Genomic DNA, 72089 nt, shown 5'->3' with positions numbered 1-72089 from the left:
TATATATTTATGCAATTCTCTCTCTCTTTACTTTTTATACTCCTTTCTATCTTTGTATATATATATACATTACAACATATAATTTTATTATATATATTTAAATTATTATTGAGCTAATTATTTTAATTTTAGAGTCTTCTATTTATACATCTTTATTTTATATATATCTTTTATTTTACAACACGTTATCAGCACGAGACTCTGATCAAATTTTTAGGAAGACTCAAGTAACAAATTTTTCATTATGTCGAAACTCTCTCATCTTGAATTCAATGCTCTTGATATATCTGGAAACAATTATTTATCATGGATATTAGATGCTGAAATCCATCTTGATTCAATGGATCTTGGAGATACCATTAAGGCTGAAAATAATGCATCCCAGAAGGATAAAGCCAAAGCCATGATTTTTCTTCGTCGTCACCTTGACGAAGGATTGAAAAATGAATATCTTACATTAAAAGATCCTGCAGATCTTTGGAAAGACCTTGAAGAAAGGTATAATCATCAGAAAACGGTAATACTTCCTCAAGCCCGATATGAATGGACGCATTTGCATTTACAAGATTTTAAATCTATAAATGAATATAATTCTGCAATGTTTCGAATCACCTCACGAATGAAATTGTGTGGGAAAAAATAACTGATCATGATATGTTGGAGAAAACTTTATCAACCTTCCATGCCTCGAATGTGCTCCTGTAGCAGCAGTATCGAGAGAAAGGGTTTAAAAAATATTCTGAGTTAATTTCTTGCCTTCTTGTTGCTGAACGCAACAATGAGTTGTTATTAAAAAATCATGAAGCGCGCCCAGCTGGCGCTGCCCCATTTCCTGAAGTAAATGTGGCAAATTACCCCAGAAGAGGTCAATGGCAAGGTTTTAATAATAAGAAAAATTATGGAAGGAAAAAGAATTATGTTCAAAAGAGAGGATCTCACCAGAAGTGGGATAAAGAAAGGAATATCGGGCAGAATAAATCAACCGAGGAGAAGTATTTCCGCTGTGGTGGAAAGGGCCATTGGTCACGTACCTGTCGTACCCCAAGGCACCTAGTTGATCTTTACCAGGCATCTTTGAAAAAGAACGACAAAGGAATGGAAACAAATTTTGTTTCAAATGATGCTGAGAACTCCACCACTCATTATGATGTATCTGATTTCTTTGAGGATCCTGAAGGAAATATTGGTCATTTAATCAATGATGGAATAGTTTAATATGTGGGATTGTGAAGTATATATGTAAATAAATAATGTAAAGAACTTATTGTTAAGTTTTATTTTCTATGTATTTAAGTTTCAAATATGATGTACATAAATAATGAAATATTAATGTTTATGAATTTTGAAATTATTAAATGTGTCAAATTTTAAAATAAAATTTCAGTATATGACATTATTTTATGTACAGTGTTTCTTAGAAAAATAATTTTGATCAAGTATTCAATTTAACTGTGCATACTACTCATTTTATTATTATTTGTTTTTGAAGAGAATGGCAAGGATATGTAATGAAGATGTATGCCTTGCAGATAGTGCAAGTTCACACACTATTCTCAAAAGTGATATATATTTTACCCATCTTGTGCCAAAAGAGGAATATGTTAATACTATTATTGGCTCAGGCAATGTGATAGAAGGCTCCGGAAGAGCTATAATTTTGTTTCCTGGAGGAACAAAATTTATAATAAATAATGCACTATTATCTACCAAGTCTCTGAGGAACTTGTTGAGTTTCAAAGATATTCGCCGAAATGGATATCATGTTGAGACGATGAATGAGGGAAATCATGAGTATTTATATATCACAACTCAAGATTCAAATAAGAAAGTTATATTAGAAAAATTACTCTCACTTTCATATGGGTTGTATTATACCAAGATTAGTGCAATTGAATCACATGCCACTGTAAACCAGAAGTTTACTAGACTAAATGAATTCATAACTTGGCACGACCGTTTGGGTCATCCGGGAACAACCATGATGAGGAGAATTATTGAAAACTCTCATGGACATTCACTAAAGAACCAGAAGATTCTTAAAACTAGTGAATTTTGTTGTGCTGCATGTTCTCAAGGGAAGTTAATTTTAAGGCCATCATCAGTAAAAATTAGATTTGAGTCCCCTGAATTCCTAGAAAGGATTCAAGGTGATATATGTGTACCTATTCATCCACCATGTGGATCTTTTAGATATTTTATGGTCCTAATAGACGCATCTTCGAGATGGTCACATGTGTGCTTATTATCTTCTCGCAACCTGGCGTTTGCGAGATTACTAGCTCAAATTATTCGATTAAAAGCACAATTTCCAGAAAATCCAATCAAAGCAATTCGTCTTGATAATGCTGGTGAATTTACTTCCCAAGCTTTTGATGCTTATTGTATGGCTAATGGAATAAGTGTTGAATATCCAGTAGCTTATGTTCACACACAAAATGGGTTAGCAGAATCACTTATTAAGCGCCTCCAATTAATTGCTAGACCCTTGCTTATGAGAACAAATCTCCCAACCTCGGTTTGGGGGCATGCTATTTTACATGCCGCAGCACTTATTCGTTTGAGGCCAACGAGTTATCATCAATTTTCTCCTATGCAATTAGCTTTTGGCCAGCAGCCAAATGTTTCCCATTTAAGAATATTTGGGTGTGTGATATATGTTCTCATTGCACCACCTAATCGCACCAAAATGGGACCCCAAAGAAAATTGGGAATATATGTTGGATATGATTCTCCCTCTATAGTGAGGTATCTTGAGATACAAACTGGAGATGTATTTAAAGCCCGGTTTGCGGATTGTCATTTTGATGAATCAAAATTTCCAACATTAGGGGGAGAGAATAAGCTTCATGAAAAGGAGTTTAACTGGAATGCATCATCATTGATGCATTTAGATCCTCGATCAGGGCAATGTGAACTGGAAGTTCAAAAGATTATACATTTGCAAAGAATAGCAAATGATTTGCCTGATACATTTTCCGATACAAAGAGGATAACTAAATCTTATATACCAGCGGAAAATGCCCCAATTCGAATTGATGTCCCAGTAGGACAAGTAGCCACTGAAGCAAATTCACGCCAGAAGCGTGGCAGGCCTGTCGGTTCCAAAGACAAAAATTCTCGAAAGAGAAAAGAGGTAAATAATATTCCTGTTGAAAAAGACATAGTAGAGACACCTGCAGTTGTCCAAAATTCTGATATAACGCCAGAAGACGTTCAGGTACCTGAAAATTGTGAAAATGACGAGATCTCGATAAATTATGTCTTTACAGGAGAGAAATGGGACCGAAATAAGACAATTGTCAATGAAATATTTGCATATAATGTGGCATTAAATATCATGCATGAAAATAAGGATCTTGAGCCAAGATCAGTTGAAGAATGTCGACAAAGGAATGATTGGCCAAAATAGAAAGAAGCCATGAAGGCTGAATTAGACTCACTTGCAAAACGTGAAGTCTTCGGACCTGTAGTCCGTACACCAGAAGATGTAAAACCTGTTGGATACCGGTGGGTATTTGTGAGAAAACGAAATGAGAAAAATGAAGTTATGCGCTACAAAGCCCGACTTGTGGCACAAGGTTTTTCACAAAGGCCCGGTATAGATTATGAAGAAACGTATTCCCCTGTAGTGGATGCGATAACATTGCGTTATTTGGTCAGTATATCTGCATATCATAAACTGCATATGCATTTAATGGATGTGGTAACAACCTATTTATACGGCTCATTAGATCGGGATATCTATATGAAAGTCCATGAAGGACTAAAGATATCTAAACCATCCAATGAATATTCGCAAGGGTTATACTCAGTTAAATTGCAAAGATCTTTATATGGTCTAAAGCAATCTGGACGAATGTGGTATAATCGTCTTACTGAGTATCTGGCCAAAAACGGATTCAAGAATGATGATATCTGCCCATGTGTTTTCATAAAGAAAACTATATCTGGGTTCATTATAATTGTTGTGTACGTTGATGATTTAAATATCATTGGGACTCCTGAAGAGATTTCAACAATTATAAAAACTCTAAAAGAAGAGTTTGAGATGAAAGATCTTGGAAAGACTAAGTTTTGTCTCGGCCTGCAGATCAAGCATATAAAATGTGGGATCTTTATTCATCAAACAACATACACAGAAAGGATCTTGAAAAGATTTTATATGGATAAGTCACATCCATTAAGTACACCAATGATCGTAAGATCTTTGGATGTGAAAAAGGATCAATTCTGTCCTAAAGAAGAAAATGAAGATATCCTTGGTCCTGAAGTACCATATCTTAGTGCCATTGGAACGCTAATGTATCTTGCTAATAATACGCGACCTGACATATCATTTGCTGTGAATTTACTAGCAAGATATAGTTCCTCTCCAACCATAAGACATTGGAGTGGAATCAAACAAATCTTTCGATATCTTCATGGGACGGTTGATATGGGTTTGTTTTATCCCTATGGATCCAAGTCACAATTAGTTGGCTATGCAGATGATGGATACTTGTCTGATCCACATAAAGGGAGATCTCAAATAGGATACCTGTTCACATATGGTGGTACAGCTATATCATGGAGGTCCACAAAACAGACGATAGCAGCAACCTCCTCTAATCATGCTGAAATACTGGCGATTCATGAAGCTAGTCATGAGTGTTTTTGGCTGAGGAGTCTGATTCAATATATTCTGTCATCATGTTGACTGATTGATCATAAGATAGCTCCAACTGTCCTGTTTGAAGATAATACAGCATGCATTGCTCAACTTAAGGGTGGATACATCAAACGTGATAGAACAAAGCATATTTCTCCCAAATTCTTCTTCACTCATGACCTTCAAAATCAAGGGACAATTGATGTCCAACAGATCCGTTCAAGTGACAATCTGACAGATTTATTTACAAAGTCACTTCCAAAATCCTCCTTTGAAAGATTGGTACATGAGATTGGGATGCGCCGATTTCGAAATATTAAATGATGTCGATAAGAGGGGGAGACTGTACTCTTTTTTCCTTGGTCAAGTTTTTTTTCCTATTGGGTTTTTCTTGACAAAGTTTTTAATGAGGCAGTTTCCATCATAAAGGATATTGTACTCTTTTTCCTTCACTAAGGTTTTTTTCCCACTGGGTTTTTCTTTAGTAAGGTTTTAATGAGGCATAATCCTAAATGGGCATCCAAAGGGGGAGTGTTGTGATAAGTATAAAAGCTGAGTTGGATGCCCATTAATGTCTGGGCGGCTCAGCTTCTCAATGGTAAATGGCATTAAAGAAATGTTGAAAAAGTAAAGTATGTTACCATTATAAATAGCAGAATGTTATTTTACATTCGTACATACAAAAAACAACAGCAATATAATAATATTCTCATTCTTTCTCTTACTATAAACAAATGCTATTATCTCTCTCTCTACTTTTTATACTCTTTTCTATCTTTATATATATATTTATGCAATTCTCTCTCTCTTTACTTTTTATACTCCTTTCTATCTTTGTATATATATATACATTACAACATATAATTTTATTATATATATATATATATATATATATATATATATATATATATATATAAATTATTATTGAGCTAATTATTTTAATTTTAGAGTCTTCTATTTATACATCTTTATTTTATATATATCTTTTATTTTACAACAGTTTAAAATTTATTGTTTTATATAAAAACGAAAAATTTGTTTTGCCTTTATTCTCTCACTCTACGGCGACTCTTTTACTCACTCAATAACCTTTAAAATCTGAAAGGATATTAGAAAGTGAGTATAAGAAGATACCTTTAAAAATTTGGACTTGGTTCTTATATGAGAAAGAAAATAAGTTCAATAAATCTCTCCATTTTTGATTAAGTAGAGACCTTCGAATCAAACAACATATTTTAAGTTTATCTTTTGACAATTCTTTGTTATCATATCAGTACCATTATCATCAGTGTGAATTTTTTTAAATTTTAACAACTAAAATTTAACATATTTTATATTTAGTGATACTTAACATAAATATGCTTAAATCTTGTATGAAAGATAGAATTTTTTACAAAGTGAATAGTATTTTGACTATCACAAAATATAAATAATGGTGTTTACACGGTTCACCAGTTAACTACCAATTTTTTTTGCTAGGTGTCTTTTTATGTTAATTAAACCGGCAAAAAGATTGGTTCTCGATTAATCCGATCGAATCGATCGGTCTGGTTTGATTTTCATAATCAGACATAAAACTAAAGATGATATTTTAGGCATGGACGTGAGGTACAAACACCTTGAGGAGGTTTTCAATATCATCGCCTAGACTATAGTGAGTGTTTGCAAGGAATTTCAATATTTAAGTTAACAAAAAAATTAGTAGGCTGTGTAAAAATTGGATGAAAAGAAATACACAAGTGTTAGGATATTTGTAAAATGAGAATAAGACTCAGTTATTTTTTGAAAATAACTTCAAATTATAGCGGGTGGTTATTTCCTTGGAGTGGGAGAAGTTACTCCAATGTTAAAGTACCTATCACCACAATGATGATAACTCAAGTAGCATGGAGAGTAGAGGTGTTCAAATCCAAATCAATCCAAACTAAACCGGTCATCCAATCCAATCCAAACTAAAAACCGATTAAAACCACACTAATTCGGATTTGATTGGATTCTATTTTTTGTAAACCGTTGGATCGGATCAGATTTCGGATCTATTTTTCATAACTGATCTAATCCAATCTAAATCGTACAATGTGCTATAATATTATTATTTTATATTATATTCACAATTATACTTATAACATGTTCAATTCATTATATATTTTTATATTATTCATGAATTATTATGATTTAATAAATATTTTATGTTCAAAATGTGATTTATTTATTTATTTTAACTAACCTATAATTTTATTTCTATTGTTATGTTATTGTTGGCTTTTTAAGATATTATTGAGACTTGTTATATGTATTTAATTTTTTTAATTTACAAAATCACAAATCTAATCCAATCCAAACTGCATCACAAGTAAAATTAATGTTCAGATCGGATGAGTTTTTGACTCAAAACTGATCCAAACTGCACTGCAAACACCCTGGTGGAGAGCATATGACCTACTCTCCAAAGTCGGATCGAATACTGGATTATGAGACCCGTATTTAGTCAAATCGACTCCTTTAGACCCGGCCAAAGAGAATAAAGCTAGTCACTGTTGGGCCAAATTAGGAGAGAGCAACCCATTTTTAAAGGAGGCGTTGCTAAATTGAGTTTGGGTTGGGTTGTCCTAGTCTAAATATGAATAGTACTTATTTTATCTTTTGATTTATTTATTTGTACTATTGAAAAGTATAAAAATAGAAACAAAAGCAGTTAATTTAATAATAAAAAAAAGAGAAAATCAATCATTCATTATTTTTGAGAAAAAATAGTTTCAAAATTTAATGATCTCTTTAACATTTAATTTTTTATGTAGTTCAATTTTAGACATGTTTGATTTTCATAAAAAATATTAAGATATTTTTTGGGCTTTATTTTTTAAATAAATATTAAAATAATTTTTTTGGGTAAAAGTATGGAATTATAACTAGTAAAAAAATATTTTTTTGTGAACACATAAAAATATTTTATTTACCAGAATATACCCTAGATTTTTTTTTTGTTCAAAAAATGTGCACTAAATTTTATTTTCTTTTTAATTTTTTTGGGTGTTTATGCATAGTCTTTTTTTTTTTTGGTCAGTGGATTGGACAACCCCTAATCCTAGGTACCCCAATGGATTGGACAACCCCCAATCCTAGGTACACAACACACCCACACACTCTTCACATATTTATCACATTTTCCCTCAAATGCATCCTCTAGAGTTTGAACTCTAGACCTTAGTAATGAGGAGGGGGGTGAAATGCATCCTCAAATGCATAGTCTAACTCATAAAAGGACTCACGCGAATAGGGTTGACACCATTTCATCCAAAACAGATGCTAGATATGGCCACTTCTGCTCTTGCACATGTAAAATGGGCTTATCACTCCTACACTAGCAAAATGCAATGCTATTTTGTCCCTGCACCCGCAAAATGGAGATGAGCCACTTCTCAACTAGCGTCCACAAATTTAAGCCTAATTATAGGCCTCGGCTACTGAATTGGGCTACAGAAAATGCTAGTCAAACTCCAATAAAATACATGAGGGGCCATTGGGCCCTGTTGTTCACCGAAAAAAAAGTACACGAGAAATGAGCCAATCATAGAGAGCAATATGAAAATTGGTGGGTCAGAACATCAATCTTGTCTTTCCATGGTTTTCTTAAAAAAAAAAGTCGTGTGTTAATACAATATGTTAATGAATGTTGAGTTTTTTCTTAACAAAAAGTGTTACTTTGCTAAATAATAAATAGCATAATGTATTTTGTTAGGACAATCTCGTTACCTTCCTTTGTAATACCCTAATTACCCTAAGCCTTACATCATGCCATAAAGCAAAGGATAATTAAAGGTCACGACAATTCTAAAGCTTATACGATATTATATATGTATATATAGGAAAAGAAAGTAATTCTAGAAACCCGATGAAGAAATAAGCTCAAAAACAAAGTTACAAAAGCGTGAAACGTTCACACGAAGCTACAAGCTTAAAGGCATAAGATATAGATATAAGATAACAAAGCATATGTAGATATATGAGTATAATAGTCATAGAGTACTAGCTGCATCCCGTGGAGTTTAGGCTGACAAGATATATATACAAGACATAACAGAGTTTTGAAAGTTAAAACAGCATATACAACATATCTCTCTCAAAGTTAGCCTCTAAGGCAAATAAAGATACAAAAGTGAGAGTACTAAAACAAAATATCCAAAAGACTCCAAAAGATGATAAAGATCCTCCGCTCTGTCACCATAACTCACCGAGGTAGGTTACGACCTGCATCTGAAAAATAACAACAGAATATGGTATGAGAACCGAAAATTCTCAGTATGGTAACAGTGTCCAGTAATGTAAGATATAAGATTCCGAGATGCCAGAGGCAATCCTAGAACTTCACATCAATCACAATATTCAAGCTTATAAAACAGATAATTAAATCCTTAAACAGGTTATCTAACTTAGGGGATTTCTAATCTAACATTTACACCGCTATCCCACAGCTTTCGCCAGCCTACCTACCATGCGATTCTATCGCCACCGCCTTCCGAACCTCCTCAATCCCAGTAGAAAACACAAGTAATTCATACAAGTAAGGCACAAGTACTTATTATATACAGCAAGTAATTCAAGAAGCAATTAAGCATGTTATATAATTAGGCATATTATGCAAGTAAACAAAGTAAGCAAACACATAGTAATAATGCATATGATAAATGCCTGTCCTACTGGTTGTGATATTACATTGTCGGTTCAATTGCTAACCCAACACATTCCCATGGGAATGTCGCCTTTTGGTCACAAATAAAATGGGTACCCCCAGGGATATCGTGCCCGGCACACGGTCCAGGGATATAGTGCCCGCACACACTCTTATGATTCCAAAAGGATGCGAGCGGGATACTCAGCTACAGACCTCACATCTCAACGTAAGTGGGACTAACCACCGCCCTTACGCCGCTGCCGCGACCTCGACAAGCGGGATTAACTAATCGTCCTTCCCAGCCGTGTAGCATCTCAACAATATCAGTATAATACAATATATATCCACATCTCATTCAATGATCACTTTCAACAGCAGTTTAAAGAAGTTTAGAAAGTTAGAGAACCCTTGAAAACGAAGAAAACTATTTTTCAGTAAAACAGAGATTGTACGTACGCACATCTCTGCTGTGTGTACGCACACGGGTAAAAGCTGGTGGTTGTGTACGTAACTCCCTGCTCGCGTACGTGAGATGCCCAACCCGAACGGGATGCTTGCTTCGCGTGTTGTAGCTCGCGTACGCAAGGGTCAAAATTTTGGTAATTTGTGTACGCATGTAGTTTCCCCGTACGCGAGATGCCCAACCCGAATAAAATGCTCGCGTCACGTGCATTGTGTCACGTACGTAACCCTCACCGGACTTAAAAAATTTTTAATTCTGCAGAATTTCAGTTTTAAACACGAAACTTTAAACGTTCATAACTTCCTCTACAAAACTCTATTTTTCTCAAACTTTATATAATTTTAAAGCTCTTGAAACAACCTTTAATTTAAAACAAAGATAATCAAATTTAAAGATTTGAAACTCAAGTTATGATCCGCCAAAATTCGCTAAAAATCAAATTTTACAAAATCAACAAGGTTCTCTAAATATCAAAACTTCACAACTAAAACCAATTCATAAACATTCAAAACCACACCAAAACTCACCATTCATGCCCACCATCACAACCATATGTTTTTCCACTTACGAATTAACTTCCTCCATCATTTTAAACCCATTTCATTCAACTTTCCTAACTTAATTCAACAAAACTCCACAAGTTCTCAATCAAGATTCCAACCTTCACAATTTTATACAATTTGACTCTTCAACAACACAATTCATCATATTTCATCATAATTCATATAGATATCATTATTCACCCCAACATCAACAATTATCATCATAATTCATTAAAATTACCACAAACATCAATAATCGTAATCCACTATCAACAATTCAATCCTAACCTATGGTCCACTAGGCTAAGTGTCCAAAAATATTGCATATTACATAGAGAAAACCGAAACCATACTTTGACCAATTTTCAATATGTGAAAAACACCAAATCCTCAACCAAGATTAACAAGTCCAGCCACCAAGTCTACTTTCAAGCAACTCAAGTCACCAATATACTCCACACAACACCAATACAAGCTAGCAATTACACAAAATTCTACAAATCAAACCTAGGGTTTCTAAATACCCAATTTCACAAGAAAGTTGAGGATGCTCACCTTATCCACAGTAGATTGGGTCAAAATCCAATAGGAATCAAGTGCTAGAGTGTACTTAAACACCCAAAATTACAAGAAGTCACTCAAAACCAAACCTAAAAATTCAAAATTCATAGAGCTGAAAACTGGGCAGAAATTTTCAAAAATCGTGCCACTTTGGTTAGATGAAACTAATGGGCTGGACAAGAGTTTTGCGTGGCCATAAACCGTTTGCGAATCGGAGCACTGTATCTCAAGTTATGGTTGAATGAAGTTGAAGATGAATAGTATTTTGTGGAACCATACCTCTCTTCTTCCATTTTCACGTTGCTGCTACTGTGTTGTGTTAAAAGTGGCTAAAATGGCCACTTAAATGGCTTTATATATGTTGGGCTTGGACCCAACTTAGCCCTGGTCCAATCCGTTAGCATTTTGGATCGTTTGGCCCAAATTTGGGCCAAACCTTTAGAATTAGTGCCTGGTTTTCAACTTTAATTATTTTCTAAGTTTTCTATAGTTTTTATTATTCTCATGTGGTAGCAGACAGACTTAAGTCGGTACTACCGGCTAATTTACCGGTACGCATTTTTATGCAATTTTCTGCAGAAAATTACATTTTTCAACTCAAAAAAATCTATTGAATCCAAATATCATATTTATATTTTCTAATTAACATTCTAAATTTTTGGAACCTATTTTGGAAAATTAAATTAATTTAATTAAGCAGCTAATTAATTACGGTTCTTACATTCTCCCCACTAAATAAGAAATTTTTCCCTCAAAATTTGGTTTATCCATCATCATCATCATTAAAAGTTTCCTCAACTTAAACCTACCTCTCACCATTCATCTTTCCATTCCTCCATGTCAGTTTAAATCCCTATTTACATCCTTCATTCTTATTTATAACGCCATATTTTAACCGAATTCAAGCCTACGCTATACTCATTCTTCTCATTCTTATCTCCCTTTAGTCATCCTCATCACAACATCCGCATTTCAATTTAATGTTCTCTAAATCTATCTTGAAAAACTAACAATTTATCTATTACCATCTACGTACAAATCCATTTATACCTGTAATCATCTCCTAAACCTACTCCAAATCAATCTAATCTTATAACCACAATTAAACTTAGTTTCTTAGAAATATTTACTTACATTAACCCACTAAACTCTTCAAGTATTTAAGCCTAAGATATGTCTAGTCACCATTCTACTAACTCTATTCACAACTATCATGTGCCATTGCATTCCACAAACTTCTGCTACGCCACTCTGATTTTCAGCCACTAATTAATTAACCAATCCAATTGTTCAATCAAGTGATACATCATTATTGGATTACAAAACCTAGGCTCACTTCTGAACTTCCTCAACTTGACCCAAATAGGGTTTACGCTCATCCTAAGACTAAGTCACAACGTAGGGCCTTATAGCATCTCTATACCTAATTCAAGGTCTCATTAAATCGTCAATCTCAATAATTGTATTACGTAGGACCTCCACAACAACTAGGGTACCTACTCATGTTATTCATCTTTAAGTGCAACACTACAACTAGACATACTAAATAACCAATAAATTTTTACTTATCATAACTAAAATCAAATGCCACTCAATGTCAAACCCAATCAAAATTCAAGCCTAAATTCATGCCCACTCATTTTTCTCCTTTTCTATTTGTCTCTACACTTAAATAATTCACCCGGTACCAAAATTTATATCAATCACCCTAGAATCTACACGTAAAAACCAAAATTAAATGTGGATATCCTCATATGGTATCTTAACCCAAAATCGTAGTCCTTCAGTTGTTTCATCTATCTCCATGGAGGCAGTTCCCTCCTTACTCCACATCTTCAACATAGCACAAATGTAGCAGGCTTCAGATAAAGAGTTAGAGAATTCACTTCGTACGGCCTCAACCATCGCGATGCGTAAATCACTACATCCTAATGTTACATCGGAAGGCACTCCAAGATTTCTAACGAAGCATCATCGTAGATCCCATCTGGTTCATAGGATTCCAGCAACACCAACATTGGCTTTGTAGTCAATCTTTCTTTCAAGTTTTTGAGGAATTTTCTCCACAATTTGACATCTGTACCAACGGGGCATCCTTGTATGTCAATTTAGTCATAGGTAATGCCATTTATAAAATCAAGACTTCACAACTCCTCGTGATGTCGCACGTCCACAAGCTTCGCCCTTCGTGTTCATAATTCATGTCCTAAGGAACTAATATATCGAAGGTTGCGTCTAAGGATTGCATTGCGACATCGAAATGAGCTCAAGTTATCTGAAGGGATATCAAGCTCAAAAGAGAGTAAACAATTCGAATGGTATCCGTACAAAATTGAAAAGATACTTTGTGTTGTGATCAGACAAGGTTGTAGGAAATAAGAAAATGCACCAAAAAGAGAATTAGAGTGCACCTCAAGAAAAAATTCTAAATTAAGAATCTTTGGAGGAAATAATAAAGCACATTGAATCAAAATATGTCTTTGCTGATTTTTAAAAAAATCACAAGTCTGTGAATAAAGATGGTTCATCGCAATAGTAATCTTCCTCACACTTGATTGGGTCGAAACGAGTTTAGGCTCACGTCAAGGAGTATGAGTTTCAGGAAAGAATATATGCGAGCACAGAATAGGATTGGAAAATGTTGAAACTAATTATCAAAAAGGATCGTGGAATAAAGTAATTCAACTTGGGTTACAAAAGAAAGACAGATCAGGTCACACACATTTATTGGTAATCTCTCTCGTATTAGGTCTCCCATTGTCATCCTCCTTCACCTTTATCTGATGGTAACCGAATCTTAAAAATTAATTTTTGAAAACACTCGAACTCCTTGCAACTGATCCATTAAATCATCTATCCTCGGCAACGGATACTTGTTCTTCACAGTCACTTTGTTCAACCGTCGGTAATCCATGCAAGATCGCATTCACCATTAAGAGTATATAACCCTCAGATATAACTGTCCCCCCTTCCACAAAGTGTTCTGCTACTTAATGTCGCCAACCTAATTCAAGTGGTTAAAGTACTTCATCTTTCATAATTCTACCGAGCCAATGCTCCCTCACGCCTTTTGCTGCGTCACTCTAATTAGTTGTCACTAAGAATCTAAATTGCTTGGCTGTGTCCACCAGAATTATCTTCTCCCATTTGTTCCTCCGATGCTAAGTTTGGCCAGTCTTAACAGCAACGTTCCATAAAATAAAATTAAGCTAAACTCTGGTCCTAAACCTGACGTTCAATATGATATTCCTAGTTCTAAATCCTTGTCCCCATCATAAGTTAATAAGGAGGGTCGAGTTACAACCTCCTACAATGTGATTAAAACTCGGTTATCAATTTTTATTGTTACCTCAAATTAGAGATCCTTAACGCCGTCGCTGAGACCGGTTCGCACTCGGGTCCTTCCTGTAAGGACAACGTATAGAGATATGTCCTGACAATCTGCAGCGGTAACATCCACAGAACCAGCCATGCACGACGTTTCCGGATGGTATCTTCCACATCTCAGGTACCTTAACTCCTCTTGTTGAGCCCACACCTGCTTACCTCCCCCTCTCGCCTGGTGATACTGGTCATGGTTAATCCCTCCGATATGCCCTTGACCTTGGGATCGCTGAGGGGCATGTCTATCCCTCTTGAAATTTTGGTCTCTTGGCGGAGCACACTTCCCATGACCTCTACTATTAGTACTGCCACGATCATCTCTCACCAAAGCCGTCTTCTTGGCATAATCTTCAACAATTCTTGTCTTGTTCACCAATTCAGAGAATCTCCGAATCTCTAATGGAACCACAACAGTCATAATAGTTTCCTTCAGACCTCCTTGGTATCTTACACACTTCCAACCCTCATAGGACTCAGGGGCTCCTCGAAATACCCTTGAGAACTTATAGAGCTCTTCAAACTTACTCGTATACTCGAGCACAGACATTGAACCTTGCTTCAGCTGCATAAGCTCTAACTCTCTGGCATCCTTTACTGATTCAGGAAAATACTTCTTGTAGAAAGCAGTCCGAAAGCTCCCACGAAATATCCATATTCTGTAGTTGCAGAAATCAACAATCTCCTTGCCACCAATGCTGAGCTTCTCCCACTAATTGATATGCAGCAAACTCCACTAATGCACACTCCACAGCTTTGAACCAATTGTCTGCTTCAGCAGGATTTGTTATTCCCTTGAAAACTGGGGATTAACTTTCAAGAAAGCAGTTAGTGCCATCCGAACACCATCCAAATTAGTCCCAGTCACTTCTCCGTTCTCAGTTCCACCTGGTCGTCCTATCCTTTCCATAGCTTGAGTCGTGGCAGTAGTGTTCGCTTGCATAGAGTTAGCCAAGTTAGTCATCGCAACCATAAACTCGGCATGGTCGTCAGTGGGTTAGTTATCCTCACAATCTCTCCATGTACGAGACCAACCTCGTCCGCGAAATGCCATTCAGGGTCCTGTCCACACTAATCAATCGATATTAAAGTGATCAGTCTCGATATCTCAATCCTAGTGCTTCAATTATCCCAAAAAAACACTCACAAACAAGCATGCTATGCAATATCAAGTAGATATCCTAAATAGCACGAAAGAAAAATGACCCAGAGTATGCAATGAAGCATAATCGGTCCATCCCTCAGGCTCACAAGGACGAACCGCTCTGATACCACTAAATGTAACACCCTAATTACCCTAAGCCTTATCTCATGCAGTAAAGCAAATGATAATTAAAGGTCACGACAATTCTAAGGCTTATACGATATTATATATGTATATATAGGAAAAGATACAAATTCTAGAAGTCCGATGAAGAAATAAGCTTAAAAGCAGAGTTACAAAAACACGAAACGTTCACACGAAGCTACAAGCTTAAAGGCACAATATATAGATATAAGATAACAAAGCATATGTAGATATATGAGTATAATAGTCATAGAGTACTAGCCGCAACCCGCGGAGTTTAGGCCTACCAGATATATATACAGACATAACAGAGTTTTGAAAGTTAAAATAGCATATACAACATATCTCTCTCAAAGTTAGACTCTAAGGCAAATAAAGATACAAAAGTGAGAGTACTAAAACAAAATATCCAAAAGACTCCAATAGATGATAAAGATCCTCCGCTTTGTCACCATCACACAACTCACCGATGTGGGTTACGACCTGCATCTGAAAAATAACAACAGAATATGGTATGAAAACTGGAGGTTCTCAGTATGGTAACAGTGCCCAGTAATGTAAGATAGAAGATTCTGGGATGCCAGAGGCAATCCTAGAAGTTCACATTAATCACAATATTCAAGCTTATAAAATAGATAAATAAATCCTTAAACAGGTTATCTAACTTAGGGGATTTCTAATCTAACATTTACACCGCTGTCCCAAAGCCATCGCCAGCCTATCCGCCATGCGATCTCATCGCCACCGCCTTCCGAACCTCCTCAATTCCAGTAGAAGACACAAGTAATTCATACAAGTAAGGCACAAGTAATTATCATGTACAACAAGTAATTCAAGAAGCAATTAAGCATGTTATATAATTTGGCATATTATGCAAGTAAACAAAGCAAGCAAACACATAGTAATGCATATGATGAATGCCTGTCCTACTGGCTGTGATATCACATTGTTGGTTCAATTGCCAACCCAACACATTTCCATGGGAATGTTGCCTTTCGGTCACGAATAAAATAGGTACCCCCAGGGATATCGTGCCCAGCACACGGTCCAGGGATATAATATCCGCGCACACCCTTGTGATTCCAAAAATATGCGAGCGAGATACTCAGCCACAGACCTCACATCTCAATGTAAGCGGGCCTAACCACCACCCTTACTCCGCCACCGCGACCTTGACAAGTGAGGATTAACTAATCATGCTTGTCAGGTGCATAGCGTCTCAACAATATCAGTATAATACAATATATATCCATATCTCATTCAGTGATCACTTTCAACATTCAATATTTTCTCATTTATCTTTGAGTTCCAGACTCGTCACAAACATTTTCAATTCCTATTTTCACAGCTCGTCATATTCATTATCAATATATTACTCTCCCAATCCACACAACTATTCCATCCTCAATGCTCTAGAAACCTAAGTCTCCGTCTTCTAAATTCATATAGAATTTCACCATATTAAGTTATTAACTAATCTTTAGCAATATTAGGACCTAATTACTAGATAGTATTCTTAAACAGCAGTTTGAAGAAGTTTAGAAAGTTAGAGAACCCTTGAAAACGAAGAAAAACTATTTTTTAGCAAAACAGCGGTTGTGCGTACACACACCCCTACTGTGCGTACGCACACGAGTAAAAGCAGGTGGTCGTGTACGCAACCCTCTGCTCGCGTACGTGAGATGCCCAACCCGAATGGGATGCTCGAGTCACGTGTTGTAGCTCGCGTACACAAGGGTCAAAATTTTGGTAGTTCACGTACGCGAGATGCCCAACCCGAATAGAATGCTCGCATAGCGTGCATTGTGTTGCGTACGCAACCTTCACCAGACTTAGAGAAAATTTTCAATTTTGCAGAATTTCAGTTTTAAACACCAAACTTTAAACGTTCATAACTTCATCTACAAAACTCCATTTTTCTCAAAGATCATCAACTTTAAAGATTTGAGGCTCAAGTTATGATCCGCCAAAGTTCGCCAAAAATCAAGTTTTACAAAATCAGCAAGGTTCTCTAAATCTCAAAACTTCACAACTAAAACCAATTCATAAACCTTCAAAACCACACCAAAACTCACTATTCATGCCCACCATCACAATCATATATTTCCGACTTACCAATTAACTTCCTCCATCATTTTAAACCTATTTCATTCAACTTTCCCAACATAATTTAACAAAACTTCACAAGTTCTCAATCAAGATTCCAACCTTCACAATTTTATATAATTTGACTCTTCACCAATACAATTCATCATATTTCATCATAATTCACATAGTTATCATTATTAACGCTAACATCAATAATTATGATCATAATTCATCAAAATCATCACAAACATCAATAATCATAATCCACTATCAACAATTCAAACCTATCCCTTGGTCTACTAGCCTAAGTTTCCAGAAATATTACATAGAAAAAATCAAAACCGTACCTTGGTTGATTCCCAATATGTGCAAAACACCAAATCCTCAACCAAGATCAACAAGTCCAACCACCAAGTCCACTTTCAAGCAACTCAAGTCACCAATATACTCCACACAACACCAATACAAGCTAGCAATTACACAAAATTCCACAAATCAAACCTAGGGTTTCTAAATACCCAATTTCACAAGAAAGTTGAGGATGCTCACCTTACCCACAGTAGAGTGGGTCAAAACCCAATAGGAATCAAGTGCTAGAATGTACCTAAACACCCAAAATCACAAGAACTCACTCAAAGTTCATAGAGTTGAAAACTGGGCAAACTGTTCACGAATCGGAGCATCGTAGCTCAAGTTATGGTTGAATGAAGTTGAAAATGAATAGTGTTTTGTGGAACCCTACCTCTCTTCTCCCAGTTTCACGTTGCTTCTACTGTATTGTGTTAAAAGTGGCTAAAATGGCTACTTAAATGGCTTTATATATGTTGGGCTTGGGTCCAACTTGGGCCCGGTCTAATCCATTAGCGTTTTTGACACAAACCTTTAGAATTTGTACCCGATTTTTAACTTTAATTGTTTTTCTATAGTTTTTATTATTCTCATGCAGTACCAGACAAACTTAAGCCGGTACTGCTAACTAATTTACTGGTACGCGTTTTTACGCAATTTTTTGTAGAAAATTACATTTTTCAACTCAGAAAAATCTACTGAGTCTAAATATCATATTTATGTTTTCTACTTAACATTCTAAATTTTTGGAACCTAATTTAGGCAATTAAATTAATTTAATTATGCGGCTAGTTGATCGCAGTTCTTACATCCTTACTCAAATCCTTCCTCACCAAAAATATGATTAATAGTTTGTTTATAATTATGTCAATATTTATATGTAAGAGTATATATTACATTAATGTTAAGAAAATATTATATGCATACTAAAAATGATCTACCAAATCACTTATTATGTATTTTTGTATGAATACATATAGTGCTTATTTGAATATCATTAAGTTGATAGAAAAATATATTTTTTCAACAAAAATATCTTTTTTTTTTCTTTATGTTTTAGTGTGTTTAGTAAATTTTTAGTAGTAAAAGTAAAAACACTAAAAAAATAAAAAATATCTTTTTTGAGAAGTTATAATTTACATCTTTTTCTTAAAAAAAATGTTTTTCACATAATAAATAATAAAAGTATTTTTATATTATTATACCCAAACATAATTGATAGATAAAAAGATCTTTTTGGATGAAATATCTAAACATAAAATTACTATTACTTTCTTATAAGATTTTTAAAAAAAGATAACTTAAAAAAGATATTTTCTTAAAAGTTTACCCAAACAAATGTTTAAGTCATTTTCAATATGTATTTTATATTTTAACATGTATTTTATACGGATGTTAATTTTGTAGCCAATCTTTAATATATACCTAACATAGTTAAATATTTAATTATGTGCTATTATAAAAAGTTTACTCATTCATATTTTTTTTTAATTATGTGCTATTATGTGGGAACAATTATTGTATCTTATAATGATGAGAACTTCACTTTAAGAATAAAACACTCTTCGTGGCAATTGTCTTTTGCAGTAATAAAAATAGTCACTAACATTTTTACTGAAATTAGACATTAACCGTCTTATATTTTATTGTTAAAAATTTTTAAAGACAATTATAAGAATTGCCAATAAAGACTTTTTTAGTGACTGCAAAAAACTTAAAAGTTTTAATGACCATTATTTTTGACAATTTATATGACTATTAAAACTAATTTTAGAATTGTCATTTTACTAACTTTTAGTTGTTATTACTAATGTCGCTAAAATTTTAAAAATGTTTTAATGGTAGTTATGGTTGTTACATGATCAATAACAACCTATTTTTTTAATTTCAAAATTATTTTTACAACCCTTATTATTACTTATCCATAATTGCAACAAATAGAAGCATTTCATTACATTCACAATAACAAATTTTGTGACAAATCTTGTTCAATGTAACTCTCAATACACTTTACTTAAACAATACCAAAAAACCAACATAACTCTTTCTGAAAAAGATAAAACTCACATTTTCTCAAGCACACACTCATTAATTCAATGAATGGGTGTTTACAACATGAACAAAATAAAAGGCAAAATAGGGAAATGAGGTATAGTATGATAATTAGAGCGACTTTTGATGTGTATTCGTCGGTAGGATGAATTCTTTCTTTGAGAAAAGGCTCACTCATTAAGTTTAAGCTGTAAAATTCTCGCTCAAAGAACATTTTTAAATTCATAAATCATAACCATTTTCTAGCAGCACATGCAAAATTCAATAATGCAATTTATTAGGCTGTGTTTGTTTTTGTAGACAGGATAGGACATGACACTGAAATAAAAATACTGAAACAGAGATATTAAAAATTATTTTTTATGTATTGTATTTAGATACAGTGGACAAGACACTAATATAATGTCTAATATTATATTTAGATAAATATAAACAAGACTAAAATATAATGTAAAATTACTAAAATAGACCTATCTAATAAAATAGATAGAATTTTTCACAAGATAATAAAAAGGGGTAATAGGAGAATAATGAAAAATAACTATAGATAAAAAAGAAAAAAATTTTCATTAAAAATTTCGTGTCCACCTTCACAACTAGAAAATTGATTAATACAGACATATTTAGTCTTTATTACAGACGGATTTTTGGTTACCGACGAAATTACCGACAGATTTTGTCCCTCTGTAAAAGCCCCGTCGGAAATTATTTACCGACGAATTTTTTTCCGTCGGAAAATTACCGACGGATTTTTATCAGTTACCGACGGATTTTTCCTCTGTAAATTCTCCATCTATTTCCCGCAGGCGACGAACTTTTCGACAGATTTTCCGTCTGTAATTATAGACGGATTTTCTGACGGATTTTCCGTCTGTAATTACAGACGAATTTTCTGACAGATTTTCCGTCTGTAATTTGAACTTTGGAAAATCATCTCACACTCTGATTACAGACAGAAAATTCATCTGTAAATCCGTCAGTAAGGTAAAATAGATTTTTTTTTAAATTTTTCCATTGCAAAATAAATACTTTAGGTTTGTTTTCTAAATTTACTCCATCAAACACTGTAAATTGAAAAAAGAAAGCCAAAAATTACATAAATAAACATAATATTCATTACATGATACCTATAAAATTGGAGGTTATTTTTTAACATCATTGGCCAATATCTCACTGTCTTAATAAAAAGATACTAAAAAAAATAAGATGACCATCCTAATGTTACATGAATGTCACAAATTACACTTAGCACTTAAAGATAGAATAATCTAAAATATTAATAGATAACTAAATTGCATCGGCAGCATCAAGCTTCACATTGAAAGTTAATCTTGATATCTCCTGACTGAAATAGAATCAAAACCCGAATTGGAATTGGAGTGAATTGGAATGCTTGAATAAAAATAAAGCATATTATTTAAAGCATTTTGCACTCCAGAAGTAGTCTCTTTTTGCATGAACAATTTTCTATAAAAGAATCAGTAAATAGAGAATCACATCTCTTCTTAGAAAGCAAGAACCATGAGCTTCTTAAAGGAGGGTAAAGGAGGAACTGTAGTAAAATTTGAAGACATAATACCTCCACATAGTAGCTGAATGCAAGCTTGCTAAGTAGTAGCATTGTCCAAAATAAAGTATACCTGCCATAACAAAGTACAATCATATACTTTAATACCAAAATATACGAAGAGCTAAACGAAAACTCTCAATTGAACCATTATCAAATAGTGGTTGTATACTTTAATGCCCCATTATCACTGGCAACTTCACCTCTCTATATTAAATGTGCACATGACAAATTTTGCTTCACTCATAAAGGTTCAGAATTGCGAAAGAGTGAGAACGAGAGTGAGAGGCATAATAACTAGAGCAGGAAATTATAAGCATACCTCTATGTTTTAATGCAACAAAGTGATGAGCTAAAAGGTTCAGAATTGCGAAAGAGTGAGAGTGAGAGGCATAATTGTAAGTTGTAACAGCAAAGAAATAATTAATATGACGATGTGATACCTGAAGAAATAGACAATGAGGAAATTGTGTTTCAGTGTCAGTAAAAGTTGAGAAAGCTTGATTGAACTCCTACAGATGGAAAGAAAGAATAAGAGATGGAATTTTAACATCAAATACTCTATATTTTGTATGTGTGAGAATAGAAAAGATATTAAAATTTCAAAGAATAGAAAAGAGTCCATGTAGTTTAATTTGTTGATGATAACGGTTAAGAAGCTTTGTAATTTGCAGAAAGAAGAGAATAATATGTACCGATGCCTATGGAGTCTCTCCAAGAAAGGCAAGACTTGAGTTGCTTGGCAGCTCGTTTGACATTGTCACCCTTTTGGCAATGGTTACAGTATCACTCCTGTTTTCACCAACCAATACATATTAATGATTAGTTTGCAATTTCAAAGCTGAAATGATGGAATCAATGTCTAGTATCAATAGCTACTGTTTGAGTATATAGGGAACTACATGGTTGTAAAAACATTGCATATTAAGAATTTGTCTAAACATCAACAATGAAGAAGATTGAGAAGCAAACATGTGTCATCAGGAATCATGACATTTTCCTGCACCATACATTTTCCTAATCAGATGGGATGCCCATCTCTGTATGGATAGAATCAACAAGATCATTGGTTTTATCCGCAACAGGGTTGTTTTCAACAAGTTCAGTTAAGGATGAAGATTCATGCCCAGTTCCAGGGGCAACACATAAGTTTTCGGCTTCAGAGATCTCAATATTTACTCCGGTATTATTCATTTTAGCATCCTGAGAACCATGAGGCTCCTTTGCAAAATGTTCATGAGCATCAGTATCATGAGATCCCAAGTTAACTTCAGATTGGTGGTTCTCAGACAAAATAGAGATCTCATTAGGCTGCACTTCTACTACTTCTTGGGGTTGGACACTCACAGGAACAACATTCCCTTCTGCGTCATGAGTTTCGGCCTTTGTTCTAAAAAGGGACTCCAGATCATTTGTTTTTTCATTGACAGAACTATCCAAACCATCATCAATCACCTTGATACCAGAGAAAATACCTCATCATTGTTACTATTATCATCAACGACATCATCATCAGCTACAGAATTAGATGAGGCGGTGAAATGCACATCCTCGGCCCCTGTTTTATGATTGAATCTGGAGCACATGACGGTACAAACACCATTAGAATATGAAAGCCTCCAGGTCAGGATCACGCAAATAAATGTCTGCTTGGTCTGTGACACTAAAATACATAGTATTAGAAACAGAATAGGCCCATGTTCTCTAATATATTCAAATAAACATGCATTACTTTATGAAAAAGAAGGATTCTCAGTATGCAGTATACTTGAAAAGGTTTAAATGCTACACCTCATTTGGCATAAACATGCTACTTTGGTATATACTGCACAACTCATAAAACGAGCTTTCTTCAATCAGGAGTGGAACAAAACCATCTTGAAATTAACATACAAACTAGACTCTAAGACTTGTCATGCATCTTTGAGGTCTTTGAATGAAAATGATAGAAATAAGCATGTTAAAGAAACAAGGGTATAGAGGTTTACTTACAGGTCTGCCAGGGGAACCATACCAAAACCATGGAAATCATCTATCTCGAAACCCCGTGAAGAAATAAGACTTTTTGCAGCAAAGTATTGTTTTATACCAAAAAATGTTGGGTTAAGCCTTGAAGGCGCTGAATCTAATAGGGGAAAAATATTTTCTTTCCAGTCCTCACAGATAAGAGCTTTGTCTTCTTGTACCGTCTGCCTACAACTGTAAGAGATCAGAACATTTCCATGAACAGAAAAGCATCATAGTTTAAACACCCTCCACTAAAGGGATTGCAACAGAGTGACTGCCACACACAGAATCAGCTTCCAACCAAACAATTAATTTTGACTACAAGACTAAAATAGGGTGACATAAGACGTTTGAGGCGAAAAATAGAACGTTTCAAATGTTAGGGACGAAATTAGAACTTAGCCGCAAAGTTAGAGACTATAACAGTACTATAATGTAATATACAAGGAACAGACCAAAAGTATAAGTAGCTTAAACACAAAACTCCAGATCTGCATAATTAGCATACATGTTCCGAAGCACCACTAGGAATCAAGATGGATACAGATGTATGACCAGCTCATAGAGTTTTATAGAGGCATGGCTGGCAAATGTCAATAATCTTTCAAAGACATTTCAATCAATAATGAAAGGGATGAAATTAGAAGCATACAGAATAAAACAAATAATATATCAAATTAGAATGGAAAAAGAAATTAGTTTTAAATCGTAAATGTGATTTCCATGTTCTCAGGAAAGTATAACCTAACTTTTGTTTTTGTTTAATGAGAGAATAGAGTAAGAAAACTTGGTGAATGTCACCAACAAGAAATCAAAGAAATTTTAGGTATCCAAACTCCAAAGGTCATGATGATCCCAATCAAAGTACTAAATATGAAAGGATAGCTCATAACAACTGATATACGTGGTATTGCATAGGAGAAATCAGACAGCGCATGTTGAATAAATATGAAGCATACCTTCACCTCACCACTATCATCAGCTACAGCAAGAAATGAGGATTTCAAGTTGCATACAACCTGCAAGACCATGAAAATTTGAACCATAAGGCCACTCCTTAACAAATGAAAGTGCACTTCCAGCTTTTTTTTTCTTTCTAAGGATCATAGGGTTCACCATAAAAGAAGTCTGGAACAATTACATAGTAACCAGAAGCTTCAATCTTGTCTGCAAGCTTCCTAAACAACAAAAGATGAACAATGTTATTTAGGACAGGAACACATTGAGATGGAAACAGAGATAATTGACAATAAGAGCAGATTGAATCAGATTAGCCTCCTGCTTCTATTGGTGGTAAAATTTATCAAAACCTTCAGAAATTTCAAGTGAAAGATAGCGAGGCTTTAATCTTAGCAAGTAACCTCAAACAAGAAAAGCTTATACCTTCCTTTCTTGTCAATTTTTGTTCAGTCAACTGTCAAACAAGAACACATTCAAATAATTAGAATAAAGCAACAAAATTTGGTTTAATGAGGAGAAATAAGCTACAAGACATGTCCTGAATATTAAATTAAATTACCTTATCCATTAAACTCCAAGGAAGTAGTAGTAGTAGTAGTAACAATAAACAAACATAATAAAAGTTGTTGAAGTTGAAGTAAGATATGGCCTAAGAAAATTAAATTACCTTATCCATTAGAGGAACTCTTCCATATGGAGTTGATCTCTCAAAGTATTGACAATAGAGATGACCTAATCTATCATTAAAATGCAATTGATGAGAATCTTGTTCTACATTATTCATTCCACCTTCTTCTGAGGAACTCCCATCCCATCTCCATAACTTCTCACACTCACTCTCATCGCTCAAGGTATCACTACATGAATCCCTTGTTTCACACTCCCCTGTCTCAAACTCTTCCCTGAAATTCAATATCAATTCATCAATTAACTAACCTACTACTAAATCATTATGTTTACAAACATAATCCCCTAAACCAACAAAAAAAGAAAAAGTTTTTGAGAGAGAGAGAGAGAGAAACCTGAAAGTGTTGCTAGTGAAAATCTGAATTACAGAAAATAGTTGCTATGGTTATCATGCTCCCTTCCATGTTCTCATCAAATACGCTGTAATCACTGCTGCATTGCAACAAAACAACCGGAGAAAAAACTAATAATAATAATCAAAATTCTTGATAGTCAAAGAAGTCATGTGCAGTAATAGAGTTGATACTTGATAATTGATACTAAGGAAAACGGTATCTGTAATCCTGGTGAAAAGGAAGGCAAAAAGGAAAGGGAAAAGTTTGATGAATATATAGTATTCTTCTCTTTTTTCCCAATGGGTAAAAGGATTATGCTAATTGCTAAAAACAAGAGGAGAGAAGTACACTAAGTTTGATGAATATATAGTGAAAATCTAAAATTGAGCCCTAAGCACCAAAATCACAAAATCAGATTATACCTAAAATTCACTAAGGGAGCAAATGCGACAAGAGCGGCGGTGGAGAGAGCTCTGTGTTATATTTTAGATTTGAGGTGATGGGAGTGTTGAGTGAAAGTGGAAGAAGCATACCAAATTCAAAAAGCTGCATATTAACAGGAAGATTTGAGGTGATGGGAGTGTTGAGTGAAGTGTGAAGTTTGGATTTTATTCCCCATGGAAATCTTGAGAGGGCAGTTCTTGTGGTTAGTATATAAAACTCCCATTAAGTCACACTAATACAATATATGTCAAAAACGGGGGAAAAATGATCTAGGAAGGTTAAAGCAATTGACCTTGTAATCAAAGTTGACCATCCCTTGAGACATGTGTGGCTCATTCATAAGCTGGAGAAGCAAACAAGAAACAGTAGGTTATGGTTAGCCAAAAGGAGAATTAGCAATAAGAAACATGAGAATGGGAATGGGGTTGTCATAGATCAAATATTGGATGAATAAAAATGAACATAATGCTCATTCAACAACTCTTGCACGTTATCAAGTTAAAGCTGAATCTGTACTCAACAAAACAAAACAGCACTAAATTCTTGTAAATATAAGGTATAGCAGAATATCAAAGGCTCATAAACAACAGAAAAATTGTGGCATTTCTCTTATAATAGAAAAGGAGCATAAATACCTGAGCATTGGCTTTAAGAGTGAGATTTTCAAAGACGTCGCACTTGACTCTTGCATTGAGCCTTCCATCAATCAATATTCTCCCCAACAGCATCAACTAAACCAAGCACAATAATATCATCGTCAATGAGTGTTGGAACTTACAACAACGAAATGAAACTAAGCAAAATCAGTGGGGGGAGGGGGGAAAGCACCTTGGGATGATCAATGAAGGTTGCACCAAACTCATAGTTAGTGGTAGGGATCTTAATAGTCTCCGTTGACTGAGAAGGGATCTCAGTAGGCCCCATCGAAACGTTGGTCGCAATCAGATTCCAACCAAGAACCAAATAAAAAAATTAGATAAATATTTTTTCATAATTTAATTTGAAGTCAGCTAAAAGATATGAAGAGGTACCTGTGATTGAGGGAGAACTTCTGGTTGAGCATCTTGGTGAAATTAAGTCAGCTTGTAAGTCAGCTTCTCATTGATTTTCTTCACAATTTCGGGCAGAATTTTGGATATGATCATGCCTTGAACTTGAACTAGCCTCTGTGCCAGAACAGGAACACCAACAATGGATTTGTCAATCTTTGAAAGCATTGGATGAGACTCAAACCAATTAACAACATCATCAGCAGTTACCTTCTCCAACAAGCCTTCAGGAGACTTATCAGCCTTTGTTACAACAGCCAAGGTTCTCAAACCAGTTTTATCCACAGACTGAGACATTCTTGATTCTTATCGATTCACAAGTAGTAAAATCAACAGTAGCAGAAAGAACATTCAGAATAATGCTCTCTTCAGGCCTAATATACTCCATGATAATATCCTTGATCTGATCAAAGATATTTTCAGGCTGGCCATGAACAGAAACCCTAGTTATACCAGGAAGATCCACCATTGTCAAGTTCCCTCCCAAACTAATACTGACAAAACATTGTAAATAATTATAATTCAGATTCAAACCAATCATAGTCCTCAATCAAAAGTTTGAATTAGAAACTAAAAAAGAAACTGAAAAAGCACATAGATCACAATAAGCAATGAGAAAGCACAGCGATTACAATAAGCAAAAAAAATCATATGAATTTTGAGTTGAAGTCTGGGAAAAATATAATGCTGCCATTACGAAGATCACCTTGAATTTAGAATGCTTAAGAATAGGAGCATCGCCAGTGGCTCTCCGATGAACAACCACTGCCACAAAACCAAAACCCTAGTTCACGCACCATATCGGTTCGAACAGGGGGAAAGAGAGAGATGGAACCGCGGCTGACAGTAGAACCAATTTTGGTCGCCACGGAGCTAGGGCTTGCGCGAAGGTATGCGAGCCAGAACTGAGGGGGATAAAAAGAGAGAGAGAGGCGCGGTGGTGGTGGAGCTTGAGCTTGCTTTATTCTGCGAACGAGAAAGAACGAGAGACACAGGGGCTGTATTCTACTGGTTCAGTGTTTAAAGAAGAGGAGAAGAAGGAGAAAGTAGCTGCGGCGATTAGAGTGGCCGGCGGTGGCGCTGTGGGTGAGAAAAGGAGAAGAAGAATCTCGTCGCCGGTGGCGCTGTGGGGAATGCTAGGTTTGATTTGTGTGCTGTGAATGAATTGAGCTCGTGCATAAACTTAACCCTAACGATCATAAACCTAAAATATCAACATTTCCGACGGAAAATTTTAAATTACAGACGGATTTTTCGTCTGTAATAATTTAATAAAATGCAGCATTTTGTCTATTTAATTACAGACAGATTTTCCGTCTGTAACCATTTTTCACGAAAAAAATTAATTTTTCCGACAGAATTATCGACGGATTTTCTTTTCCGTCTGTAATTTATGCTAATTCATTTTTTTTTTGTTTTCCGACAAAAAATCTCTCTGTAATTCCGTCTGTATTTCTGTGGGATAAAATCCATCGGAAATATCCATCTGTAATAATTAGTTTTCTAGTAGTGCTTCCTATTCACGTGTCCATCAATGTCCTTCGTTTAGAAGTGGTCACAAAAATGAAAAAAAGTGTCCCAGAGACATTGTGTCCAGTATTTATATCCCTCTATCCAAACACGTTTTACATATGTATTGTCCATATCTTTGTGTCTTGTCCACAAAAATAAACGCAGCCTTACTGTCCGGATCCACCAATGGTATTATTTACCGTACACATATAGCAAATGCTTTCACAAAAATACTATCCAACAATGTTTTTCAAAGAACAATAGAATTGCATCCACAACCATCATGCAGGGAATAACAACACACATATTACATTCTGTTCTAACTTTTTATGAAAAGATATGATAAACAAGCAGTCCTATTCTACTAAAACAGAGAAGGGAAATTAACCCAAGTTCAACTAAAATCAAATTGCTTACCTTGAAACTCCAATAAATCACATTAAAACTATAACCATTTCCTCTCGCCCACACTAATAGTTGCGTCTTCTTTAAATGGCATAAAAAATCAATAACGAAATAATTATATATAGATGCTTTTGATTAATTAGGCATCATCGTAAGATTTAAATAGCTTCCAAAGTATTGTCATCGACTAAGATACATAAAAATCTCTCACCTAACAAAACAGTAAGTTGGTATAAAGTATCGGCATACCTTATTGAACTTTCATTATTGCCAACCATAATCATCCATTTTCAAAGTGGCTGTTTAGGGGTCCAATTTCAATGACCAATTAGATCAAAACACTATCTACAAACAATATGGACATACAAAAAACAATTCCAGATAGAGAAACAATTTAAAACATGTAAGCTAAATGCAGTGTGGCTTGACAATTGGTGCCAAACCATCAAAGCTCTCATGTAATAAACTTCCATCAATTAGAAATTCACATAAATGTGGTGATACATTAAGATTGCAAACGACGACTATCAATTTTAAATAAAAAATGTTATGAACATCCAAATCTCGTATGTCCATATGGTAATTTTATCCTCTAATCCAATGAACTATGTAATATTTTTATAGGTAAATAAAATTCAATATCTTACGCAGGATGCTACAAACCATATTCATAATCAAATTATGAGTGTGCATCCACGTTGAAAACTATATATAAATGAGTATGCATCCAAAGAGGTGAAGGTATGCTCCAATCCAGAATGAGCATAGACTAAGTAAGAGAAAGTCTCAAGTCAACTAGAAAGTATGCAAACTGGCAAAAGCAACAAGAAAAAAAAATACTAACCAACATGCCATGAAATTGAATCATAGACTAGCATTTCTAGAAGATGTACTAGTTATTTTAAAATAAATAATAATTATATTTGCTTTTCTTACTATTTGCTAGCTATTTTGCAAACTTAAATAAAATTTTTCTACTTTGGGAACTAACCGATCATTGGAAACTTGAGAAATGGCAAAGGCATCCAACTTAGACTCGGTGAGGCTGACTTCATTTCTAACAATAGTAGTTTTGTCTTCCATAATCTTGAGCTGGTCTAGGTAATCTTCAGTACTTTCATTTCCTGGATTTAAACTGCAAAAGTTAGCCAGAATCAAAACAATTTTCTACAAAATGAAGTTGAGAACTAGAGAATAATTATTTACATGCAAACATTGAAAATGTAATTTACCTTGCCAAGGATGCTAGATCCCAAGAGTGAGGAACAGAACACTTGATTTCTTCATTTAAGACCAAATTCAAACTAGTTAGTTTAACATCAAAAAGTGGAATGAAATATTCTACGATAGCAAGGGATTTTGTAGTTGTTGCGTCGACTGTGTAGGAGCCACTAAAATTGAACATAGAATTAAAGCTTCTAAGTGGAATTTCTGTAGTTAGGCATGACTTCTCATTGAAATATTTTTCCATCTGAAAATAATAAAAATAATAATAATCAATAACCAAATATAATGCACGAACTTCATAAACTACCCGTCCAATATTTCAATTTAAAATGAAAAATTCTTGCCACTTTGCCACCAAATACACTAACTATCGCAAAAACAAAGATTATTTAACAAACAAGAAAACAAAACTACATATGAAAAGTAACTAAAAAAAAATCTTATACCCGGACTTTGTCTTTATTCAGCAAAACCAAGATATAGCTATTATGAAAGCTGTTGAGTTTGAAGAACTAAAAAAATTTTAAGAAGATAACTAAACATTATTATTGGGTTAAAAACTAATTATGTATGTGATTAGTGTGTTAAGTGTGCAAGAAATTAAGTTAATCAAAACAGGCCCAAAAAGCAAGATCTCAGGCCCCCACACACACACCAAATGGCCCAAGGAGATATTTGCTATAATCACAAAATAACCTATCAGAAACAAAAGCAAGTATCTAGCTAAAAAAATGAAATCAATTTTGGCCCAAATAAAAGCACCAAGCCCAAAATGGTGGTCTAAGTCCAACCATTCACTTAGTTGCTAACTAAATAATTCAATTTCTTTTCATCTGAACCAAACCTCACCACCGAAACCAATTTCTCTCTTCTCTCTCTTCTTTCTCTACTAACACCCACGTGATTTTTCAAAAGAAAAGAAAGAAAAAGGAAAGCTCTTAGTTGGGGTAAAATCAAAGAACAAAAAGTAAATTTTCAAATACAAGCAAAAAAGTGAAAGTCAAAGAGGCTATGACAAAAGGAAAGATCACATCCAAAAAGTAAATCACAAAAAGGAGTTTCCAGATTTGTACTTCATTGAAAATCGATGAAGAAATCCTCTCTTTGCAAGCACAGAAGTAGAAAATTGAAAATATTGAAGATCATGGAGCTCTGCTGTAAATCAACAATCAAGAATCTAACTTGAAACCAAAGCAAGAATGAAGGGTTCAGATTCAACAAGAAAGATGAAAAAGGTTGAAAGAGAAGATAGAAGGTATGGATGTATGTATGATTCGGTCACTGCTTCTACCCTATCTCTCCTCTGTCACGCCGCTGCTGCTTCTGATTTTTGGGAGAAGAAGTTAAACAAGTGCTGAAGCGAGTTTCAAGCCCTGGAAGCTTTACTCCTCTATTAAAGGGGTGAACGGCTAAGGATTGGAGCAAGGAGTGAGAGCACAACGTTTGAGTTCCTATAGCTTACAAAGCTATTAACTCTTCTCCTTCATGGTTCTCATTGAATTTCTTATTTTTTCAGTCTAATCTTTCTTTGTTTCTAATGGTAAAAGGTATAACAGTCAGGAATGTATGAAAAAAGCCATTGAGTGAAAAAAAGGAAAGAGAGTTAAACTTGGAGAAAAATCCATATGTTTATCTCAGAAATTCTTTGTAAATTTTTTTGTTTTGTTGTCATGATCCTGAGGGGATTCCCTTGCAAGTTGGGTTAGCACTTTGCTGTTGAAAAGTTAGGGTGAGTTCCTAGTCAAGTCTGGTTTCGGTTAGAAACTATATTTATCCCAAATAAGATTAGTTAGAATCCTAGGGAGAATTGGTGAATGTATTTCTGTTTAAAGATAGTGAAATTCTATCATTATTGTGATGGAGACTGGATGTAGGCTGCATTCACTGAGTAGTCGAACCAGGATATATGGCCGTGTCACTTCTCTTTCTCTTCTCTGTTTCTGGTTCTACACTTTAGGAGACAAAACAAAAGTATCTCTTGATTCTTATATCCAACTATACTTCACTGTAATACACCTTACTTGTAACTCTGTTTTGGCTCCTATCGCGTCAAGAGACAAAACCAAAGTATCTCCTGATTTTCTACTCAAAGTGTCTCAATAGAATCCCAGTTAGAAAGAAAAATGAAAAGAGGCCAAAATTAACCTCCCTTCTCTTAACCACTGATATCCATCAATTGGTATCAGAGCTTGGTCTCAAAAAGATCAAGCTTCACAGCTTGGAGAAAAGATCCAGATGGCAAACAACATGGGATCCAACACAGTGACATACACATTGACAGAAGGACAATCCAATAACAGACCTCTATTCTTCAATGAAAAAAATTACAACTATGGAAAGAAAGAATGAATATCTTTGTTCAGTCTATGGATTACAACCTCTGGAAGATAATCATAAATGATCCTCAAATTCTTACCAAAACAAGCGTTGATGGTGTTGTTACTCCCAAAGCTAAAGCAGAGTGGAACGAAGATAACAAGAAAAAGGTGGAACTCAATGCCAAGGCAGTCAACATGCTAAATTGCATAATCAGTTTTGAGAAATAACAGAAGATTTTCAAGATGCAAAATAGCAAAGAAAATCTGGGATAAGCTCCTAGTTACACATGACGGCACTACACAAGTAAAAGAAACAAGGATTGACATGCTGAGCAAAGAGTATGAAATATTTTCTATGAAGGAAGGAGAATCAATTGATGAAAAGTTTGAGAGGTTCTCTATCATCATTAATAGCTTGGATAATATGGGGATTACTCATTACGAATAAGTACTGGTGAGAAAAGTCTTGAGAAGTCTAACAAAAAAGTGGGAAACTAAGGCTACTGTTATCTCTGAAAGTAGTAACCTAATTCAAATGGCCTATAATGAGCTGAGAAGAAAGTTACTAGCTTATGAAACCACTCACATAAAAAATGATACAAAAAAGAAAGGAATGACTCTTAAATCTTTTACTGAATCATTGGATGATGAATCCAGTGACTGTTTATCAGATAACGAGATTGTGTTTTTTGCTAGAAAACTTAGAAGGCTGATGAGACAAAAAGGAAGAAGCAGAGGAGGCAGCTCAAAGGAACCAAGGAAGGACATTAACAAGGTCATTTGCCACAACTGTAGAGAAGTAGGACATTACAAATATGACTGTCCCAAACTCAAGAAAGAAGACAAGTCTTGAAGGGACAATAAGAAAGGACTTATGGCTTCTTGAAAAGATCTGGAAAACGACACTGAAGAGCTGCTTCCCGTGATTATTCTCTGTGCAATTTGTTACTATTGTCTCTTTGGATTGAAGTTCCATGAATACAATGCTAAAACTATTTTCCCTCTTATATTCTTTTTCCAATGTTCCTTAAGTCGCTCGCAACCACAAATTTGAAATCTTATGACATTTGTACAATTAACACATCACAAATTAAAATCAAAACGCCAACAATAGCATCTTCGAATTCGAAAGCCAAAATATTCAAAATTACTGATAAATAAAATTGAGCTAGAAAGAGAGAGAGAGAGAGAGGAGAATTGGCGAACTTTGTTACTAAGAGCGGCGGAGTTGGAGGAGAGTAAGGAGATGGAGAGAGGGAGGAGCTTGGAAAGTAAGAGCTCAAGCTTGGAATCATCATAGAGGGCCAAATGAGTGAGCATCCGATCAAGAACCTCCTCAACTTCTGCCATATTTACGTTTCTTCCTTGTTGAATGACATTGGCGACAAGAACCAAATCTAACGACGAAGATATGAGACGAACGAACGAACGAAAATAGCAAGCGGATCTGAGGCAAAGAACAACGATCAGTTCGAATGAGTGTGAATGAGTGAAGGATGATGAACGATCGTCGATGATAGCAAGACCAGCGGCAGTGGTCGGCAAAAGAGGAGAGCACTTGCAGCCTCACAACAAAACACATCGTTTAAAAAATAATTAATCGATTAAATTAATATATTTTTTAACGATTAATCAATTTAAAATAATAAATTATAAATAAATTAACTTTTTAAAAGTAAATTATATATTTAATATATAAATATATTATTTTATTTTGTTCCATGTAATTCTTTTTGAATCTTTGAATTTCTAATTTCACGTTATGACGGATTGATTGATTTGGTTTCCAAACTTTTACTAGAAAGTATATTATGCTATTATATTGGTCAATATCGTCTTAAAATATATTATAGAATTTAATTAACTTATGTATTAAAAATACATTTTAAAAATATAATAATAATTTTTTTTTATATTTTTTATGTATTTAATATATTAAAAATATAAAAATATTTTTATAATAAATTCTATAAAATATTTTTTTTATAATATGTTTAACTTATATCTTTAGAGTATAAAATAGCAAAACCCTATATTATATCATCAATTAATATTACATCGCAGGTTGCAAAATTATCAACTAATTCTACATTATCATGCCACCAAATCATCTGATGTGTTATTTAACATGATATATACATTATTAAAATAGTAAGGATTGTCAAATATGGATTCACCCCATAATCAGAATATATATTTCAAAATGTAATTTTAAATTTTTAAAGGATGAGAGTAAATTACATTCATATATAGTTTTAGAGACCAGATTTAAAACTTTTAGTCGATTTTAGGGTCTTCTTTTTACTTAGATGAGTTTATATATAATCTTTGACATGACAAGAAATGAAACGTTAATATCAGGAAGCATGCATTGGTAATGCGATTCCTTATTATATAAATCGGAACCAGGACAGTTTGTGTATCTTTTCTATTCCATCCCGTTTATCGATCATGAACATATAATAAATAATGTAATTTTGATTGAGAGTCCATCTATCGTATCCATGAAATTAATTAGCTTTTGCTTTCTTTTTTGAAAAGACACGATGGCATGCAGGACAAAAGGAGACAGCTATTGAGGGAGGAAGAATTCAAGTCCAAGGGTATCATAAAGCTAATAATAATTAGTCTCAATTATTAAATTGTTTACAATTTTTTAAAAAACTTTAGTAATACAAATATTTTAAAGAAAACACAAGTATTTAATCACGCACTAAATCTATTTTCTCAAAAATTATTTTAGAAATAAGATTTTGATAAAATTTTTTATAAATATAATTAAAAAATAAAATATTTTTATTCTTAAACTTTAATAATTTTGTATTATGTAATTTTTTTAATTTTTTGTTAATAGCCAAAATTTTGAATAAATGGAAACGATATATCAAATACAAAAGTTATTTGTTTTTATAATAGAATATATTTCTATTTCTTTTATTGTATTTTAAAGTATTTCAAAAATTTTATTGTTAATAAATTTAAAAGATATTTTATCAATAATTTGATAATTCGATAGAGTTTTTTATGATTTACGACTTGAGTCATGTATACATACATTATCACCAATATTGACCTAAGTATATTTATCACAATAATCCACTATCAACATCTAAGCACTTTTTATATATCATTATTCATTAGATAGAAATTAACACTGTTATTGTATTTAATTTTTTAAAATTATATTTAATATAGAAAGTTGTATAGATCACACATAGTACATTATAAGTTATAAGTTAAGACGTTAAATATATCAAATTCTAAAAATTAAATTAAAATAGAAAAAGATCTCTTCCTATGAGGCTAACAATTTTTTTTTTCAAAGTACTCGTTTTAGAAAAGATGAACTCGAACATTATCTAGAAGATGTTGAGCTTCGTTCAATTTGGGACACAGTAGACAATATAGTCTTGCTTGATTTGGTGACATAATAACTGGAAACAGGTCATATTGTTTGTCTTGTAGGTGGAGGAGGGAGGACCATGTCCATGTTGGAGAGAATCTAGACATAGAGGATAATTCATTTGGCGGTGATCAGTTGAGGGATTTGACAAAAATGGCATCTAAAAGGTTAGGTCATGAAAAAGATCAGTAAATGGTTGCAAATCAGAGGAATATTATTTATAGAAATGGAAAATCTATGCTAATGCTAGAGCATCTTATTGGTATTATAACTTGTTGCAATATTAATTTAAATTAATGGTTTAAGATTTTTTTTGAATAATTAATGAATAGGTTAATACTTTTTTAAAATAAAAGAAATTTAGATAACGAGGAGGTAGGAACCATATACTACATACTTAGAAAGTTGAAGTAATTTTATTTTATATTAGTATAGAGTTAAACTGGTTAAGATAATTGTGACATAAACTTAGGGTTAATAAAAAAAAAAGTTCTATTATGCTATTGCTAACTGGCGAAAACTAGGGACGTGAGCCTGGTTGAGTTGGAATATCTAACTCAGTCCAGTTTTTTTATCCTACTAACTTATAGGACCTAAACCTATCTTGGATCCACATGATATTTGCATAAGGTATATGAGTTCGGATGCTTTATATAAAAGTAATGAAATTTAAAACTATCAAATAAAATTCGATAGATATTATATTGGTGTGTGTCCAAGCTTGTTATAAAAGTGTAGACTAAATCCTTAAAATGTCTCCTAGATTTAGTCCGTGCACTAATATTGTTCCTCAATTTTCAATTTTACTAAATGGACTTTTCAGTTTGAGCTCCGGACTGTATATAGATCCCTCAACCTATTTCTAACTTGAGTCAACAAGCGGAGCACTGACCTGACACTGCCACTACCACCTAGGACGACTTATACGAAGTCGTTTTGCTTGTAGGCACAAAATAAAAAAAAAAAAAAACGATGTCGTATTGTTGTGCAGGAATATTGAAAGATTTCTTGGACAAGGGTAATCATTCACAACTCTTTCTTCTTCTTTTCTTAAACTCTTTCATCTCCTCCTTCTCCAGAAATATCATGAGAGAGTAGAAAACCTTTCATTTAACGATTTTCTAAGTTTGTTATCACGAGAAGGAGGGACGCCAACCATAGGAAGTTGCTGAAGCAGAGGGTACCACCACGTGTGTATGAAAGAGGTTAGCAATATTTTTATCGTTTGAATTTTTTTTAGGTACTCATTGATCATTCTTCATTTGAGTTATTTTTTGAAGTGATTTCATTTGCATTTGCTGTTTTTTTTTTTTAGATTATTATGCTGTTAGGTTCTTTGTGGTTAATATGTTAGGATAAGGTTTTGTTTCTCTATTTTTTTATGTATGAAACAGGGACTTTTTCATTAATGCTACTCATGTGGAGTTGTGATACATTGTTAGTGCTTATGTGTTTAATTTGTTTATTTATATATGCTGCAGATGGATGAAGTTTTGAATATTATGTTTCATCATGGAAGATTTTTTGAAAAGGGTGTTGACAGAAAGGTGGGTTACTATCCTGATAGTAAAAACTGCTTGGGTGATCTTGAGGTGGATAATTTGGATGTATTTTATCTGAGAAACTACTTTAAGGAGCTAGGTTGTGATAGAATGAAGGAAGTTTGATGGCTTGTACCTGGAAAGAGCATGGAGGTGGGTTTAAGAAAGTTAAAACACTGATGCAAAGTTAAGAGAGATGTGTTAGATGGGTTCACAAAACAAGGGTCTTATTGATATTTTTATTAAACATAAGGTTTTGTCACCTGAACTTCTACAAGGGAAGGGTGTTATGCTCTATGTTGATGATGAAGTAAGGGATCTTGAAGAGCAAGCAAAGAAAAATGCCACATCTGTTTCATACCATTGTGCTAATCCCAACACTGAGAATACTCCCACTGTTAATGTTAGTCGACCAAGTGACCAAGTATCCAAAGCCTCAGTTACGATGCCTAAGGAACAACCATTAAAAAAGATGACTAAGACAGTCCCCAAACCAACTCAAACCAAAATGAGCAGGAGGTATTGCTTGAGGTCTGCTACTGTGGTAGGTTACACAAAGGGTTAGAAAAGGCTGCAGGGTAGCAAGATACCTGAAATATTGTTGTCTTCCGATGAAGACTCCTCAAATTCTAATGAGAGTGCAGAAGATGAGCCCTATAAACTAGTTAGGAAAGACAACTCATCTGATTCATATGTTAGGGACCCTATTCCTTCATGTAAGCAAAAAAAAAAAAAGAACGAAAAATACAAATAAGAGTGCTAAAAAGGGTAACGGTAAGGGAAAGGGGAAGGAGAAGGAGAAGATATATGTTGATGACGACGCTTTTGTAGAGGATATTTTTTATTTTAAAATAGATCTTAGATTCATGGGAGGTGGCAAGCCTAAAAATTATGATGCCTATGATCCTAGGACTAATTCTGATGATGCCAACTCCTAGCATTTGTTGGAGATGAAGACTCCACCAAATTCTGAAGACGAGCTAGAGGAAGAGGATGAATCTAATGAAGTGTTTCCAATTTTTAGGGAGGGTGCTAAGTTTAATCAGTTACATTTAGAGGTTGGAATGAAGTTTAATACCAAGTGAAATTTTAAAGAGGCTGGTGCGCAGAAATCGTGACGGTTCCATTCCTTGGTAACGGCGCTAAAAACTCAATACGCACGTTTATAATCTTAGTTCTTTGTCACAACTTCACACAACTAACCAGCAAGTGCACTGGGTCGTCCAAGTAATAAACCTTACGTAAGTAAGGGTCGATCCCACGGAGATTGTCGGCTTGAAGCAAGCTATGGTCACCTTGTAAATCTCAGTCAGGCGGATTCAATTGATTATAGAGATTTAATAATTAAAAGATAAATGAAATATAAAATAAAGATAGTGATACTTATGTAAGTCATTGGTGAGAATTTCAGATAAGCGTATAGAGATGCGTTCGTTCCTCCTGAACCTCTGCTTTCCTATTGTCTTCATCCAATCATTCATACTCCTTTCTATGGCAAGCTGTATGTTAGGCATCACCGTTGTCAATAGCGACATCCTGTCCTCTCAGTGAAAATGGTCCAATGCGCTGTCACTGCATGGCTAATCATCTGTCGGTTCTCGATCATACTGGAATAGGATCCATTGATCCTTTTGCGCCTGTCACTACGCCCAGCACTCGCGAGTTTGAAGCTCGTCGCAGCCATCCCTTCCCAGATCCTACTTGGAATACCACAGACAAGGTTTAGACTTTTCGGATCTCAAGAATGGCCGTCCATGGATTCTAACTTATACCACGAAGACTCTGATTAAGGAATCCCAGAGATATTCATTCAATCTAAGGTAGAACGAAAGTGGTTGTCAGGCACGCGTTCATAGTTGGGAATGATGATGACTGTCACGATCATCACATTCATATTGAGGTGCGAATGAATATCTTAGAATCGGAATAAGCTTGAATTGAATAGAAAAACAATAGTACTTTGTATTAATTCATGAGGAACAGCAGAGCTCCACACCTTAATCTATGGTGTGTAGAAACTCTACCGTTGAAAATACATAAGTGATGAAGGTCCAGGCATGGCCGAATGGCCAGCCTCCTTTGTCTAAGGACTAAACATTCCAAAGATGTAAATACAATAGTAAAAAGTCCTATTTATGCTAAAGTAGTTACTAGGGTTTACAGAAATGCGTAAATGATGCAGAAATCCACTTCCGGGGCCCACTTGGTGTGTGCTTGGGCTGAGTATTGAGCTTTACACATGTAGAGGCTTCTCTTGGAGTTGAACGCTAGTTTGTAACCTGTTTCTGGCGTTTAACTCCACTTTGCAACCTGTTTCTGGCGTTTAACTCCAGAATGCAGCATGGAATTGGCGTTGAACGCCAGTTTGCATCATCTAAACTCGAGCAAAGTATGGACTATTATATATTTCCGGAAAGCCCTGGATGTCTACTTTCCAACTCAATTAAGATCTTGCCATTTGGAGTTTTGTAGCTCCAAAAAATCCACTTTGAGTGCAGGGAGGTCAGAATCCAACAGCATCTGCAGTCCTTCTTCAACCTCTGAATCTGATTTTTGCTCAAGTCCCTCAATTTCAGCCAGAAAATACATGAAATCACAAAAAAACACACAAACTCATAGTAAAGTCCAGAAATGTGATTTTTATTTAAAAACTAATAAAAATATACTAAAAACTATCTAAATTATACTGAAAACTATGTAAAAACAATGCCAAAAAGCGTATAAATTATCCGCTCATCACAACACTAAACTTAAATTATTGCTTGTCCCCAAGCAACTTAAAATCAAATAGGATAAAAAGAAGAGAATATACTATAGATTCCAAAATATCAATGAAACTTAGCTCCAATCAGATGAGCGGGACTTGTAGCTTTTTGCCTCTTGAATAGTTTTGGCATCTCACTTTATCCATTGAAGTTCAGAATGATTGGCATCTATAGGAACTCAGAGTTCAGATAGTGTTATTGATTCTCCTAGTTCAGTATGTTGATTCTTGAACACAGCTACTTTATGAGTCTTGGCCGTGGCCCTAAGCACTTTGTTTTCCAGTATTACCACCGAATACATAAATGCCATAGACACATAATTGGGTGAACCTTTTCAGATTGTGACTCAGCTTTGCTAAAGTCCCCAATTAGAGGTGTCCAGGGTTCTTAAGCACACTCTTTTTTTGCTTTGGACCTTGACTTTAACCGCTTAGTCTCAAGTTTTCACTTGACACCTTCACGCCACAAGCACATGGTTAGGGACAGCTTGGTTTAGCCGCTTAGGCCAGGATTTTATTCCTTTAGGCCCTCCTATCCACTGATGCTCAAAGCCTTGGATCCTTTTTATTACCCTTGCCTTTTGGTTTTAAGGGCTATTGGCTTTTTGCTCTTGCCTTTTGGTTTTAAGAGCTTTTGGCTTTTTCTGCTTGCTTTTTCTTTTCCTTTTTTTTTCTTTTTTTTTTGCTATTTTTTTTGCAAGCTTTTGTATTCACTGTTTTCTCTTGCTTCAAAAATCATTTTTATGATTTTTCAGATTATCAAATAACATTTCTCCTTTTTCCTTATTCTTCAAGAGCCAACATATTTAACATTCATAAACATCAAATTCAAAAGACATATGCACTGTTCAAGCATTCATTCAGAAAACAAAAAGTATTGTCACCACATCAAAATAATTAAACTAGTTTCAAGGATGAATTCGAAACCCTGTACTTCTTGTTCTTTTGTAATTAAAATATTTTTCATTTAAGAGAGGTGATGGAGTCATAGGACATTCATAGCTTTAAGACATAGACACTTAAACACTAATGATCATATAGTAAAGACACAAACATAATTAAACATGAAGCATGGAAACCGAAAACAGAAAATAAATAGACAAGGAGATTAAGGAATAAGTCCACCTTAGTGAGGGTGGCGTCTTCCTCTTCTTGAAGGACCAATGGTGCTTTTGAGCTCCTCTATGTCTCTTCCTTGTCTTTGTTGCTCCTCCCTCATAGCTCTTTGATCTTCTCTAATTTCATGGAGGATGATGGAATGCTCTTGGTGCTCCACCCTTAGTTGTCCCATATTAGAACTTAATTCTCCTAGGGGATGTTGATTTGCTCCCAATAGTTTTGTGGAGGAAAGTGCATCCCCTGAGGCATCTCAGGGATTTCATGGTGAGGAATTTCTTCATACTTTTGTTGAGGTCCATGATCTCTTGTTTGCTCCATCCTTTTCTTAGTGATGGGCTTGTTCTCTTCAATGAGGATGTCTCCCTTTATGTCAATTTCATCCGAATTGCAGAGGTGGCATATGAGGTGAGGAAAGGCTAACCTTGCCCAAGTGGAGGACTTGTCAGCCACCTTGTAAAGTTCTTGAGGTATAATCTCATGAACTTCCACCTCCTCTCCAATCATGATACTATGGATCATGATGGCTCGGTCTATAGTAACTTCAGACCGGTTACTAGTAGGAATGATTGAGCGTTGAATGAACTTTAACCATCCCCTAGCCACTGGTTTGAGGTCATGCCTTCTTAATTGAACCGGCTTGCCTCTTGAGTCAATTTTCCATTGAGCTCCTTCCTCACATATGTCTATGAGGACTTGGTCCAACCTTTGATTAAAGTTGACCTTTCTTGTGTAGGGGCGTGCATTCTCTTCTATCATTGGCAAGTTGAACGCTAGCCTTACATTTTCCAGACTGAAATCTAAGTATTTCCCCCGAACCATGGTGAGCCAATGCTTTGGATTCGGGTTCACACTTTGATCATGGTTCCTAGTGATCCATGCGTTTGCATAGAACTCTTGAACCATTAATATCCCAACTTGTTGAATGGGGTTGGTGAGAACTTCCCAACCTCTTCTTTGGATCTCAAGTCGGATCTCCGGATACTCATTCTTTTTGAGCTTGAAAAGAACCTCAGGGATCACTTTTTTCTTGGCCACAACTTCATAGAAGTGGTCTTGATGGACCTTTGAGATGAATCTCTCCATCTCCCATGACTCAGAGGTGGAAGCAATTGCCTTCTCTTTCCTCTTTCTAGAGGTTTCTCTGGCCTTAGGTGCCATAAATGGTTATGGAAAAACAAAAAGCTATGCTTTTACCACACCAAACTTAAAATGTTTGCTCGTCCCCGATCAAAAGAAGAAAGAAAGTAGTAGAAGAAGAAGAAAATGGAGGAGATGGGGGAAGAAGATGTATTCGGCCAAGGAGAAGAAGAGAGGGTAGTGTTGTGTGAAAATGAAGAAGGAGTGAGGGGTTTATATAGGAGTGAGGGGGGTGTAGGGTTCGGCTATTAGGGTTGGGTTTGGAAGGGAAATTAGTTTGAATTTTGAAGGTAGGTGGGGTTTATGGGGAAGAGAGGATGGATGTGAGTGGTGAAGAGGTGATGGGAAAGAGTGATTGAGGTGATTGGTGAAGGGTGTTTGGGGAAGAGAGTTATGAAAAGGTGTGAAGAGGAGAAAAGAAAAAGTTGGGAATCCTGTGGGGTCCACAGATCTTGAGAGGATCTTGTGGGTCCACAGATCAAGTGGGGTCAAGGACTTAACATCCCTGCTCCAATGACGCGTGTAAAACGCCCTTGCTGTGCAATCCTAGCGTTTAACGCCAGACTGCTGCCTGTTTCTGGCGTTAAACGCCCAAATGTAGCTTGTTTCTGGCATTTAGCGCCAGGCAGATGCTTGTTTCTGGCGTTAAACGCCAGCTTGGTGCCTGTTTCTGGCGTTAAACGCCAGACAGATGCCTGTTTCTGGCGTTTAAATGCCAGACTGCTCTCCTCCAGGGTGTGCTATTTTCAATGCTGTTTTTCATTCTATTTTTGATTTTTCTGTAGTTTTTGTGACTTCACATGATCATTAACCTAATAAAACACAAAATAACAAAAAGAAAATAAAATAGATATGATTAAATAACATTGGGTTGCCTCCCAACAAGCGCTTCTTTAATGTCAATAGCTTGACAGTGAGCTCTCATGGAGCCTCATAGATAATCAGAGCAAGGTTGGAACCTCCCAACACCAAACTTAGAGTTTGAATGTGGGGGTTCAACACCAAACTTAGAGTTTGGTTGTGGCCTCCCAACACCAAACTTAGAATTTGACTAGGGGGGCTTTGGTTGACTCTGCAGTGAGAGAAGCTTTTCATGCTTCCTCTCCATGGTTACAGAAGGAGATCCGTGAGTTTCAAATACAAGGTTGTCCTTATTCAGTTGAAGGACCAATTCTCCTCTGTCCACATCAATTACAGCTCTTGTTGTGGCTAGGAAGGGTCTTCCAAGGATGATGGATTCATCCTCATCCTTCCCAGTGTCTAGGATTATGAAATCAGCAGGGATGTTAAGGCCTTCAACCTTTACTAACACGTCCTCTACTTGTCCATAAGCCTGTTTTCTTGAGTTGTCTGCCATCTCTAATGAGATTCTAGCAGCTTGCACCTCAAAGATCCCTAGTTTCTCCATTACAGAGAGTGGCATTAAGTTTATTCCTGACCCCAGGTCACATAGAGCTTTTTCAAAGGTCATGGTGCCTATGGTACAGGGTATTAAGAATTTGCCTGGATCCTGTTTCTTTTGAGGTAATTTCTGCCTATCCAATGCATTTAGTTTATTGGTGAGCAAGGGAGGTTCATCTTTCCAAGTCTCATTACCAAATAATTTAGCATTCAGCTTCATGATTGCACCAAGGTACTTAGCAACTTGCTCTTCAGTAATGTCTTCATCCTCTTCAGAGGAAGAATATTCATCAGAGCTCATGAAGGGCAGAAGGAGGTTCAATGGAATCTCTATGGTCTCTAGATGAGCTTCAAATTCCTTTAATTCCTCAAAGGAATACTCTGTATTGGTCACTGGACATCCCAGGAGGTCTTCCTCACTAGGATTCACGTCCTCCTCCTCCTCTCTGGGTTCGGCCATGATGGTCAAATCAATGGCCTTGCACTCTCTCTTTGGATTTTCTTCTGTATTGCTTGGGAGAGTACTAGGAGGAGTTTCAGTGACTCTTTTACTCAGCTGGCCCACTTGTGCTTCCAAATTCCTAATGGAGGACCTTGTTTCATTCATGAAACTCACAGTGGCCTTAGATAGATCAGAGACTATATTTGCTAAGCTAGATGGATTATGCTCAGAATTCTCTGTCTGTTGCTGAGTGGATGATGAAAAAGGTTTGCTATTGCTAAACCTGTTTCTTCCACCATTATTAAAGTCTTGTTGAGACTTTTGTTGATCCTTCCATAAGAAATTTAGATGATTTCTCCATGAGGGATTATAGGTGTTTCCATAGGGTTCACCTATGTAATTCACCTCTGCTATTGCAGGGTTCTCAGGATCATAAGCTTCTTCTTCAGAAGAGGCCTCTTTAGTACTGTTGGATGATTCTTTCAATCCATTCAGACTCTGAGAGATCATATTGACTTTCTGAGTCAATATTTTATTCTAAGCCAATATGGCATTCAGAGTATCAATTTCAAGAACTCCTTTCCTCTGAGGCGTCCCATTATTCACAGGAGTCCTTTCAGAAGTGTACATGAACTGGTTATTTGCAACCATGTCAATGAGTTCTTGAGCTTCTACAGGAATTTTCTTTAGGTGAATGGATCCACCTGCAGAATGGTCCAATGACATCTTTGATAATTCAGACAGACCATCATAGAATATATCCAGGATGGTCCATTCTGAAAGCATGTCAAAAGGACACTTTTTGGTCAGTTCCTTGTATCTCTCCCAAGCTTCATAGAGGGATTCACCTTCCTTTTTTCTGAAGGTTTGAACATCCACTCTAAGCTTGCTAAGCTTTTGAGGAGGAAAGAACTTGGCTAAGAAAGCCGTGACCAGCTTATCCCAAGAGTTCAGGCTGTCTTTAGGTTGAGAGTCCAACCATATTCTAGCTCTGTCTCTTACAGCAAATGGGAAAAACATAAGCCTGTAGACCTCGGGATCAACCCCATTGGTCTTAACAGTATCACAGATCTGCAAGAATTCAGTTAAGAACAGAAAGGGATCTTCGGATGGAAGTCCATAAAACTTGTAATTCTGTTGCATCAGAGAAACTAATTGAGGTTTCAGCTCAAAATTGTTTGCTCCAATGGCATGGATTGAGATGCTTCTTCCATGTAAATTGGAATTAGGTGTAGTAAAGTCACCAAGCATCTTCCTTGCATTGTTATTATTTTCGGCCATTCCTCCTTCTTTTTCGAAAATTTCTGTCATATTTTCTCCAGAGAGTTGTGCTTTAGCTTCCCTTAGCTTCCTCTTCAGAGTTCTTTCAAGTTTAGGATCAGCTTCAACAAGAATGTTCTTATCCTTGTTCCTGCTCATATGAAAAAGAAGAAAACAGAAAAGAAGAGGAATCCTCTATGTCACAGTATAGAGATTCCTTTATGTGAGTAGAAGAAGAAAAGAAATTCGAACACAGAAAGAGAGAGAGGGTTCGAATTTTTAGGAAGAAGAGAAGTGTTAGTAGATAAATAAATAATTAGAAGGAGGTGAGAGAGAAGAATTTTCGAAAAATAAATTAAAATAAAAAAATATTTTTGTTTTTAATTTAAAATGAAAATTAGAATTCAAAAATTAAGAAAGGAAAATTGAATCAAATTAAATTAAATTTAAAACAATTAGTTAATTTAAAAAGGAATTTTGAAAAAGAGGAAGGTGATTTTCGAAAATTAGAGAGAGAATTAGTTAGGTAGTTTTGAAAAAGATATGATTGAAACAAAAAGATAGGATTAGTTTGAAAAAGATTTGAAAATCAATTTTAAAAAGATAAGAAGTTAGAAAAGAAGTTAGAAAGGATTTTGAAATTGATTTTTTTAAAGATGTGATTGAAACTTATTTTGAAAAAGATTTGAAAAGATTTGAATTTTGAAATTAAAGTTGATTACTTGACTAACAAGAAACTAAAAAGATATGATTCTAGAGTTTAAAGATTGAACCTTTCTTATTAGGCAAGTAACAAACTTAAAAATTTTGAATCAATCACATTAATTGTTAGTAAAGATTTTGAAAATCAATCATAAAGTTTTCGAAAATATGAAGGAAAAATTGAAAAAGATTTGATTTTTGAAAAAGATTTGAAAAAGATAGAATTTTTAAATTGAAAATTTGATTTGACTCATAAGAAACAACTAAATTTTAAAAATTTTTGAAAAAGTCAACTCAAATTTTCGAATTTGATGAGAAGAAAAAGGGAAAGATAATTTTTTGATTTTCGAATTTTTAATGAAGAAAGAGGAAAACATCAAAAAGGATCCAAGATATAAACATTTTGGATCAAAACAAAGGAAACATGCAAGAACACTTTGAATGCAAAGATGAACACCAAGAACACTTTGAAGATCATGATGAACATCAAGTATGTATTTTTGAAAAATTTTTTTAATAAGAGAAATCATGCAAGACACCAAACTTAAAAATTTTTAATATTTGGACACTAAGAATTCAAGAATGCATATGAAAAACAAGAAAAGACACAAAACAAGAAATTTTAAAGATCAAACAAGAAGACTTATCAAGAACAACTTGAAGATCATGAAGAACAAGAAAGAAACTCAATGCATGTGTTTTCGAAAATTTTTTAAGAAAAATAAAAGGATGCAATTGACACCAAACTTAAAAATTGACACAAGACTCAAACAAGAAACACAAAATTATTTTTGATTTTATGATTTTATTAATTTTTTTTTGGATTTTTTTTTCAAAAATTATTTTGGAAAAACGAAAAAGAAGAAATTTTTTTTTTGTATTTTTCGAAAATAAGAAATAAAAAGTTTCAAATTAAAAATAAAAATAAAATTACCTAATCTGAGCAACAAGATGAACCGTCAGTTGTCCAAACTCGAACAATCCCCGGCAACGGCGCCAAAAACTTGGTGCGCAGAAATCGTGACGGTTCCATTCCTTGGTAACGGCACTAAAAACTCAATACGCACGTTCATAATCTTAGTTCTTTGTCACAACTTTGCACAACTAACCAGCAAGTGCACTGGGTCGTCCAAGTAATAAACCTTACGTGAGTAAGGGTCGATTCCACGGAGATTGTCGGCTTGAAGCAAGCTATGGTCACCTTGTAAATCTCAGTCAGGCAGATTCAATTGATTATAGAGATTTAATAATTAAAAGATAAATGAAATATAAAATAAAGATAGTGATACTTATGTAATTCATTGGTGAGAATTTCAGATAAGCGTATAGAGATGCGTTCGTTCCTCCTGAACCTCTGCTTTCCTATTGTCTTCATCAAATCATTCATACTCCTTTCTATGGCAAGATGTATGTTAGGCATCAACGTTGTCAATGGTTACATCCTGTCCTCCCAGTGAAAATGGTCCAATGCGCTGTCACTGCATGGCTAATCATCTGTCGGTTCTCGATCATACTGGAATAGGATCCATTGATCCTTTTGCGTCTGTCACTACGCCCAGCACTCGCGAGTTTGAAGCTCATCGCAGCCATCCCTTCCCAGATCCTACTCGGAATACCACAGACAAGGTTTAGACTTTTCGGATCTCAAGAATGGCCATCCATGGATTCTAACTTATACCACGAAGACTCTGATTAAGGAATCCCAGAGATATTCATTCAATCTAAGGTAGAATGGAAGTGGTTGTCAGGCACGCGTTCATAGTTGGGAATGATGATGACTGTCACGATCATCACATTCATATTGAGGTGTGAATGAATATCTTAGAATCGGAATAAGCTTGAATTGAATAGAAAAACAATAGTACTTTGTATTAATTCATGAGGAACAGCAGAGCTCCACACCTTAATCTATGGTGTGTAGAAACTCTACCGTTAAAAATACATAAGTGATGAAGTTCCAGGCATGGCCGAATGGCCAGCCTTCTTTGTCTAAGGACTAAACGTTCTAAAGATGTAAATACAATAGTAAAAAGTCCTATTTATGCTAAAGTAGTTACTAGGGTTTACAAAAATGAGTAAATGATGCAGAAATCCACTTTTGGGGCCCACTTGGTGTGTGCTTGGACTGAGCATTGAGCTTTACAAATGTAGAGGCTTCTCTTGGAGTTGAACGCCAGTTTGTAACCTGTTTCTGGCGCTTAACTCCACTTTGCAACCTGTTTCTGGCGTTTAACTCTAGAATGCAGCATAGAACTGGCATTGAACGCCAGTTTGCATCATCTAAACTCGGGCAAAGTATAAACTATTATATATTGCTGGAAAGCCCTGGATGTCTACTTTCCAACGCAATTGAGAGCGCGCCATTTGGAGTTTTGTAGCTCCAGAAAATCCACTTTGAGTGTAGGGATGTCAGAATCCAACAGCATCTGCAGTCCTTCTTCAACCTCTGAATCTGATTTTTGCTCAAGTCCCTCAATTTCAGCCAGAAAATACCTGAAATCACAGAAAAACACAAAAACTCATAGTAAAATCCAGAAATGTGATTTTTATTTAAAAACTAATAAAAATATACTAAAAACTATCTAAATTATACTGAAAACTATGTAAAAACAATGCCAAAAAGTGTATAAATTATCCGCTCATCAGAGGCTGTTAGGGAGTATACCATCCAAGAGGGAAGGCATATTCGATACAAGAAGAATGATAGAAAGAGGTTAAAGGCAGTATGCAAGGTGAAGAAATGCAGCTGGGTTATTTTTGCTTCCAAGGACCATGAGGATACTTGCTAGCAAGTGAAGACGTTCATAAATGATCATACCTGTCCAAGAGAGGATAAGAATATGGTAGCCAACAGAAAGTAGGTTGGTAGTAAATTGGTTAGGAAAGTGAGGAAGTATCCCAACTTTAGACATTGTGATGCTAATATGTTCTTCAAGACCAAGTGAATAGGAATTCAATCTCAAGGGCATTGTCTGATGCTAGAAATGTTGTCTATGGTGATGAAAAGGCACAATATGCATTAGTAAGGGACTATGGAGAGACTTTATTAAGAAATAACCCAGATTTGACTGTTCAGATTTGCATTAATCCACAGCCAAACAGTGACGTAATTTTTGAGAAGATGTTCGACTGTTTAAATGGATGCAAGAATGGCTTCTGGGCTGGATGTCATCCACTTATTGGACTTGATGGAGCTTTTCCAAAGACTGTGTTTGGAGGCCAAATTCTTTCAACTATTGCACAAGATGCTAACCATCACATATACGTGATTGCATAGGTAATTATGGAAGCTGAGAACACAATGAATTGGAAGTGGTTCCTAGAATTATTGCATTAAGACTTGGGAGATTTCAATACACATGGATAGAGCTTTATTTATGACATACAAAAGGTATTCTCAGTTGATAAATATTAATTTCCTTTCTATATCGCTTATTATTGTTATGATGTTTGCCGTATGTTATATTAGTTGCTGTGACTGGGTTTAAGGGACTTGTTTAGGTGCACGATAACAAAAGTGAGTGACTTTTATGGTGCTAGAATTTGGATGTGAGGGACTGTTATGATGAGTGAATTACAATGTGAGGGGCAATTATGGATCACAAGAATGAATAGTTAGGGACTCTTATTTGGAATGATCATGGGTATGAATGGATGATTGTGTGCGTTACATCTGGTTGCAAGGCCTGCTTCATGTTATGCAGGACGTAATTCCTAATGTGCATCATCGATTTTGTGTATGATATTTATGGAGAATTTCAATAAACAGTGAAAAGATCTAGAGCTCAGGGGTTTATTATGGGATTGTGCACGTGCCACAACTTATCAAGAGTTTAAGGAACACATGGAAAAGATGAAGCAGCTTAATGAGGATGCATGGGCGTACCTAGAAAAATGACCGAGAGAGTCTTGGACAAGGTCACATTTCAGTCATAAGCCAAATTTAGACTCTATATATAACAATGCGTGTGAAGTATTCAATTCAAAGATAAAGGAAGCAAGGGGAAAGCCGATAATTACCTTGCTTGAAGAAGTGAGAATGTTTGTAATGAGGATGATGGCTAAGAATAAGGTGAAGCTGGATAACCATGTGGGAATACTTCTCCCAGTAATCAAGAGCATACTTGAGAAGATGAGGACGGAATTTAAACACTGGCACCCAATTTGGGCTGGAGACATCGGCTATGAGAAGTTCGAGGTGCATGGGCATCCTACAAACTATGTAGTTGACTTGGAAAAAAGGCTATGTGCTTGCCAATTTTGGATTTTAACTGGTGATACTTTCAACTTTCTATCTCAAGTTTCTTATATGTTTATTCAATTCTTAGTTACTCAAATATGTTTATTCAATAGTTAGTTACTTCAATTTGTTTATTCAATAGTTAGTTAGTTTATGATTGTTTACTGTGACTTAGTTACTTAGTTACTTAGTTACTTTATTATTGTTTTTTGTTTGTTGCTGTTAATTTATAGACTTCTTTGCAACTATGTTATGGTATTTAAGGTACTGGGAAACAACTAAAACAATGCTAATTTTTTTTATTGTTATTGTCATCTCTGCGCTATTGCAGAACTTTACATGACCTAATGTTATTTTGGATTAATTAAGAATGATATTTTATGTTAGGTATTTTTATTGTTGTTTATTTATTTGATAATTGTGTGTTAAATTAAATTTTCAAAACCAAAACCAAAGAAACAAGCTATCAAAGAGCACAATCAATTCATGTATCAAAACCCACCTTATTTTAATTACAATGTTTGTAAAATGAATAACATTAACATTATGGTTCTGCATTGCAGTAACAATCCTTTGTTCAAACTTTCAACAACAGCATTAACACAAACAAAAATACTACTAAAAATTCTAAACCTAGCACTTGGATCATCACTTTTACATTTTTAACATTTGTTTTCAATTTATCCACCCTCCATGCAATGTTCATTTTTATCTCACCCTTCTCATTTTCTTCGTTAGCTTTCATAGGCACCTCATATTGTACAGAATTTGCCCAGATAAATAACCCGCACCATTTTTTTCACTAGTCTACAAATATGCATCTAGCTTAGCAAATATTTACCTCAAATCAACAATACTTAAAAATTCAAGAATTTAGAGCACTCACATTATAATTTGGACACCCGAAGAAGGGCTTATTAGGATGCGTCTCTGTCTCTGACCACCTAAGGACCAGCTGTCACCCACAGTCACACCACTCTGGAACCCATCCATGCCTGCTTCGCACAGTGTTCCTTGTCCAATTTTTCGTCGCAGAGGAGCAATTCGAGCTTCCTGAGACATGACTGCCACTTTCTATCATGGATTTAATAACAATGACAAGAAGAAGAGCAAGAACAAGCTGAGGAACAGAATCAGAAAGGAAGGAGGAAGAACCATGTTTAGGGTTTATAATTAGGGACAAGGACTAAATTGGAAAATTTTGAAAGGTATTCCACATCAGCTATTCGTGTTAATCGTCCTAAGTGGCAGTGGCAGTGCCAGGTCAGCGCTCTGCTTGCTGATTCACGCCGAAAATGGGTTGAGATATCCGTATGCAGCCCGGAGCTCAAACTGGAGGGTCCATTTAGTGCAATAAGAAATTGAGGGACAACATTAGTATACGGGTCAGATTTGGGGGACCACTTTGAGTTTTTGTCTAGAAGTATGGCTATGGTGGCTATATGCTAACAATTATTCTGAAATTGATACCAAGCTGAGGGAAGTATGTGGTTCCTAATAATCTGATTGAATTGGTTAGTTAGATTGGATTAATAAAAAATCAGCTATCAGATTGGTCTAGTTGAAGGTAAAAATAGGTTGAAAACAAATCGATCAAAATCGAAAAAATAAAAAAAATATAATAAATCGGTTGAATCGGTTTGATTTTTTAGTGATTAATCTCTTTAAAATAATAATATGCAAAAAATCTTATATATGTTTCACACATAAATATATTACTTAATTATATTTGACTTAGTCTCGGTTGAATTTTATTTGAACTTTTAAACATTTAAACCTCTAGTTCTATAAGCTCAATCGTCGGTTCGATTTCAGAGCCCAAGGGAAAAGACCGTAATAATTAAGTATCACGATTTGAAGTTAAGTATGATTTATTTGCTAATGAAAAAACTATAATTATCAAGTTTTACTGCACAATTATTTGTGTAATTTCATAATGGATCATGTAACACCCTACCACACTAAACCTTACGCTATAGTCGTAAATTAGAGGTGGTGATTACGACACCTAAAAGTAAAATATACATACATAGTATTTGAAAGGTAAGAATATAACTAAAAGCCTGTGAAGAAAAGATAAACAAAACGACAACCATTATCACACATAAAGCATTAAAGATAGAAAATGTCGAATATATAAAATCCAAAATATTATACATAATAAGAACTAGTCTTGACCTACGAAGAAAAGGTCGGCTAGAATATAATACAAACTGGAAGTGTATAAAATACATTGTGTTTCTCCAACATAAAATCTCTAAGACGAATATACAATACAGTATTCAAAAGTGGAGAAAAGATACTACATAAAACAAAATAAACTCCAAAAGACAAGTCTTCTTCGCACTGCTAAAAGAAATTCTTCACGCTTAGCGAGGTGCATCTCGTCCTGTATCTGAAAAGACAAAAATTTCCACAACGGGTGAAAACCCGAAGGTTCCAGTAGGATAATAGTTCCAAATGGGGACTATATTAAACTACATGAACCCACTAGGCAATCCTAGTCTCCAATCTCACAAAGTTCAAGCCTAGGATTCTTTCTAATCCAAACAGGGTCAATATACTAAATCTCTTCTTTTTCCAACACCTCTCAGCATCTTTGATTTCCAATATCACAGTTGTTCAGTATTTAATATCCAATTAGTAGTGGCAACCACAATTAGTAATCAATGCAATTCAAACACAATTAGAAAGCAAGTATAACAAGTAATACAATTAGCAATTAATACGATATTCAGATAGGCAAACCAAATACAATACGCACACTCAAACAACCCAACAGAGGGAGAGTGCCCTGTCACCTTGCAATCAGAGAAAATGTGGGCGAAACAAGCCACCATATTCCCAAAAAGGAACATTCCAAGCTTATCACAAGCTGGTCTCAGAGGGAGAGAGCGCTGTCACTTGTCTCAGAGGGAGAGTGCCTTGTCACTTGTTAACTCGGAGCAAGTGAGACGAAGTCACAATCCGTGCATCTTACCCAGGCAATTAATCAATAATCATTAATCGATTTGCAATCAAAATAACTATAATCACAATTTAAAATCAACCCGTGAGCAGGATGAAACTATCGTCCTTACTGTGGGTGGGACGAACCACCATCCCCACATCACACTACAACAACGGAACAAGCAGGATGGAACCACCATCCTTGCTTGGTGCAGGTGCCAAATCAATATGCAAGCGGGCCGAACCCACGACCTTGCCTCGTAAGCAGGACAAACTTCCGTCCATGCCAAATCAGTCATTCAGACCACATTCAATCAATAATCAATACGCAAGCAGGATAAGACCACCGTTGTTGCCAAATTAGTAGTCATTATCAATTTAAAATATGCAAGCAGGATAAAACCATTGTCCTTCCTAAATCAGTCATTCAGACCATAATTAATCATAATCATTGACTCCTTTCATAAATTATTAGATTCCCTAACCCCATTCTTTATCAGATAATCAATTTCGTTCTTCTCGTGAGCGAGATAACATCACCGTCCTCACTATGGACAGAATTAAACCACCATCCCCGCAATTATTTCAACTGGTTAACTAAGGGTTTATCCGAAAATTAATCAATTTGCTTCATTATATCACTCTCCAGTGTATTCAAGGCTTAATTATCAGTTATCCAACTCCATATGGAGGTTAGAGGGGTTTATAAACAGACTGGGAAGGCTAAACAAACAAAAATCAACAATTCAGAAAATTTTGCACAATCGTGCGTACGCACGATTTCAATTTGGGTTGCACATCATGCATATGCACGCCTCGTGCATTCGCACAAAACCTACCACTTTTCAATTCTATTTTCAAATTCGTGTGTGCGCACGACCTGTGCATACGTGCAAGTTCATGTTCGTGCATTTTCGTTTGTCCAATTTGTGCGTACGTACGACCTGTGCGTATGCGCAAGTTCGCGTTCATGTGTATAGGGGCTGCGTACACGCAATACCAGGTTCTGCCAAAACACTGCAATTTTGCATCATTCAGTTTTTCATACCCATTTTCAATCCTTAATAACTTTCGCTACAAAAATTAATTTTCATCCATTTTTAGATTGTTTTAAAGTTCTCTTCACCAATTAAGATTAATATGAGTTTTACCCAAATCTAAACTCCGAGCACCAAGTTATGGCCCGTCAAAATTAGTCAAAAATCCAACTTTACCCAAATTCTGCATATTGCCATTTTTTACAAGTTTTCAAATCTACCACTTTCAAAATCAACCTAATTTAGCTCTTAGGCACCCCTTTTTCTCAATCAACACCTCTTAATCATATCCTAACCATTCAAGGCCTAAACAACCAAAAATCAATCAAACTCCATTTCAATTTCCATAACTTCTAAACTCAACATTTTAACATAACAAACTCAATGCATATCACATCATAATATTTCACATGGTCAATCCTCATTAACTTACCAAAATTTCCTCCACTTCATGGCCTTTGGTCTAAACCAATCATTAATAATCAATCAAACTATAATTTGTATCCAATCTCAATCCTTTATATATACATTGCTCATCAAGCTTCAACTTCTTAAATCATATCACAACACACTATCAATTCAAATATTCACACTAAAATACAATTTGTACCTTAATGACTGCGGTTTTCTAACTCTTTGGTTCCCTCTTCGGATAGACCCAAGCATCAATTTGCACTACTGAGCCTCCACCAAGCGCTCCATAAGCAACCCAAGCGCCAAACATACACTAAAATCAACCATGCAATCTATGCTACTCCATAATATCTAATTACGTCCGTTATTTCAATATTTACACTAGGGTTTTCACATGTAATTAGGAAAAATCAAAGGAAAAGAGTTCTCTTACGTTATACCATTTAATTTTGGGTCAAAACCCCACTAGAACCCAAAATTAAGCTTTTTCTAAACATCAAAATCACAATGTCTCAACACACATATACCAAAACTAAAAAATAAAGGGGGAATTTGAAAATGGCTCAGGGTTCTTGGGAGTACTCACCGCAAAAGTGATATAGAATTGAAGAGATGACGAGATGGTCGTGTGGTAACAAATGGGTTGTCGATTGGAGCTACGGTTTGTGAGTTATGTGGATTTAAAGTTTTGGATGAATAGTAAATTAAGGCATCTCTTTCTCTCCTTATCAAGCTCTTCGAGCTCTCTCTCTTTCTCAATGCAAATAGGTGTGTTTTGGGGTGAATGGTGGTTCCTTAAGTCATGGGCTTGGGCCTAATATGGGCGCATTTGTAATTTTAGCCCGTTGGCCCTACCTAGGGCCAAAACCTTTAGGATAAGTGTTTGGATTTTTATTCTAAATATTTTTATTGTCATTTTTTACGGTTTTAGTTTTCTCACATGCAATACCGGATAAATTTCAGCCGGTACAGATAATTTTTATTGCCGACACGCGTTTTTCCACAATTAATAATATTTTTGCACTCAAGTTTAATTTCTAAGTTAAATTTTCACCGATAGTTTTCGAAATTATAAATTCTAAATTTTTAACCCCTTTGTGCAAATAATTAATTTATTAATCAATTATTTATTATTTATCTGAATTTTACATCTTACCCACCTTAATAGAAATTTTGTCCTCAAAATTTAATCACCTATAAATAGGTGGGGATAATCCTTAGCCAGCGATCTTAACCAGTGGAACTTCCTTTCTGCGAAGTCTCTTGACATAAGTTCGGGACCTAATAGGCTTAATTCTACGGCCTCATACCTACACGATGGAGCATTGGCTTCTCGCAATTCTATTACCATCAAAAATAGATTTGACATCGAGCATCAAAGCTCCACAACTCCTTGCGATGTCGCACACTTACAAGTTTTCACCTTCCGCATCCACAAGTCGTGTTCTAAGGAACTAACGTCTCGATGGTTACATCTAGAAATTGCACGTGATGCCGAAAGAAGCTTGAGTTTATTCGAAGGGATACCAAACTCAAAAGAGAACATACAACACGAACGGTATCTGCGAGAAATCAGAATGATACCTTGTATTGCGATCAAGAGAGGTTGTAGATAAATAACAAAATGCACCAGAACAAGAATTAAAGTACATCTCAAGAAAGGAATATAAATCAAGAATCCTTGATAGAGGCAACAAGGCACATAAAATCAAAACAAGTTTCAACTAATTTTTGAAGAACTACAAGTTCGTGAATGGAGGCAATTCAACCTAACAGCAAGTTTCCAAGGATTCGAAGACCGCTTGATTGTATTGAAACAAGCTCAGACTCACCTTGGAAAGTACAAGATTCATGCAAAGTTACATGCAAACAAGGAATAGGGTTGGAAAAAATAATCAAATCATTTTCCAAGAAGGAATCCAAAACAAAGAACTTCGATGCAATTTAAAAAAGAAAAGACAGATCGACTCACAAGGATTTAGTGGCATTCTCTCTCGTATAAAGCCTCATACTGCCATCCCTCTTCTTCACTAACATAACCGGTGCTCCCCACAGGAGATTACTTAGCCGGATAAATTTCTCATCCATGAGTTCCTCCAACTAAACATTAAGTTCTACCAGCCCTAACGGTGACATTTTAGCGAAATCGAGATCCGTCCAACTCTTGGCACTAGTTCTATTGCAAATTCTATCTCTCGAAGGAGGGAGAAAGTTAGGTATATCCTTAGAAAATTCATTCACTACCAAACTCTGATCTAAATTCTATTTGTCTCCCGACGAGCTAACGGCTAATAGCATATATCCCTCGAAACACACTTAACATCATACTCTATTGTCAATTAACCAAGTACATCGTCTCCTTTTAAACTTACTCCGATTTCCCCAACTGATACTCGGGTTCATCCCAAGACTTAAATCACACTCTAGGGCCTTAATGCATTCTTAATTTAACTCAAGGTCTCATCAAAATTCTCGACCTCCATGATTATATTGTACCTAGAACTTCAATCTAAATCACAACCCTCAAGAAAATCACATAATTAAGACCTTTAGGGAGAATATTTAAAACTAACTAAAGGTTGTGCGAATTGCTCACTTATAATCTTTGGAAAAAAACTTTGACATAATTCTCTCCTAAAATTAGACTTAACCACCAAGTGTTCCAAAATCCTCAACATCCACTAAGAACCAGTTATTTCATCAATTCACCAATACCTCTGATCCAAGAGTCGGATCTAACAGCATAACTTGCTGCCATGGCAAAACTTGGCCCTATTGTTGAGCTCGACCGGCATCTTGAGCTTTCCCATGTGGACAATCTTTAGCCATATGTCCTGGTATCTCGCACTTAAAACACCTCAACCCATCCGAATATGTCCTCTCTTGCTTTCCTTTTCCATTTTCTTGGTGGTTGTCATCCCTTCGGTAATTGTTTAGACCTTGAGGACATGGAGAGACATAACTATTCCTTTTGAAATTTTGGCACCTTGGTGTAAAGCTCTTTCCTTGCCCTTTTTTTTTGTAAAATTCCCGGGCGGTCGCTCTTAGCCAAAGCAGTCTTCCTTGAGCACTCTTCCACCACTCGACTCTTGTTAACTAGCTCAGAAAAGCTACTAATCTCTATTAGGACCATGGTATACATGATGTCATCTCGGAGACCACCCTCATATTTGATGCACTTTCACTCCTCATAACCCTCTGGAGCACCTTGGCAAACTTTAGAAAATCAACACAGCTCCTCAAATTTGTTGATGTATTCAACCAGAGTCATTGAGCCTTGCTTTAGTTGCATCAGTTCTCACTCCTTCGCTGCCCTAATAGAATTCGAGAAGTATTTCCTGTAAAACTCAACTTGGAAGACATCCCAAGTGATCATAGCATCACCTTGCTGCAGTAAACGACAAGCTCCTTGCCACTAGAATTGAGCTTCTCCTTCCAGCCTATATGTGGCAAACTCCACATACTGATCCTCCGGCACATGTTAAGCTTGCAACTCCCTTTCCATGGCCTGAAACTAGTTGTCTGCCTCAGTTGGGTTCGTCGTACCCCTAAAGGTTGGTGGATTCACCTTCAAGAATGGGACCAAGGTCATCGGTCCTCCGTTTTCTCCATTCATTCCATTGGCTCCACATCTATTTCCATTTCCAGCCTGCTGTCCCAAAACCTCAGTAGTAGCCTGCATGGTAGCATCCATGTTCTCCAAAGTAGCCATAAAATCAATCGAGTTATTCGCCGGATCAATTCCTTTATTACCTCTCCATCCTCGACCTCATCCATGAGATGCCATTTGGGTCTTGTCCATACCAAACAATTGATATTAAAGTGATTAGTCTTAATATCTCAAGTCTAGTACTTCAATTCCCAAAAGTACGTTCATGAACAATTATGCTATATTTATCAAATAGATATCCTAAATAGCACAGAAACATAACCCAGAGTATTCTCAGAAGCATAGCAGCTCATTCCCCAGGCTCTTTGGAAACGAATTGCTATGATACCATAATGTAACACTCTACACATTAAGCCTTACACTATAGTCGTAAATTTGAGGTGGTGAGACATTACGATACCTAAAAGCAAAATATACATATATAGTATTCGAAAGGTAATAATATAACTAGGAGCCTGTGAAGAAAAGATAAACAAAATGACGACCGTTATCACACACGAAGCGTTAAAGATAAAAAATGTCGAATACAGAAAAAAAAAGATATATATAAGATCCAGAATAATATACATAATAAGAACTAGTTTTGACCTGCGAAGAAAGTCGAAAGTGTACAAAATACATTCTGTTTCTCCAAATTAAAACCTCTAAGAGGAATATACAATATAATATTCAAAGAGGAGAAAAGATACTACATAAAACAAAATAAACCCCAAAAGACAAGTCTTCTTCGCTCTGCCAAAAGGAATCCTGCACACTCAACAAGATACATCTCGTTCTGTATCTGAAAAGACAGAAAATTTCCACAATGGGTGAAAATCCGAAGGTTCCCAGTAAGGTAATAGTTCTAAATAGAGACTATATAAAACTACATGAGTCCACTAGACAATCCTAGTCTCCGATCTCACAAAGTTTAAGCCTAGGGTTCTTTCTAATCCAAACAAGTTCAATATACTAAATCTCAGCTCTTTCCAATACCTCACAGCATCTTTGATTTTCAATATCACAGTTGTTCAGTATTTAGTATCTAACTTAGTAGTGGCAACCATAATTAGTAATCAATCCAATCCAAACTTAATTAGAAAGCAAGTAGAGCAAGTAATACAATTGGTAATTAATAGGATATTCAGATAAGCAAACCAAATACAATATGCACACTCAAACAATTTCAAATAGATTCACATGATGCATGCTTGTCTATTGGATGTGAACTCATGTGTCGGTTATACTACCAGACCTGACACATCCGGTAGCTAACCCAGATATCGTCTCTTGATTGCACATCCCTCAAAAGGGAAAAGAAACACATTCCTGACCATCACAAGCTGGTCTCAGAGGGAGAGTATCCTGTCACCTTCTCACTGGAGGTATCATTCTGTCTCAGAGAGAGAGTGCTCCATCACCTTTCAATCAGAGAGAATGTGGGCAAAACAGCTCACCACATCCCCAAAAAGGAACATTCCAAGATTATCACAAGTTGGTTTTAGAGAGAGAGTGCCCTGTCACTTGTCTCAAAGGGAGAGTGCACTGTCACTTGTCTTAGAGGGACAATGCCCTGTCACTTGTTGACCCGAAGTGAAATCAATCCGTGATCGAGATGAAACGACTGTCCTCACTGTGGGCGGGACGAACCACCATCCCCATATCACACAACAATCACAGAACAAGCGAGATGAACCACCATCCTTGTCCGGTGCAAATGCCAAATCAATACGCAAGCGCGACGAACACATGACCTTACCTTACAAGCGGTACAAACCTTTGTCCTTGCCAAATCAGTATTCAGACCACGTTCAATCAATAATCAATATGTAAGTAAGATAAGATCACCGCCCTTGTCAAATCAGTAATCATTATCAATTTCAAATACGCAAGTGGGATAAAACCACCGTCCTTGCCAAATCAATCATTCAGACCATAATTAATCATAATCATTGACTTTAACCCCTTTCATAAATTTTTAGATTCCCTAACCCTATTCTTTATCAAATAATTAATTTCGTTTCTATCGTGAGCGGGATAATACCACCATCTTCATCGTGGGCGGAATAAAACCACCATCCCTGCAATTATTTCATCCGGTTAACCAAGGATTTAGCTGGAGATTAATCAATTTGTTTTATTATATCACTCTCCAGTGTATTCAAGGCTTAATTATCAGTTATTCAACACCATACGATGGTTAGCAAGGTTTATAAACAGACTGAGAAGCCTAAATAGACAAAAATCAACATTTCAGAAAATTTTGCTTAGTGCGTGCATACGCACGATTTCAATTTGGGTTGCACATCATGCGTATCACGCCTCGTGTGTATGCGCAGAACCTACCACTTTTCAATTCTGTTGTCCAATTCGTGCGTACACACGACCTGTGCGTACGCGCAAGTTCAGGTTCATGCATTTTTATTTGTCTAATTCAGTTGTGCGTATCGCAAGTTCGCGTTCATGTTACGCATGAGGGATTTGTACACGCGATACCAGGTTCTGCCAAAAACATTGCAATTCTGCATAATTCAATTTTTCACACCCATTTTTAATCCTTAATAACTTTTGCTACAAAAATTAATTTTCATCCCTTTTTAGACTGTTTTAAAGTTCTCTTCACTAATTTTAATTTAAGATAAATTTTACCCAAATCCGAACTCCAAGTGCTAAGTTATACCCCGTTGAAGTTGGTCAAAAATCTAATTTCATCCAAATTCTGCATATTGCCATTTTTTAAAAGTTTCAAATCTACCACTTTCAGAATCAACATAATTTAGCTCTTAGGCACCCCTTTTTTTTAATCAACACATCTCAATCATATCCTAACCATTCAAGGCCTAAACAACCAAAAATCAATCAAACTCCAATTCAATTTCCATAACTTCCAAAGTCAACATTTTAACATAACAAACTTAACGCATATCACATCATAACATTTCACATGGTCAATTCTCATTAACTTACCAACATTTCAGCCAATTCACAGCCTTCGGCCCAATTATCATTCACCAATCATTAATAATCAATCAAACTACAATTTGTATCCAATCTCAATCATTTATATATACATTGCTCATCAAGCTTCAACTTCTTAAAATCATATTACAACACACCATCAATTCAAACGTTCACATTAAACCACATGCCATCAACAATACCCATCATTCAACACCATCCTAGGGGCATTTAACCTAGGTTTTCACATAACCTTATATAATGTCTACCCGAAATCAAAACACTGTACCTTAATGGCAGTGCTTTCCCAACTCTTTGGTTCCCTCTTCGGATAGACCCAAGTTTCAATTTGCACTATTGAGCCTCCACCAAGTGCTCCACAAGTAACCCAAGCGCCAAACGTATACCAAAATCAATCAAGCAATCCAAGCTACTATGTAATATCTAATTACATCCGTTGTTTCAACATTTACACTAGGATTTTCACATGTAATTAGGGAAAATCAAAGGAAAAGAATTTCTTTACCTTGTACCACTTAACCTTGGTTCAAAACTCCACTAGAATTCAAGATTAAGCTTCCCTTAAACATCAAAATCATAGTATCTCAACACATATATCAAAACTCAAAAATAAGGGAGAATTCAAAAATGGCTCAGGGTTCTTGGGAGTACTCACCGCAAAAGTGTAATAGAATCGAAGAGGACGGTGAGGTGGCCGCGTGGCAAGATACGAAAGAGAAAGAGAAAGATACGGCAACTCGAGGACGATACGGCAGACACCCCCAAGAAAGACCGAAAATCAACCCACCAAAATTGTAAATGTCATCACTAGAAAGGACGTGCCAAAAAAAGTCAAAATCAACCCTAAAGAAGGATCTCAAAGTCCTAGCCACAAGAAACCAAGCACCAATCTCCTCGGTTCCAGCGGCGATCACATTTTCCCCCGATGACTACCAACACGGCACCTTGGCTGAAGACGCCCCATTCATCATCTCGGAAAAAGTCAGAACCGGACTTGTGACTGGTTGACACCGAAATTGATTCCAGCATCCTCTTTAGAGGAGCCTTCAATAAACTAGGTCTCCGAAACGAAAATTTGCAAACCCACCGCAACGGGGTGACCGGACTCGGAGACAACTTCCTCAAATCGGACGGTTCCATAGTATTACCACTAACTATCGGAGCCAAAAGCCAGAGGAAGAAAGAAAGAAAGGGAAAAGAGAGAACGGGAAAGAAGAGAGAAGAGAGGAAGGAGGCGTCACTGCCTGTTGCCGCCGAGCCTGCTCCACCGCCTATCATCACGCTCTGCTGCAGCCATCACATGCATCGCCGTCCAACGAGCGCCGCCGACCCGTCACCTCCATGGTTGGGTTGTCGTGGCCGTCAAGTCCAGACGAGAGAGGGGAGATGCAGGACTAAAACCCCAATGAGCCGAGAAGAATCAGCGCCGCCGCTGCACCGCTCTGGATCCCATTGCCGCCGCTGAAGGTTCCGATCGTTCAACTCGTTGCTGCCGTTGCCTTTCAATAACCTTAACCCCTCTCACCCAAATCACACACGTAACCCCTCTCCACACTTGTTCATCCCTCTGAGTGCCACGCTCAGTTACCACCGCTACTCCCTTTCCCAGATATACACGCACAGACACAGCTCACAAACAACAAAAACATGTTGGGTTTTTAGGCTCCCTTCTTATGTGAAGAAAAAGCCCAAATGTTAGTATCCAAACCCATGAATAGTTGAAGTGGCTGAGATGAGTTAGGGTTGAGTGAGAAAGAGGTCATTTTGCAAGAGAACACCAAACACTAGAGAGAAGAGAAGAGAGAAAGTTATTTTCGCACATACACAAAGCTGTCTCTGTAAATTGGTCACTGCAGATTCGTTAACCGTTGGATCGAGCTTAAATTTGGACAGAGTGTTCTACACGTCTGGTTCTTTAATTTCACCGTTCGGATCTTCAATTCGACATCTGTAGCTGGAGATATTGGCCACGTACAGTAGCTCTATTTTTGTGGTATTTTCATCTTCTTGCTCTTGTTTTGTAAGCTTTGAAGCTTGGGTTGTTTGGCTTGTTGTATGCACATTTTGTGCAGTAATTTGTGACTCTCTTATACCCTATTTTTTATCATAGTGAAGCTATATCCTGGTCATGGTGACTCGTGGTTTTTACTTCTCTCATTGAGGAGGTTTTCCACGTTAAAATCTTGGTGTGTTAGCTTGTTTCTAATTTCTGGTTTATGTGATTTTTTCGCTGCTATTGGGTATTATTGTGCTGGTATTAATACTTGTTATGAGTGAATATTGTTGCTCCTCTAATTCTTGTAAGTAGGGAATTGTGTGTTTTATTCCTATCAATTGGCATCAGAGCTCAGTTTTGGGTATTTGGTTATAACTTGGTTGAAAGATGGAGGCAAATAATTCTACTAGGATGATAAGTTTGAATGACACTAATTACCATCTATGGAGGGGAAAAATGAAAGATTTGTTGTTTGTCAAAAATCTACATTTACCCGTATTTTCTACACAAAAACCAGAATCTAAAACAGATGAAGAATGGGAGTTTGAACACCAACAAGTTTGTGGTTTTATTAGGCAATGGGTGGATGATAATGTTTATAATCACATTGCTAATGAGACTCATGCTAGGACTTTGTGGAATCAAATTGAATCCTTGTATGCTTCCAAGTCTGGCAATAATAAATTGTACTTGTTGAATATGTTGATGAATTTGAGATACAAGGAGGGGTCACAAGTATTAGATCACTTGAATGAATTTCAAGGAGTTCTGGATCAGTTGTCAAGCATGGGAATCAAGTTTGAAGATGAGGTTCAAGGATTGTGGTTGCTAAATACTCTACCAGATTCTTGGGAGACATTTCGTATCTCTCTTACTAATTCTGCTCCAAATGGTAAAGTGAGCATGCAACTTGTTAAAGGTGGCATTTTAAATGAAGAGATGAGAAGGAAGACGCAGAATTCTTCGTCACACTCTGAAATGTTAGTCACTGAAATCAGGGGGAGAAATCAGAATAGAGTTCAAAAGGGTAGAGGTAAAAGCAGGAGCAAATCCAAGGGAAGATACAAGAATGTTGAGTGTCACTACTGTCACAAAATGGGTCACGTTAAAAAATATTGCTATCTTTGGAAAAAGGAAAACAAAGGTAAGCAAGAAAAGAAGGATGATAGTGGTAATGATCGTGTATCTTCTATTTCAGATGATCTTCTTACTGTTGATATTGCTGATTACGAGTACAAGGTCAATCTTGTTTCTGATGATGAGTTTAGCTGGGTAATTGATAGTGGCGCCTCAATACATGTTACACCGAAGAAGGAGTTCTTCACTTCTTATACTCCAGGTAATTTTGGAGTACTTAAGATGGGTAATGATGGCTTGGCCAAGGTTATTGGTGTAGGAGATGTTTGTATTGAGACCAATATGGGAATGAAGCTACTACTCAAAGATGTTAGACACGCTCCAGATGTTCGCTTGAATTTGGTTTCAGTTAAAAGGCTTGATAATGAAGGCTTTGTAAACACTTTCGGTTTTGGACAATGGAAGCTTACTAAAGGCAACTTAGTGGTGGCTCGAGAAAAAGGTACTTCAACCTTGTATGTGATGCATGCCATGATTGCAAAAGGTAGTGTGAATGCGATTGAAAGTAAAGAAGTTTGTAGCTTGTGGCACAGGAGACTTGGCTATTTGGCTCGAAAGGATGCTCTTTCAGGTTTGAAGAATGCAGAGTTGGAGAAATGTTCTCATTTCATGGCTGGCAAACAAAGAAGATTATCCTTCAAGAAGCATCAACCTTCAAGAAAATCAGACTTCTTGGAATTGGTGCATTCCGATATTTGTGGTCCTTTGAAGGTACGGTCCTTTAGCGGAGCTATTTACTTTATTACTTTTATTGATGATCATTCAAGAAAGCTTTGGACTTATGCTTTGAAAACAAAGAACCAAGCTTTGGAAAAGTTCAAACAATTCCAAGCTTTGGTTGAGAGGCAAACAGGTAAAAAGCTTAAATGTATTCGCACTGATAATGATGGTGAGTATTGTGAACCATTTGATGTGTATTGCAAGCAGCAAGGCATTAGGCATGAAAAGACACCTCCTAAAACACCTCAGTTGAATGGTTTGGCAGAAAGGATGAATAGAACACTGATTGAAAGAGTTAGGTGTATGCTTACTGAAGCTAAGCTACCTAAAGTCTTTTGGGGTGAAGCGCTACTTACAGCGGCTCATGTGATTAATCTGAGTCCTACAATTGCTTTGGACAATGATGTTCCGGATCATGTTTGGTCGGGAAAAGATGTCTCGTATGGTCACTTGAGAGTCTTTGGATGCAAAGCATTTGTTCGTGTTCCAAAGGATGAGAGGTCCAAGTTGGATGTGAAGACAAGGCAGTGCATTTTTATTGGGTATGGTCAAGATGAGTTTGGTTACAGGCTTTATGATCCAGTTGAAAAGAAGCTTGTAAGAAGCCGTGATGTAGAGTTTGTTGAAGATCATACCATTTAAGACATTGATAAGGCAGAGAAGAGTCAATCACAAGAGAGCAGTGACTTGACTGATGTAGATCCAGTTCAGCCGCCTCCTTCGTCGGAACTAGCAGAGAATCAAGATCAGAAGCATATGCAGCAAAATGAGCCTTTGGTTCCTGATGACCAGGAGATGGGAGATCCGATTGATGCTCCAGTTGATGATGATGCTGATAATCAACCTGAGTTACCTGAAGATCCACCAGGTTTCCATCCTAGGAGGTCTACTAGAGAGCGACGACCTTCAACGAGGTATCCTTCTAGTGAGTATGTAACATTTACTGATGGATATGTGACCTTGACTGATGGGGGAGAACCTGAATGTTATGAGGAAGCTATGGAAGGTGACGACAATAAGAAATGGTTTGATGCAATGCAAGATGAAATGAAATCCTTGCATGATAATCAAACATTTGAGCTTGTGAAGTTGCCAAAAGGGAAGAAAGCTTTGCAGAACAGGTGGGTTTATAGGTTGAAGCATGAAGAAAATTCTCAGTATCCAAGGTACAAGGCTAGATTGGTGGTCAAGGGCTACAGGCAGAAAAAGGGAGTTGACTATAATGAAATCTTTTCACCGGTTGTGAGAAGATCTTCTATTAGGACTGTTTTGAGTTTGGTTGCAAGTCTTGATTTAGAGATAGAGCAGATGGATGTGAAAACTGCTTTCCTTCATGGTGATCTTAAGGATGAAATTTACATGGAACAACCTGAAGGTTTCATGGTAAAAGGCAAAGAGGATCATGTTTGCAAACTGAAGAAGAGCTTGTATGGCTTGAAGCAAGCTCCAAGACAATGGTACAAGAAGTTCGAGTCTGTTATGGCAGAACAAGGCTACAAGAAGACTACTTCTGATCATTGTGTATTTGTTAAACAGTTTGCTAGTAATGATTTTATTATCCTTTTGATATATGTTGATGACATGCTTATTGTTGGTCAGAATGCTTCTAGGATTGATATGTTGAAGAAGCAACTTGCAATGTCATTTGCAATGAAGGACCTTGGGGCAGCAAAGGAGATTCTTGGCATAAGAATCGAGCGTGATAGAAAGGACAAGAAACTTTGGTTGTCACAGGAGAAATACATAGAGACAATGTTGCACAGGTTTCAAATGGAGAAAGCAAAGGCCGTTAGTACTCCTCTTGCTACACACTTCAAATTGAGTTGCAAGCAAAGTCCATCAAGTGATAAAGAGAAGAAAGACATGGAAAAAGTTCTATATGCATCAGCCATGGGTAGTTTAATGTATGCTATGGTGTGCACAAGACCGGATATAGCTCATGTTGTTGGTTGTGTTAGCCGTTTTGTTTCAAACCCAAGAAGAGAGCATTGGAATGCTGTAAAATGGATAATGAGATATCTTCGTGGTACTTTTAACATGAAGTTATGTTATGGAAGTGATAACCTATTCTAGTTGGTTACACTGACTCAGATATGGCAGGAGATATTGACTCTAGAAGGTCCATTTCAGGCTTCTTGATCAACTTTGCGGGTGGAGCTGTGTCTTGGCAATCAAGATTGCAAAAATGTGTTGCTTTGTCTACTACTGAGGCCGAGTTTATTGCCATTACCGAAGCGTGCAAGGAGATGCTTTGGATGAAGAAATTCTTGAAGGAACTCGGGTCTACTCAAGAGAGGTATGTGTTGTTTTGTGATAGTCAAAGTGCTATACATCTTGGTAAAAATTCTACTTTTCATTCTCGATCCAAACATATTGATGTGAGGTATCATTGGATACGTGATGTTTTGGATGCTGAGTTGTTGGAACTTGAAAAGGTTCATACTGATGAGAATGGTTCTGATATGATGACCAAGGCATTACCGAGATGGAAGTTTGAAGTTTGTTGCTTAATCGCCGGATGGGCGGTTACCTCCACATAGTCGTGAGGGGGAGATTTGTTGGGTTTTTGGGCTCCCTTCCTATTTGGAGAAAAAGCCCAAATGTTAATATCCAAGCCCATGAATAGTTGAAGTGGCTGAGGTGAGTTAGGGTTGAGTGAGAGAGAGGTCATTTTGCAAGAGAACACCAAACACTAGAGAGAAGAGAAGAGAGAAAGTTATTTTCGCACATACACAAAGCTGTCTCTATAAATTGGTCACTGCAGATTCGTTAACCGTTAGATCGAGCTCAAATTTGGACAGAGTGTTCTACACGTCTGGTTCTTTGATTTCATCGTTCGGATCTTCAATTCGACATTTGTAGCTGGAGATATTGGCCACGTACAGTAGCTCTGTTTTTGTGGTATTTTCATCTTCTTGCTTTTGTTTTGTAAGCTTTGAAGCTTGAGTTGTTTGGCTTGTTGTATGCACATTTTGTGCAGTAATTTGTGACTCTCTTGTACCCTATTTTTCATCATAGTGAAGCTATATCCTGGTCTTGGTGACTCGTGGTTTTTACTTTTCTCATTGAGGAGGTTTTCCACGTTAAAAATCTTGATGTGTTAGCTTGTTTCTAATTTCTGGTTTATGTGATTTTTCCGCTGCTATTGGGTATTATTGTGCTGGTATTAATACCTGTTATGAGTGAATATTGTTGCTCCTCTAATTCTTGCAAGTAGGGAATTGTGTGTTTTATTCCTATCAAAACACACACACACACACACACACACACACACACACACACTGTGAATCAGAGAAATAAGAGGGAAGAAAGAAAGGGGAAAGAGAGAACGGGGAAGAAGAGAGAAGAGTGGAAGGAGGCGTCACTGCCTGTTGCCGCCGAGCCTGCTCCACCGCCGATCATCACGCTCTGCTGCAGCCATCACATGCATCGCCGTCCAACGAGCGCCGCCGACCCGTCACCTCCATGGTTGGGTTGTCGTGGCTGTCAAGTCCAGACGAGAGAGGGGAGATGCAGGACTAAAACCCCAACGAGCCGAGAAGAATCAGCGCTGCCGCTGCACCGCTCTGGATCCCATTGCCGCCACTGAAGGTTCCGATCGTTCAACTCGTTGCTGCCGTTGCCTCGCTGCAGATCCGTCACGCCTGTCGTTGTTGGAGTCATGCATAACCTTGTGGGTTTCGACTAACTGAGGTAGGGGATTTGTTTTAAAAGTAAAGGTTTTAACTTATGAATGCTACTAAAATTAAATGAGTAACTGCAAATGGTTTATGGTTGCTTTGTGTGAATAATTGACGAAATTGAGTTGGATTATAACTGTAGTTGGTGATTGATTTGATGATTGTGCGTACTAAATGTTGTAAGGGATAGAATAAATGGTATTACTTTTGTTGCTGAGCTTGCTGGTGTGAATTGATGAGTTATTATGTGTTTGAATGATGATGAGTGTATATGGAAAATTATGCTTGGCATAGTGTAGAAAAGAAAAGGTTTGATGATGCTTAAGTACTTGACATCGTGTGAATTATTGATTATGGGTTCTTGGGCTGTGTTGGCAATGAAGACAATTTTGAATAACTGGAAAGAGGTTAAACGTGTGATTTTGGAAGGGTTATAAGTTCAAATGTGGTTTTTGATAAGTAAGGTTGTTGAAAATGCTTAAGGCAGAATTTCTGCATACATGACAGTAGAAAGAATCAATTTCTGGGAGCATCGCAGGTCATATACATGAATGAAACTATTTTTGCATGAAACTTTAATGTGTTTTGAGCATCTCATAAAAAATTCAGAATTTATTGATGAGTAGTTTGGGAGAAACGAATTTTTGAAAATTGATGGTTTCTGCAGAAAATTCTGTTTTCTTACTGCAGAAGCACCAACTTCCAACTCACTTAACTTTCAATTCTGGTAAGTATTTGAGCTGAAACTAACGGCATTTTCAAGCTTCCTGTGTCCACAATCTTCATTTTAAATTTCATGTCAATATCCTATTTAACCAAGTAGATATGTTGAAAAGAGTATGGATAGCTCACTGGATTTTGGAAACTGAATTCTAAAAGGCATGGCTGTGTTTCTCACTTCATAACTTTTTCATATGATGTGGTATTAATCTGGAATTTGATTCAATGAAAAGCTAAAAGAGTCTTTGTTTGGGGTAGTGAATTTTGAAAGGCAATGGATGAAAATTGGATTTTTAAGGAATTTATCAATCTTACTACTTCCTGCTGTTTTTCTGCATTTTCTTAGAAAATAATAACAGAATTTTAAGAGAGATGGTACAAGTTTTAATTGTGACCACGTAACCTCAACACCAAGTTTTTCTTTTAAACCAGTAGTACTATAACAACTAGGAAGGGTTTAAAGTTAATTGGGTGATGCGGAGGTATGTATAGTTAAGCGGTGATGCGGAGATACGTTTAATATTATGGTGATGCGGAGGTATGAGTATGTAATTGGTGATGTGGAGGTATAATGAAATAAAAGAAATTGAAAAGTCATGAATGAAATAAATAAATGAGAATTGTATGTTAAACGGGCCCTGTGCCAAACTGCTAATGCGAAATTGCCCGCCTAACGGATAGCCTGAGATTGCTAATGCGGGAATGTTCGCCTAATTGATAGCACTGTTCCTTATTGTGATACACATTGAACTGTTATTATAATGAGGCCTAATTGACACGGGTAACCGTGATCAAGGTGTCTAATTGACATAGTAAAGGGACCATATTCGGGGTTCACTCCGAGTAACGTCGGGTTGCGGGTAGACAACCGACGCATGAGCTCATGGCCTGCGCTAGGAACAGGCATGCATCATCTTGTTTGCGCATTTACATTTGATTGTGTTTGCTTTATTTTATTTATTTGTGTTTGTGCTGTTGTTTTGGTGATGTACTTACGTGCTTTATGGATATTTTACTTATGTTGTGTTGTGGTCTTAATAATGTATTTAAGAATGATGTTTATGGATAAGGAATTGTTAATGTGATTGGAATTTTATTTAATTAACATGAATTAAAGGAAGGAACTTAAACTATTTTAAGTGAAATTGTTTTTATGATATGAATTAGCTATTTGTATTTACTCTGTTTAGTGCGGCATTCCTATTCCCTACTGAGAACTAGTGGTTTGTTCTCACCCCAAAATCTTCCACCCTTTCAGTGCACAGGTTCAGAGACTCAGCTTGAAGCTGCAGGCGATTATGAGTTTTATTTAAGTTAAGTTTATGTGTTGAGTTGTTTTCATAGAATTCCCTCGCCTTTGTTATTTAAGATTTTATTTGATACAGAGGGATAGGAATTGTATCTGGGTTTCTTTTGAAATTTTTTGTATAATATTTATCATTATTAATAGTTATGTGATTAGTATTGCTTATGTTCGTTGATAAATGATTTTTATTGATGAGAAACAAAAGATTTCGGCTTTTTCCTGAAAATTGAAACGCGGTATCGAAATAAAGGCTCAATATTAAATAGTAAATAAGGAAAACAAGTCAGTAACGCCTTGCTTTTGGTACGATCATGACGTGATGAAAGTTAGGGTGTTACATTATGGTATCAGAGTAGTTCGTTCTCGTTAGAGCCTTGGGATTGGACTGACTATGCTTCATTGCATACTCTGAGTGTCTGTCATGCTTAGTGACTTGTTCTGATAACAAGAATTTAGATTTGATATGCATGACTGTCTGATGATTAATGCTATTAGTCTACCATTGCATACCTCATGGTATTAAGTCTGGCCAACTTAACACTAATGATTTATGTATATGGGAACACTAATGGGTTGTCATGGACGAAATAGAAATAATAGATAATGCAAATCACGAGGATTGGGAACTCTAGAAGTTACGTCTCGAGATTGCTTGATTTCGTATCTTGACCCTCCATGGTTTGTCTTGAAGTTTTGTCTGAGGTTTCTTTCTTGAGAAAGTGAACTAATTATTCTTCAATCCCGCTCCTTGTTCGTGTGCATTTTCGTTTGATCTTAACTGTGTATGCTTATTTGAATTTTCTGGGATACCAAGCCTATCTTGTAACTTCTGCTCTGCAATCAAACTTCTATCTTATCTTCTCTATGTCTTATGAAAACCCAAATACATGAAACTGTATATGTATCCATACGAGTAGAGACTTTTTACTTTTTCACAAG

At 36.0% G+C, this 72089-nt stretch overlaps 1 protein-coding gene and 1 non-coding gene across 12 annotated transcripts; one reads left to right on the top strand and one right to left on the bottom strand.

Moving 5' to 3' along the window:
- Positions 1-21114: 21114 nt before the first annotated feature.
- On the bottom strand, positions 21115-28272 carry LOC107623606 (uncharacterized). 11 transcript variants are annotated; one of them, XM_088507456.1, is made up of 17 exons: positions 27799-28272; positions 27303-27586; positions 27075-27209; positions 26872-26940; positions 26679-26774; positions 26336-26386; positions 25600-25696; positions 25245-25479; positions 25001-25031; positions 24734-24795; positions 24577-24636; positions 23603-23799; positions 23086-23185; positions 22306-22402; positions 22054-22122; positions 21623-21683; positions 21115-21388 (listed from the first exon to the last, which is right to left on the bottom strand). In XM_088507456.1, the coding sequence occupies exons 10-14, from the start codon at positions 24734-24736 to the stop codon at positions 22397-22399; spliced, it is 366 nt and encodes a 121-aa protein (XP_088363582.1). In that variant the 5' UTR covers positions 24737-24795; positions 25001-25031; positions 25245-25479; positions 25600-25696; positions 26336-26386; positions 26679-26774; positions 26872-26940; positions 27075-27209; positions 27303-27586; positions 27799-28272; the 3' UTR covers positions 21115-21388; positions 21623-21683; positions 22054-22122; positions 22306-22396. The 11 variants fall into 11 exon arrangements, with proteins under 11 accessions (XP_088363582.1, XP_088363565.1, XP_088363577.1 ...); XM_088507439.1 differs by having other exon boundaries at positions 21623-22122; positions 22622-23185; XM_088507451.1 differs by having other exon boundaries at positions 24734-25031; positions 25600-25693.
- A 16869-nt stretch (positions 28273-45141) lies between these two features.
- LOC148579573 (small nucleolar RNA R71) lies at positions 45142-45249 on the top strand. The gene has a single exon (XR_015895522.1). It is a non-coding gene; the product is annotated as a small nucleolar RNA R71 (small nucleolar RNA).
- Positions 45250-72089: the final 26840 nt, after the last annotated feature.

The sequence above is a fragment of the Arachis ipaensis genome, chromosome B10, assembly GCF_059453495.1.
Source record: "Arachis ipaensis isolate K30076 ecotype BB chromosome B10, ASM5945349v1, whole genome shotgun sequence".
Taxonomy (NCBI): domain Eukaryota; kingdom Viridiplantae; phylum Streptophyta; class Magnoliopsida; order Fabales; family Fabaceae; genus Arachis; species Arachis ipaensis.
Note: the sequence above shows the minus strand (reverse complement) of the source record. Positions and strands in the feature narration are given on the sequence as shown.

Excerpts from the sequence above, each read along its gene's own strand:
- LOC107623606 (XM_088507434.1), bottom strand. Across the intron at positions 23,800-24,576 it reads ATGATAGTGGTGAGGTGAAG|ACGGTACAAGAAGACAAAGC; the intron begins GTATGCTTCATA and ends AGTTGTAGGCAG. Across the intron at positions 23,186-23,602 it reads ATGGTTCCCCTGGCAGACCT|ATTCAATCATAAAACAGGGG; the intron begins GTAAGTAAACCT and ends CATGTGCTCCAG.